The following is a 54,176-nucleotide window of genomic DNA, read 5'->3' as shown; positions in this document are numbered from 1 at the left end:
AGGACCAGATGGTTTCCACTGGTGAATTCTACCAAATATTTAAAGAAGAATTTATACCAATTCTCCTGAAACTCTTCCAAAAGATTGAGGAGGAGAAACAGTTCCAAGTTCATTCCAAGAGGCCAGCATTACCCTGATAGCAAAGCCAGACAAAGACACTACAAGAAGAGGGCTTCCCTGGTGGTGGAGTGGTTAAGAATCCGCCTGCCAATGCAGGGGACACGGGTTAGAGCCCTGGTCCGGGAAGATCCCACATGCCGCGGAGCAACGAAGCCCGTGTGCCACAACTACTGAGCCTGCGCTCTAGAACCCACGAGCCACAACTACTGAAGCCCGCGCACCTAGAGCCTGTGCTCCATAACAAGAGAAGCCACCGCAATGAGAAGCCTGTGCACTGCAACGAATGTAGCCCCTGCTCGCCGCAACTAGAGAAAGTCCGTGTGCAGCAGCGAAGACCCAACACAGCCAAAAATAAAATAAATTAATTAAAGAAAAAAAATCAAGACACTACAAAAAGAGAAAACTACAGAGAAATGACATTAGTAAGATGGCAGAATAGGAGGTCTTCAGTCCATATCCTCCCACAAACGATCCTAAATTTCATGTAGAACCACAAAAGACCTAAAATAACAAAAACAATCTTGAACAGGAAGAATAAAGCTGGAGGCATCACACTTCCTGATTTCAAAATATATTACAAAGCTACAGTAATAAAGAGAGAGAGAGACCAATGAACAGAATAGAGAGCTCAGAAGTAAATCCATGCATTTACAATCAACTGATTTTCAACAAGTGCACCAAAAACACACAATGGGGTAAGGATAGTCTCTTCAATAAATGGTGCTGGAAAAACTGAATATCCAGATGCAGAAGAAGGAACCTAAACCCTTGTCTCGCACCATAACACGAAAATCGACTCAAAATGGATTAAAGACAAACATAAGACCTGAAACTATAAAACTACTAGAAGAAAGCACAGGGAAAAAGCTTCTTGACATTGGTCTGGGCAATGATTTTTTGCATATGACTCTAGGAGCACAGATGACAAAAGTGAAAATGGACAAGTGGGACAGCATAAAACTGAAAAGTTTCCACCGAGCAAAGGAAACCATCAACAGAGTGAAGAGACCACCTATGAAATGGGAGAAAATCTTTTCAGACCATACATTTGATACAGGTTAATATCCAAAACATATCTGGAACTCAAGAAACTCAACATTTAAAAAGAAAAAGAACTAATTTTAAAATAAGCAAAGAACTTAGGCAGACATTTCTCAGGAGAACACATATGAAGGGTCAATAGGTATATGAAAAGGTGCTCAGTATCACCAGTCACCAGGTCATGCAAATACAAATCAAAACCACAATGAGGGCTTCCCTGGAGGCGCAGTGGTTGAGAGTCCGCCTGCCGATGCAGGGGACACGGGTTCGTGCCCCGGTCCGGGAAGATCCCACATGCCGCAGAGGGGCTGGACCCGTGAGCCATGGCTGCTGAGCCTGTGCGTCCGGAGCCTGTGCTCCGCAACGGGAGAGGCCACAGCAGTGAGAGGCCCGCGTACCGCAAAAAAAAAAAAAAAAAAAAACCACAATGAGATATCACCCCCTACCTGTTTAAATGGCTATTATCAAAAAAAAAAAAAAAAAAAAAAGATAAGCATTGGAGAGGATGTGGAGAAAAGGGCACCCTTGTATACTGCTAGTGGGAATGTAAGTTGGAGCAACCATCATGGAAAACAGTGTGGAGGTTCCTCAAAAATATTAAAATAGAGCTATCATATGATCCAGCAATTCCACTTCTGGTATATAACCGAAGGAAATGAAATCACTCTCTTGAAGAGATATTTGTACTCTCGTGTTTATTGCAGCATTATCCACAATAGCCAAGCTGTGGAAACAACCTACGTATCCAACAACAGATGAATGAATAAAGAAAATGTGTTGTATATCTACAGTGGAATATTATTCAACCTTATAAAGGAAGGAAATCCTAAATAAATAAATAAATACAGGAAGGAAGGAAGGAAGGAAATCCTGCCACATGCTACAACATGGATGAACCCAGGGGACGTTATGCTAAGTGAAATAAGGAAGTCACAGACAAATACTGTGTGATCCCACTTATATGAAGCATCTAAAGTAGTCGAATTCATGGAAACAGAAAGTAGAATGGTGGTCACCAGGGCCTGGGGGAGGGGAAGAAGGGAGTTTGTTTAATGGGTACAGAGATTCAGATTTGCAAGATGAAAAATTTGGGGACTCTGTAATGACCTGTATGGGAAAACAATCTTTTAAAAAAGTGGATAATGGGGCTTCCCTGGTGGCGCAGTGGTTGGGAGTCCGCCTGCCGATGCAGGGGACACGGGTTCGTGCCCCGGTCCGGGAAGATCCCACATGCCACGGAGCGGCTGGGCCCGTGAGCCATGGCCACTGAGTCTGCGCGTCCGGAGCCTGTGCTCCACAACGCGAGAGGCCACAACAGTAAGAGGCCCGCGTACCACAAAAAAAAAAAAAAAAAAAAGTGGATAATGTATATGTATAACTGATTCACTGTGCTGTACGCCTGAAACTAACACAACACTGTAAGGCAACTATATTCCATATAAAGAAAGAACTAAAGAAAAGGTTAAAAAACAAGTTTTGGAGATCTGTTTCACAACAGTGTGAATATACAGTTTACCCTTGAACAACGCTGGTTTGAACCGGGAGAGTTCACTTATATGCAGATTGTTTTTCAATAAATATAACACTTGTATTTTCATTTTACAGGTCTTTAAGTGTGGGGAAAAGTTTGTGTGTGATTAGAGATCACAATACGTAGAATCAAAAGAACGGGGGGTTGAGTCCTGATTCTCTCCAAACGGTTTCTGCTTCCTGGTCTTGGGTGAGTCATTTATCAATTCCTTTGTTTTTGAGGCAGAGACAGCAGCGTTCAGATTTTCCACTGTGTGTGTGTGTGTGTGTGTGTGTGTGTGTGTATGTGTTGAGGGCAGCGGTGGGAGGGGAGCGTGTGTTGGTTCCCCTAACCCCTGAATCATTCAAAGGTCAACTGTACTTAACACTATTGAAACGTACACTTAAAAATGGTTAAGATGATAAATTTATATTATGTGTTTTGATGACACAGTTTTAAAAAAAAAAGAAGCCGGAAGGGAGAAGGAACTGATTTCTCCTCTAGAGACTCCGGAATGAATGCAGCCGTTGTTTTTAGCCCAAAGCCACTGGGTTAGGACTTCTGGCCTCCAAAACTGTGAGCAAAATAATTTGTGACCACAGCCACAGGAAACGAATACAGTGAATAAATGATTAATTCTAACGTCAGGTGAATCAGTGCTATGAGGATTAAAAGCCAGGGAAGGAGACAGAGAGTGAGACAGGATGTTAAGTTAGCTGGGATGGTTGGGGACATCTAATGTCAGGTCAAAGGCCCTGTGATGAACACATGCTTGGGAAGTTAGAAGAGCAGAGAGGTGCACCGTAGTTAACTAGAAAGAGCAAAAGAGAGAAGAAATATAAGCAAAAAAGTAGCGAGGGACTAGGTCCCATAAAGGTTGCAGTAAGGGCTTCGGGTTTGAAAGCTAGGAAATGTCACACTTTGACCCTTCAGAGGCTCTGGAGGGTCACAGGGGTGCATGACTCAGGGGCTGTCATACTGTACACCCAGCTAGACCAGGGAGGAGAGAAGAGTGGAGGGAGAAGTGGTAGAATTCTAGATCTGCTTTGTACAGGGAGCCAATAGGATCTGCCAGTAGGATTTGCTGATTGATCGATCAAGCGCAAGGAAAAGGAATAGGGAGAGAGGAGAGAAGTCGAGGATGCCTTCAAATTTTGGCTGAACCACTAAAGGACGGGGATGTCATTTACTGAGATGAGAAACACTGGGGGAGGAGCAGATCCAGGCACAAATTAAGAGCTCTGATCCGGATGCATTAAGTTTGGGGTGCCCGTTTGCCATCCAAGTGGAGATGCCGAGTAGATATTTGGGTTCTTGCATCTGCAGCTCAAGGAGAGGGCAGGGGAGTCAACGAGCCATGTGTCTGGGTGATGTCACGCAGAGTGGGCAAGGAGGGGGCAGGCTGCATCTGACAGCAGGGATCCCGTGATGCCAGCTCTCTTTTCCTCCCTAGGCTAGGACAGTTCAGGCTCTGGCCCCTGCCCTGGGTCACAGTCTTGGGCTAATCCAGTGAGTATCCCCACGGAGCCTCTTGTCACCAGCCTGTGTTCAGCCAGGTATCAATTTGGCAATTTGGACAAATCCTAACCATTGACCTGGAATGAGTCTTTCCCAAAGGGCTCTGGACCCCTCATCTAGAAAACTTGTATCATGAACCCCATCAGTAAAATATTTTTGAGCAAATATCACATATATTTGCCACTTGGATGGCAGACAGGCACCTAAAACAACGCATCCAAGCCAGAGCTCTTAATTTGCACCCAAATTATTATTATTATTTTTTTGCGTTGCGCGGGCCTCTCACTGCTGTGGCCTCTCCCGTTGTGGAGTACAGGCTCCGGAAGAGCAGGCTTAGCGGCCATGGCTCACGGGCCCAGCCGCTCCGCGGCATGTGGGATCTTCCCCGACCGGGGCACGAACCCATGTCCCCTGCATCGGCAGGCAGACTCTCAACCACTGCGCCACCAGGGAAGCCCACACCCAAATTATTATTTGTTCCCCAACACACACATAGACACATTCACTTATAAATTACATACATAATTGACTATACAAATAATAAAAAATGTTCATCACATAACAATGCAAAAGCAGAGTTTAAGAAGAATGTTCGAAAGATGAAATGAACAACAGTTGAATGCTTTTATTTATTAAAAGTACAAAATTGCTTTTTTGCTTTCAGTTAAAAAAAGACTTAATAACTTGGATGAGCAATGTGACCGAATATGTCAGATCTGATGAGTTGGTCTTTGGTTTCACCAGGAAACGGGAAACGTGTCTGACAAGGAGCTCCGACAAGAGAGGGAGGTACCAGCTCTGTCTTTTCGCTCGTCTTGCAGTATCAGCATCATCTTCAACCTGCTTTCTTTTCAAGACTCTTTTGCAGCCACAAGTCTACTCTGTAAGGGTTAGTTGTGTTATAAAAGTGGGTGAGAGGGGCTTCCCTGGTGGCGCAGTGGTTGGGACTCCACCTGCCAATGCAGGGGACACAGGTTCGAGCCCTGGTCCGGGAGGATCCCGCGTGCCGCGGAGCAACGGAGCCCGTGCACCACCGCTGCTGAGCCTGCGCTCTGGAGCCTGCGAGCCACAACTGCTGAGCCCGCGTGCCACGGCTGCTGAGGCCCGCGCACCTGGAGCCCGTGCTCCGCAGTGGGAGAGGCTGCCGCGGTGAGGGGCCCGCACGCCACGGCGAGGAGTGGCCCCTGCTCATTGCAACTGGAGAGGGCCCACATGAAGCAAATATATATATAAATGAATAAATTTTTTTAAATAAATAAATTTTAAAACAAAAAAAAACCTGTGTGAGTTCCTCTACCTAACAGGCACAGGCCCACAGCCCCTCTAGGTCCACTCAGTATCCCCCCGCACCCTGCACTGGGGCCCTCTCCCAAGCCCCTTCACCCAGGGGTGCTACCTGCTGCCACCTCCTGAGGCCGTGAGTGTCCTCATGAGTTTCCCTTAATGCTGCCCAGTCCGTTGTAAAATCCCCTTTATTAAACTCTGCTCAGTAATCCCTGCTGAGTGCTTCTCTGTTTCCTGCCAGGACCCTGCCTGATATATACCCTATAGGAAAGCAACAAACAAGCAAAAAACGTTGCTATCCAGCCTCCGAGGACCTCCACACCTCCTTGGGACACTTTACTATAAGTGCTTTAGGGCCATCTGACCAGCAGATAGAATGAGGGCACCAGCATCGATCTGAATATTAAGAAAGGAGGGAGTGGGCTTCCCTGGTGGCGCAGTGGTTGAGAGTCCGCCTGCCGATGCAGGGGACACGGGCTCGTGCCCCGGTCCGGGAAGATCCCACATGCCACGGAGCGGCTGGGCCTGTGAGCCATGGCCGCTGAGCCTGCGCATCCGGAGCCTGTGCTCTGCAACGGGAGAGGCCACAACAGTGAGAGGCCCGCATATCGCAAAAAAAAAAAAAAAGGAAGGGAGGGAGGGAGGGAAGAAAGAAGGAGGGAGGGAGGGAGGGAAGAAAGAAGGAGGGAGGGAGGGAGGGAAGAAAGAAGGAGGGAGGGAGGGAAGAAAGAAGGAGGGAGGGAGGGAGGGAGGGAAGAAAGAAGGAGGAAGGGAGGGAGGGAGGGAGGGAAGAAAGAAGGAGGGAGGGAGGGAGGGAAGAAAGAAGGAGGGAGGGAGGGAGGGAGGGAGGGAGGAAGAAAAATTATATTTTGTTCCCTCCCCCAGGTAATTGTTTTGCACCCAGGGATGAATGCCCACCTTGTAGGCCACTGGACCCAAGCCCTGACTAGAGAAAAATCTATACAAACTTGATGGCTGGAGCTGGAGTGTGGGCAGTTCTGTCCCTTGTTCACTGGGTGAACTTAAGCATGTGGCTCAACCTCTCCCCGAATAGGCTCCCAGGCAGTAGGACGACGAAGTGGGCGGTGGGCCTCGCGGAGATAGGATTCTCCACTTGTTGGCAGGGTGCTCCACGCTTCCAGTGCTGGACTGACCACCTGTGCGTTGGGGACCACCCAATTCCTCTGGCCACTTCCCTCAGCCAAAACCCCATTCAGCCTTGCCTCCTCCGGAACGCCGGGCAGGGCGGCGCCAGCTCCAGGTCTCCAGCACTGGGAGGAGCAAATCCCTGAGCAAGGTTGCTACAGTCTCCCCCAGAGGCTGCTCCTTTAGCGCCCTGCCTAGCTGGTGAGAGCCTGAGACGTGGGCCATCGCCTTCCCCCGCAAACCCTGCTGGGGCTTGCCCCCTCTGCAGGCCTCAGAGAAGGAGAGGACCTGGCCGGCGCCCCTGCCCAAGGCAACCACTATTGTCCTCAGGGTCCATCCACAAGGTCTCCTCCGGGTCGGGTCTCGGTTCTTGGCCCCCATCCAGCAGGCTTGGGTCTAGGGGCTCCCCGCAGGGAAACCGAGGCCCCTAATTGTCGCTTCTACACCCCCTAGGTTGCCGCATCAGAGCACGCATTCCACCTAAGCCGCAGCTTTGGGCTTAGGCGTCTTGGCCAAGTGGCGCGGAGCAGAGTGTTGTCACTCCAGGAAGAATGAATGAAAGGAGGAGCTGAGCGGGGCGGGGCGCCGCCGAGCGCGCGGGGCGGGGCCGCGCAGGGCAGTTCGGCCGCTCGCTCGCGCCCCGCCCCGCCCCCGTGCCGCAGCTCCGAGGCCCCGCCCCGGCCCGCCCCTCCGCTTGCTCCCCAGGCCGCCGCGGCGCGGAGCCGGTGCCGGAACCGGTGTCTGAGAGGCGGCGGCGGCGGCGGCGGCGGCACCGCGAGCCCCGAGCCCATCCCTGCCCGGCCCGCGCTCTCCGCCCCCGCCTCCCGGGCCGGCGGCGGCGGCGGCGACTGCGGGCGAGCTTGCGGGGCCCGGGCCGCCCCCAGCCCCAGCCCCGCCGGGCCCCGCCCCCCGCCGAGTGCATGAGGTTGACGCTACTTTGTTGCACCTGGAGGGAAGAACGTATGGGAGAGGAAGGTGCGCGGGGTGCGGGCCGGCGGGGCGCCGACCAAGGGGCCGGGCGGGCGGGCGCACCGCGCTTGGGGGAGAAGGGGAAGCGGGGAGCACGGGTGGGGGCCGGGCCTGGCCGCCGCGGAGGCTGGGTCTGCCGCGAGGCCGCGCCCCTGTGTCCTCCGGGATGAGCTCGTCCTTCCGAAGCCCGCAGGCCCCTCCCTGAAAAGCTCCCACCCTGTTTCCCCCTCCTCGGCCCCGGTGGGCTGCCCTCCCACAGTCGGAGGGCCCCTCCTCCCTTTCATCCCCGCCTTCTCCCATCCCCCGACCGACGACCACCCGGGAGGAATCCCAGGCACAGCTCGCCCAGTCTTGGCCTCCATCCGCGAGCTGTGTCCACCCGGGGCTCGCCCTTATCCCTTGGAACAGGCCTTGGAAGAAAGAGTCGCTGGGAAAGCCTCAGCCCTGACTCGCAGCCCAGCGTTTGGCCGGCTCCGTGACCTTGAGCCAGGTGCTGCCTGCTGGGCCTCAGTTTCCTCGTTTGTACAGTTGAGGGCCACATAGTTGGCCCGTGGTGCTGGTGTTGGGATCCTGGGGGCAGAATGGACAGAGCAGAGATGCGCCTCTGGGGAACTTTTGGATGTATGCTGGGGCCCCCACCCCCTCTCCCTGCACCAAACCTAGTGCCTGCCATCAGTCTTGGCTGGGAAGATGACTCTCATCCTAGCCGCCTCTTCTGCCCCTTCCCCCTACTGGGGCCCAAGGCTTGGGTTTGCAGGACAGTTAGGGTTATGAAGACCCCCAGATTCTCTCCCTGGGGTCTCCTTTCCTGGGTTTCCTCATCCAAGCAATCTCATAGGTCCACCAGGTTCAACAAAAGTCCTATTATGCCAGCTCCTCCAGCCCTGCCCTCCCCTGGGGCTACTGCCAACCCTCCCCCAGGTCCCTGAAGGCCCACTTGGAGCAGGGGCCCACCTTATGGTAGCTCCTAGGTCCCTGGGTCCTCATGGAGGGGCAGACTGTGGCCTTGGAGCTTGGCTGGTGACCCCGCAAGCCTTACCTTCTCCAGGGCTCAGTCTCCCCAACTGTACAATGGGAAGGGGCAGGCTGGGAGATCTTCCAGGGCCCACCCAGCTCCAAGGGTGTCAGGCCCCAGGGATGACTAAGCATGCCTAGTGGCCCTCTTGAAGAGGTGCCGGGCCTCCCTGGAGCAGGTGTCTGGGAGCCCAGTCCTACGGCCCTGGCCCCATGTTAGGCCATGGCATAGCCAAGCCTTCCAGGGGGCTTCAGTACAGGACGCACCAACCTAGCCCTGTCCAGTCCCTGCCCTTTGAAGGGACTGGGCAGGCAGGAGAGGAAGGGGGGCTGTGACAAGAGTGTCACCCACTGCCTTATTTCCAAATCGTGCTGCTTTCTTTCTCCGCATTTACCGTGCCAGACCCTGAGTTGAAGGATGCCATTGCTGGGGGTTGGCGGACATCTGCTCCTCCTCTTCAGTTTACAGAGAGAGAAACTGAGGCCCAGAGGAGCTTGGTAGTTCAGCTGTGGTCTCAGCAAGACTCTCAGACGTGCATTCTCTCTTCTGCTCTGTACAGCGACTGCTCAGCCTGGGCGCTGCGTGTGTACAGGAGGGTTTGTGGAGGTGCATGTGGAGTTGGCGCAGGCCAGCGCAGGCCTGCAGCAAACTGCGCCTCCTGAGAATGGTTCCTAACGCCCTTTCCACCCCTGCAGGAAGCGAGTTGCCCGTGTGTGCAAGCTGCGGCCAGAGGATCTACGATGGCCAGTACCTCCAGGCCCTGAATGCTGACTGGCACGCAGACTGCTTCAGGTAGGGCAGGCTGACCTGAGCTCGGGTGCCCTAAGCAAGGCCTGCCAGAGACGTGGCCATCCCTCCTGGTGCCATCTCTGGTTGTGACTTCCAGCAAGTCCTTGGCTTCAGTTTTCCCCATCTGTGAAATGAAGCATCTGGACTAGAAGATCTCTGGAGGCCTTTCTTTTTTGTCATTCTAGACAGAAAAGGAGAGAAAAGGCGAGACTTGCGTTTATGCTCGTAATACCAAGGCCTGTTGGCTCCTTGGTGGGGGAGGAGTGGAGGGTAGTGCGCCCCTGCCTTCCAGGTGCTGGTGCTCCACAGAGAGGCCTTGGGAGGAGCTGGGCCTCCTTCATGGGCCCCAGGCTAGTTTGGAAGATGCATATCCAGTAAGACCGGTCCCTTCCCTCCGGACACCAACTCCCAAGTGTAGGAGAGTAGGACCAGAGCTGTGGTGGAGCACATGGGGACCCAGAGGTGGCCCAGCAATCCAGGAGCACCGTCCTGAGAAGCAGGGGCAGGGGGTAGCCTTAGATAGCTCTGTAGGGCCAGAGCTGGGGATGTGAGATTTCCCACATGGAGAAGTGTGGTAGAAAGCAGCTCCAGACAGAGGGCCCAGCAGGTGCAAAGGGTAGAATGGTGACGGGGCCTGGCCCAGTCAGTAAACGGCAGCGTTCAGGCAGGAAAGCACCCAAAAGGAGGGAAGGTAAAGTGGCGAGGCCCAGCTGGGGTCAGGGCATCAAACCACCGGCCGAAGGAGTTTAATTTGGGCAGTGGGAGGCTCCGACAAGGATTTTTTTTTTCTTTTATAAAAATGTCTTAACATTTTCTACAATTTAGGAAGGGCCAGGCACTGTTTTAAGAACTTTTTATAGTTGGATACATGTTGTCTCCGTGAATCGGAACACGGAGAGGTTAATTCTCTTGACCGAAGATACACAGCCAGTGAGCGAAATGAACACACAGTACACACACTGGCTGGGGAGCCCAGAGGAGAGGCGGGCTCCGTGTCCTGGGGTTCCCAATCAGGTGTTCAGAAGGAGGCCTTCAGGGAGGAACGGGCCTCTGAACAGGCAGACAGGGAGGTGGGACCGTGCAAACCGTTGAAGGCCCGGGATCAGCTCATCTGGTTGGAACAGAGTGAGTCGAGAGACATGATGATGAGGCAAAGTTAGGATCGATTCAGTGAAGAGCCCTGAATGCCAAGATCAGTAGCTTCTGAGGGCAGTAGGGAGCCAGCAGAGAGGGTAAGAAAGCAGGGGAGGGATGTGGGCAGAAGTGCTATTGAAAAATGCCATCCCGGTGGGCAGATGGTGGTAACATGGCAGGGAAGGGACTGTCAAAAGTTCGGGGCTCTGTGCCCATAAGACCTGACATAGGACAGTCACTAAGAGTGGAGAGAGTTTCAGATCTAGAAGGGACGATATTTGGCAAGGATTAGTCATATTAGCCACTATTCATTGGTGACTCTTGTAATGTCATTTCATTAAACCTTCACCATAACCGTAGGAGGGGCCGTTATTCGCTCGATTTCCACGTAAGAAATGGAGGCTCGGAGAAATCAAGTAACTTGCTGAAAGTTGCAACAGCCAGAGCTGGGACTTGAACCTATGTCTGTCTCACTCCAAGTCACTGCAGAGCTGAAGAAGTCAGGGGCTGTGGGGTGGAGCTGGGGGCTGGTGAGTGGCAGGGGCAGAATCTACAGCAGAGTCTGGTTTTTCACCCCGGGTGCAGAGGAGGCCAGTGGTCTGTTGGCTCTGGTGGAGCTGGGGGCCGTGTTGGTGAGGAGTTGTGCCCTGTCCTTGTTGAGGTGCAGGTGCAGTAGGCTAGCCAGGGAGGCAGTGCCCTCCCGAAAGCTGGCCGAGGTGATCTGAGGCCGGTCAGAGGTGGGAAGGGCAGAGACAACAGCCTACTCAGTGCGGGGGGATGGGATTTGAGAAGAGGCCAAGAGAAATCCAGGGAAGAACTTTGGGGGCCCCGGTGCATGGAGTGGGGAGGAAGGTAGAGCCTTGGGAGACATGGGGGAGGGCCAGGCGTGCAGCCACAGAAGCCACAGAAGGGCAGCAGTGGGGCGGGATGCGTGGAACCTAGCTTTGGAGGGGTCCCTGCCCTGTTAACCAGCAGAGGGCTGAGGCCCCGGGAGGGGGCGGTAGGGAGGGGGCATGTTGGGTTAGGCCCCGGTGCGGTGGGGACACAGGGAAGGCTCCCACAGTGAGGGAGGGCCCACAGGCAGTAAGAGCCATGGCTTCCACATGGTTCCACGACTTACACAGTGTTTCTGGCCCCGTGGCGTGTGGTCCTCCCAACAGCCCCCAAACCTGGTTGAGGCCAATGGTGTCCTCACTCCCCTGACAGTCAGGAAAGCAGCTCAGAGAGGAGTCGCTGCTTGCTGGGCCCCTGGAAGCATCTCAGTGCCGTGAAGCGGGGCTGCCACCAGCCCCTGGGCTCCGAGAGCCTTGCAGCGACAGAGTTGCTGTGGGCCCATTGTCACCGCAGAGCCAGCCCCTTTCTCTGTTCCAGCCTCCTGGGAGGTCGTGGCCAGGCTCAGGGGGGTCCAGGCTTCCCTTTGCCCAGCTGCTGCCTCTGGGAGGTCCCTTCCCAGAAGCCTGCAGCTCAGGAGCCCTGGGGCTGCCGTAACTCGGGTAACATCTCCCTGGAGGCTGGTTGGGCTGACCCTGGATGAGGAGGGCTGAGTGCACAGCTGGCACTGGGGGCCGGAGCCTGGGCTGGGATGCCCCCCTCTTTGGGGGACTTGCAGGCAAAGAGGATGGACTGTCCATGGAAGTCAAGCTCTGTTCCCTCGGGGGCAGCACCAGAAGAAGCAGCTGCTCCCTGTCCCCAGAGAGGCTCCAGTGCCTTTGTTACAGCAGAGGCCGGGGGGCACGGAGGGTGCCTTTCTCGGGTGTGCAGGGCTGAGGACACAGTGCCGGCCAAGCTTCCCCGCCTGCACCAGAGCCCAGGCAGTAGGCCCTTCAGCTGCTTCCTGTTGTGAGCTAAGACCAAGTCCTCTTGCACCCACATCACTGCATCCTCCTCCCCTGCCGTGTGGCCACGCTGGCCCCTCCCTCTGCAGCCTCCAATCCTGAGTGCCTGGAGTAGGATAGGGAAACAGCCTGTCCGGCCCACGCCTGCACTCCCCGTAGGCCTCTGGGGCCCCCCTGCGATAGGTAGCAGCAAAGGATGCTGGCCTCGAACCTGAGAAGATGCTGCTTCCTCCGAGGGGCTAAGTAAGTGGAAAGCCCCCTCCCCACCTGTCCCAGGCCTCAGGCGGGGCCCCTGGTGTGAGGGCTGGGGCTGGAGGCCATGGCGGGACAGACCCACCTGAGGCCGGGCAATGGGGCAGGAGAACTGAAACTCCTTGGTGACTGTTGGCCGCCTGTCGAGGGGAAGCAGGCCACCGCTGAGACTCCTGGCCCTTCTGGTACAGGTCTCCCTTAAGGCTGGTCCCCCAGCTGCTCTTTTTCACCCTTGGTGTCCAGGGATGTGGCTCTGGGTAGAGGGCACCCCTGGGAGGGAAGGACCTGTCGCCGTAGGGGTTTCCACTGCTTCCCAGCCTGGCCTGTTCATCCCCCCTCCAGCCCCACAGTGCCCTCCTCTCCTGCTCAAGCCTGGCTCTGCCTTTGCTGCTCTGGGAGAGGGCTACGCTGTACCTGGTATTACTCTCTTGACACCCTTTGTAGGGGCAGGGGCATTGGGGGGCACCCCAAGAGCCAGGCATGTCCTGCCCCACCTGCCTCCTCTGGCTCCTGGCCCGATGCGGGCCTGAGGGGTGAGGGGATGCACAGAGTCAGGGGCTCCTGTGTGCCTTCCATCGGCAAAGGTCCACTGAGGCCCCAGGCGCCAGCCACCAAACTACTATGTGAGCCTGGGCTAGATCCCCTATCTGAGATGGAGGCTGAGCCAGGGCACCCTGGAGCAGTTCTGAGGACGCTGGGGGTGGGAACTGCTCCTGGTTGAGTGCACAGAGTGAACCAGTCTGGCAGGAAGCACTTCTGTTCTCTTCGGGCACCAGCGTTTGTAGGTGCCTGGTCTGGGACCTCGGGGAGCCGGCAGGTTAATGGCAGAGGCTGGCGGTGCAGGCTGCGTGGGGGGCCATGGGCGCATCTGATCAGGCTTCAGGGAAGTGGTTATCAGGGAGCTGACTGCACTCACAGAGCCTGAGTGAAGCAACGTGGGGTCTTCCAGGGCTGCTACAGTGACGAATGTTTGTGCGTGAGAAGGACTAGGAGTTTGCAGGCAGAAGAGCATTCTCTCCCCGGGGGGGAAGGCGGCCGCTCCAGAGCCCCGACTGACCCGCCCACCGAGGTGGGGGAGGGGGGCTGCTTCCTGCAGCCTGGGGCTGTGGGGGAGACTCCCGCGGTGACACTCTTGTGACGCGCTTCGTGGCTGGTGGGTCTGGTCAGCGGAAGGGCGAAGTGAATCACCGATCCGCACAGGGAGTGGGGTATCTCCCCAAGGTCACCGTGCGCTGCCTGCGCCCCGCCTGTTTGCGGAGCCTGATCTCCTGCTGCGCACCTTCCTGCTAGGTTAGAGCCCCCTGGGGGCTGCGCCGGGGACCTCCCCGTCCCCAGGTGTCCTCCCTCCTGGCTCGGTGCCTTCCTTGGCTTGTCGCCCGCCCCGTGGTAAGATGCCCACCCACTGCAGTCGGCAGCGATTGTGGGGGCAGGAAGGGCTGCAGGGGCAACAGATGACGTCATGGCTCCCGTCCAGCCGCTGCTTCCGCTGCAGCCTCCCGCATCCCAGCGCTGCCTCCAGAGGCTTTCCCTCCCCACTCGCCATCCCTTTGAGAGAGCTCATCAGACCCCGCCTTCCTGGCTTCCAAAACCCGGGCATTTTGTGTTCCCCTGCCCGCCCCCTGCCCAAAGCCCCAAGCTGTGGTCCCCAGCCCCTCCCATCAGGCTACCAGACAATGGGGAACTGGCTGGATCCTCTTAAAGGGACAGTGTCCCAGCAGCACTCTTGCTGCTCTGCGCTCCCTCCTTCTCCTCCCTCCTCCCCCTCCTCCTCCCCCCTCCTCCCCCTCCTCCTCCCCCCTCCCCTCCCCAGTTCCCTAGTTCAGGAGCAGTCATTGAGTGCAGTCAATGAGTGCTGCCCTGTGCAGGCTACGGTAGAGCGGAGGCTTTCCCGGCTGCCTGGTGCACAGTGCTCTCTGACCCAGCCCCAGTCTTTCCTGCCCTCCTGTCTCCTGGTTTGTTCCCCCACTGAACCATGCGCTCTGAGCCTGGGCCCTCCTATCCCTCTGCGACCTTGGTACATCACCCAGAGCACCCAGACAGCAGCAGAGCTGGACGGGTCCCCTAGCCGTTCTCTGCGCAGGGTGTACTCCGGCCCAAACATACCTGTGCATGCCAGGACCCTGGGTCAGGCTTTGCAGAACCCAGTGGGGCTTGTGCCCGGGGTTGAGGAGGGTGTCAGTCGCTGGGGGTCCCACATTTTTGCATTTGCTTATTACCGTGGCTTAGCTGAGCTTCTGGTCCCCACCCGACCAGGACACTTGACGGGAAAGATGTCAGGCATGTAGGTCTAGCTCCTGGCCTGGGGGGTGGCACATAGAAAGAAGCCTGTACATCATTTCTCCCCATCTGCCCTTCAGGGGCCCCACCAGCCAGGCCTTCCCGCTGCCTATGCTGAACCCCGTTCTTGTGCCTGGCAGCACTCGTGGGGCTGGCTGAAGCCTAGGGAGCCTGGAGATCCCCTCTCTTAACTGACTGACTGGTCTATACTGAGCTGAACTGCTGCCTTGTATCTTGGTGGAACTGGGAGTATCTTCATGGGGCATATGGTGCCCATCTCTGTGACCCTGGGCAGGGTAGACCCTCCTAAGTTCATCTGCCTCATCTCTAAAACGAGGGTAGCCATGCCTGCCTCATGGTGGCCTGTGAGAATTAGTAAATTTATTAAGCAAGAAAATGGGAAGGTGCCAGCACTTAGTAGGTCTTCACAGCGCCGAAAGGTTACCACCATCTACATCAGCTGCCAGAGCTGCCTCCACTTTGCTGGGAGTGGGGGGAGGGGGAGGGAGAGGAAGCCGACTAGACTGGAAGAGTGGGGCTCGCAGTTTGTTTCAGCCCCGCTCCCCCCAACCTGAATCCTGGGCTCCCAGGTTCCAGCCCTCCCTGGGCCTGACTGGTGGGTGACTGAGAGTAACTTGCCTGCCCTCGCTGGCCATCTTCCTTCACGACAAGGGACAGGGCGCTCAGATGAGTAGCACCTCTCAGTCCAGGTCTAGCAAGTGGGCCAGACACCCTGGGTGCAGAGCTGCTGAGGGTGGTTGTTCATAGTACCAAGGCTGCACATAGTACCAAGGCTTCGGGCTGAGGGACCACGGCAGAGGGGGTGGGGGTGGGCGCTGAATCCATCCCCGGCTCCACTTGCCAAGCCCTGTGCCTCAGCACAGGCTGCTCCCGTCCAGAGGGCACACCTTTCTCTAGTGCTGCCTGTAGCCTGGAAGGGCCCAGGTGTGCGGGAGGGGTGGGCCCCCCTGAGCCCCAGCTCCCCTTCCACCCAGGTGTTGCGAATGCAGTGCCTCCCTTTCACACCAGTACTATGAGAAGGATGGGCAGCTCTTCTGCAAGAAGGACTACTGGGCCCGCTATGGCGAGTCTTGCCACGGGTGCTCAGAGCACATCACCAAGGGGCTGGTCATGGTAAGCACCCCTCTCCCACTCACACACCTCACGTGTGTGTGTGTGTGTGTGTGTGTGTGTGCACACGCGTGCGTGCATGTGTATGTGTTTTCACAGGTTTCCCTGCTCCAGATCTCTCTCCCGTCATCTCTCTTGTTCTTTTCACTAGTTCTCTGATTCTCTGTGCCTCCTGAGCCTGTTTCTCTGTCTGTATCCCTCAGCCCGCTATTATGGAGGCAACTCTGTCTGCCCCGAAGTTGGTTTGGGGCTGCCCTTCTGAGAGGAGGCCGAGGGGAGGAGCTATGGGGGCTGAAGGGGCTGCTGAGGTGGCTTGTCCCCACCCCCCCAACTCCCCTTCCAGGTGGCCGGGGAGCTGAAGTACCACCCCGAATGCTTCATCTGCCTCACATGTGGGACCTTCATCGGTGATGGAGACACCTACACTCTGGTGGAGCACTCCAAGCTCTACTGGTGAGTGCCCCGCCCCTCCCTGCGCCTGGCGTGCCCCCCTCCCCCCCGGTGTCACACGTCTCCCACGCCAGGGCCCTTCCCCTTTCCATGTGGGGGGCAGTCATAGTGACAGTGTAGAAACCACTGGGAAATATAAGACACAGCAATCAGGTGGAGAAAGCCTCAGACATCAGCTTTCTTTTCTCTTCGTTTTTTTTTTTAATATTTATCTAATATTTTGGCTGCGTCCGGTCTTAGTTGCGGCACGCGGGATCTTTTGTTGTGGCGCGCGGGCTTCTCTCTAGTTGTGGCGCACGGGCTCTCTAGTTGCGGCGCGTGGGCTCAGTAGTTGCAGTGCACGGGCTTAGTTGCCCTGCGGTATGTGGGATCTTAGTTCCCCGACCAGGGATCAGACCCACATCCCCTGCCTTGGAAGGCTTATTCTCAACCACTGGACCACCAGGGAAGTCCCACAGACATCAGCTTTCTTACTGACATCACTGCTGTGCAGTTCTGGCACCAACCCTCAGAGTTACCACCAACCCTGTGAGCTCAGGACCTGTCCCCAGCAAGTTCACCCTGACTTCAGTCACCGGCCACAAGTTTGGGAGTCCCCAGGCCGCTCGCATTTCTGACCGATTGGCTGCAAAGTCAGGGGTTCCCACAGCTCTCTCAGCTTTGATACTTCGCTCAATGACTGAGAGCTCAAGAGAGCACTATACTCACAATTATAGTTTTTTACTAAAGGCTGCAAATCAGGACCAGCCAGATGAAGAGACGCAAAGGGCGAGGTCCGGGAGGGTCTCGAATGCACAGCTTCTGAGCATTCCACCCATGGAATCAAGACGTGTGACCCGTCCTCCCTGGCATCACCAGAGTTTTTATTGGGGTTTCATTATGTAGCATAATTGATTGAATCACTGGGCATGGATTGAACTCAGTTTCCCCGAGGTCAGGCTGGGTCAGAGCCATAGCCCTCTCATCACGTGGTCAGTCTTTCTGGTGACCGGCACCCACCTCCCTGCTGCCTGAGTCATCTCATTAACATTAGCTCAAGTGTGTGAAGGGCTCAAGAAAAAGGAAGATACTCCTGTTCCAAGGATTTAGAGCCTCTTTCCCAGGAGCCAGGGACAAAGACCAGACAAATTCTTTATTATGGCAACACTGATAAAGCTGGATTTGAGGGCAGCATGACTTTTGAGGATCCCGAATGGACTCTTAATGACTTCCTGCTGAACTGGACTTATCCCCAGGCCTCATCTTGGCTAGCTGACGGAGCATAGACAACCTAGAGTGAGCCCCGGAGAGGGGCAAGGCTGGGCTGAGCATGCCCAGTTCCTGCTCCCAGCCCATCAGGCAGCCAAGCTCCTCCTCTTCCCTTGGGGAGCAGTGAGGGGAGGGTGGGAGGAGAAGAGAGCCTGGGGCTGAGGGATCAGGGTGGGGGTGATGCTGGTGACTGTCCTGACACACTTTTCTTCCCGCTCTTTGGGTCCCCACCGCCTGTGGCTCTTGCAGCGGACACTGCTACTACCAGACTGTGGTGACCCCCGTCATTGAGCAGATCCTGCCTGATTCCCCCAGCTCCCACCTGCCCCACACAGTCACCCTCGTATCCATCCCAGCCTCGGCTCATGGCAAACGTGGTCTCTCGGTCTCCATCGACCCCCCTCACGGCCCGCCAGGCTGCAGCACAGAGCACTCCCACACCGTCCGCGTCCAGGGGTGAGTGGCTGGCCTGCTGAGGCTGCAGCTGGTGCAGCTGTGGGCACGGATGCTCTAGGTGGGTGGCTGACCCTGGGGCAGGGGGGCCCTGAGAATGGGTGAGCACATGGGCCCAGGTGGAACCCAGCTCTGACAACTGGTATACCAGATGCCTGGTTCAATCATTCCTCCAAAAAAAGTAACAAATGTTAGATAAAATATTTTAAATGTTTTCTTTAATCCCTGCATGACCCAACAAGAAAGAGAAGTAACCAGGTCAGGAATAAGTGAAGGAAGGAGCCCAGGTGTGTCAGCAGAGCACGGAAGGCAGCCATGACTTAAGGGCAAATCTGAATTGGGTGAATTAGGCTTCAGTTTTTGAGTCTTCTCATGGCTGAGTCTCTCAAAGCCCTGACTTGCTCAAGGAAAGTGAGACTAATAAGAGAACGCCTCCCCACCCCATAAAGCTGCAACCCCCAAAGGGCTCTCAGGGTGAGGAAGAACAAGAAATAAACCACACCTTCCACCAGCCGCCCACCCCGCCGCCCCTGGCAGCCAACTCCCAGAACTAGAAAATAAACTGATTTGAACCTAAATGGAAGGGGAGAGGGAATCTCCCCTGAGAATTCATACACTTGGGTTTGCCAACCAAGTTCACATGCCTGGGTGGTTCAGAAAACCTCCAGGCAAAATTGTAAAAGTTTAAAGTACTTCTCCGCTAGGGGTAATGTCCTCAGGCCATGACAGAATCAGATGCAGATCCTTTCTGGAGGAACCCACCTCCAGGCTTCACAGAATTTCTCGAGATAAGCGTCCCAAGGAAGGTGAGCCATTTGGTCAAAAATCGCAGAGAACAAGGCACTGTGAGCGAGAACCAGCGGAAACAACAGGTGGCAGAAGCAGACCTGCAAAACCTGCAGATAGTAGGATTATCAGAAACAATACAAAATTATGCTCCATATGTTTTAATAAATAAGAGATCCTTGGGAAAAGTGAGTAAAGAGCAAATGAATTTGGAAAAGAACCACATAGAACCCCTAGAAGTGAAAGATGGGTTTAGCAGTAGAGGAGGGTTTTAAACAGCTGAAGGGAGAAGCAAAAACACAGCAAGGTGAAAATAGGGAAAGAGAGGTTAAGACGCACGGAGGACAGAGTGAGCAGCTCTAATCATCCATCTAGAATCACAGGAGGAGAGAATGGGAGAGAGGCAGTATTTGAAGATACGATGGCGGAGAACTTCCCAGAGCTGATAAAAGACACCAGTCCACAGACTGAAACCCAGTGAATCCCAAACAGGAAAACTAAAAAGAAATTCACCCATAGATTCCCCCACCTGGTGAAACTCCGACACCAAAGGCAAAAGAAAAGACTTTAAAAGTAGCCATAGGGAGGACTTCCCTGGTGGCTCAGTGGTTAAGAATCTGCCTGCCAATGTAGGGGACACGGGTTTGAGCCCTGGTCTGGGAAGATCCCACAGGCCGAGGAGCAACTAAACCTGTGTGCCACAGCTACTGAGCCTGTGCTCTAGAGCCCGCGAGCCACAACTACTGAGCCCCTGTGCCAGAGCTACTGAAGCCCTTGCGTCTAGAGCCCATGCTCCGCAACAAGAGAAGCCACTGCAATGAGAAGCCTGCGCACTGCAATGAAGAGTAGCCCCGACTCGCCGCAATAGAGAGAAAGCCTGCGTGCAGCAGCAACAAAGACCCAACGCAGCCCAAAATAAATAAATTTATTAAAAAAAAAATTTCCTTCAAAAACAGAACAGGCTGACACCTGATTTCTCAACAGAAACAATGAAAGCCAGAAATAGTGAAATGATATATTCAATGCACCCAGCAAAAAAGAACCATCAGCCTAGAATTCTATACTTGATGTAAATATCCTTCAAGTATGAAGGTGAAATAAAGACATGTTAAGGCAGACAAAATGAGATTTGATACTAGCAGATCATCCCTAAAGAAAATTCTAAAGGTTGTAGAAAAGGTCTGAGATGTAAGAAGAAATGAAGGTTAAGGGGCTGACGCAGTTGATAACATGCTATGAGACGTTGAGCAGTTCCCTTGTCCTCTCGGGTTTTTGGGGTCTCTGTCTGAACAATGAGGAAGTCAGATACCTTGGGGCCTTCTGAGATTTCTCCTGGGCCTTCATGGACCCTTGAGAAATAGTTTTAAACGTTCCCCGTGTCTGGGTGTGGGAGCCACATGCCAGCTTTCTTTGGATTCAGTCAACGTTTCTCACATACCTGCCAGGTACCAGGCCCCATGCCTAAGCACTGGTGAGAAGTGAAGATGGTACTGGCGGGGGGAGGAGGAAGTTGGGCTTGACTCTGCATCTCCACCCCCATCTTGAGCATCAGCCAGGCCAGCAGCTGCCTTCCATACACAAGTGAACAGACAGATTGGTGAGAGAGATGGGGAAACTCCCAGACCAGCTGGTCCCTGACAACTGGGCAGAATTTTAGGAGTAGAGGGTCCACAGCACCTCCTCCCTGCCTCCCTCACTGGGTGAGCATTCTTTCCTGCTTCTTTTCCCCCCTTTGGCCACACTGTGCAGCTTGTGGGATCTTAGTTCCCCCACCAGGGATCGAACCCGGGCCACAGCAGTGAAAGCACCAAGTCCTAACCACTGGACCACCAGGCAGTTCCCTAAGGAATATATATATATATATATATATATATATATATATATATATATATATATATATATATATATATATATATATATATATTTTTTTTTTTTTTTTTTTTTTTCCGGTACGCGGGCCTCTCACTGTTGTGGCCTCTCCCGTTGCGGAGCACAGGCTCCGGACGCGCAGGCTCAGCGGCCATGGCTCACGGGCCCAGCCGCTCCGCGGCATGTGAGATCTTCCCGGACCGGGGCACGAACCCGTGTCCCCTGCATTGGCAGGCGGACTCCCAACCACTGCGCCACCAGGGAAGCCCAGGAATATATTTTTAAGGCTATATCCGTAAGAAGTCTTTATCCATGAAAATATATTCACTATTTTTTAACTTTTTTAATCCTGAAAATTTCAAATTTACAGAAAAATTACTAAAATAATAAGTATATTGAATACCTGTACACCTTTTACCTAAGTTCACCAATTTTAACTTTCTGCCACACTTGAGGCATGTGTGTCTCTCCCTCTGTCTATGTATTTGTGTGTATGTACATATATATACTTACTTGTATATACACACATGTACATATTGCTATTTTTTTACTAAATCATTTGAGTGGAGGTTGTAGGCACCATTGACCCATCCTCCCCCCACATACTTCAGACCTTCTCCTAAGAACAAGGACATTCCCTTACATAATTGTCCATTGTATCTTACAGTGTAATGATGATATTTAGGAAGTTTAACATTGACACTTGTATTCAGTGTACAATCCACATTCGAATTTTGCCAGTTGTCTCAACACTGTCCTTTATGGCAGTTTCCCCCTTGATCCAAGATCCAATCCAGGATCACACATTGCATTGAATCCTCACGTCTCTTCGGTCTCTTTTAATCTGTGCCAGTTCCTCAGCTTTTCATTGTCCTTTATGACCTTGACATGTGTGAAGAGTGCAAGTCAGTTAAGGAAGCATGCCCCTCCACTGGGGTTCTACAGAGGGTTCCTCTTCCTTAGGTTTAAGTCATGCATTTTAACCAGATAACTGATGCTGTGTCCTTCTCTGTGCATCTTACTGGTAGACACAGGATGTCAGTGAAGTGCTCCCTTTATTGGGGATGTCAACTTCGATTATTTGGTTAAAGTGCAGTCCACTCTCTCTGCTGTAAAGGATTTTTTTTCCCCTTTGCAATGTAACCAGTTTGAGTCATCTGTGAGATATGAGTCTGTAAATATCCTGTTTCCAGCAGCCTTTCACTGACTCTAGCATCCACAGAGAATTCTGTGATGGCTACAAAGTGGTGATTTTCTGTGTTCTTCCTGCTGTATTTATTACCTGACTTTCCTGTGTAAGGAAGCACTTCTCCCCCATGTGAGAATATACTCTCGATAATTGAAAAATTGCTAGCAATCTGTTTTTCTTAAAGCTCTCAGTCTCCTTTCTGTCCTGCCCACCCTCCCCCAGCCCTTCCCCATCTCAGGTCAGAGACAAAGTGACCATTCTTTGCAAAGCTTTTACAAAGACAAAATGACAATCAGACAGTTAACACCAAGGAGTTAAAAGAAGCAAGTAAATTTGGCAAGTTGGCCATTCCGTGAGTTAGTTTATGGCCAAGTAATCCAGGGCACCAGCCCCATCTCCACCCTGCAGCTGTGGCCCAGCCCAGGCTACTGGCTCCTTCCCGCCGATCCCAGAGGAGTGGGAGCCTTAGCTTCATCTTGCAGGGCAAGTTTGGGGGTCAGGTAGGAAGCAGTGGGTCCAGACCCTCTTAGGACTCTTTGACGCTTGTCTGCCCCACACGTACCAGCCAGGTAGAAGGAGAGGTCTGTCCTCCATGGCAGAGACAACGCTCTGTTGAACAGGAGCCTCCGAGCATCTAGTATAGGGGGGCAAACACCTGGAGGGCATGCCACTTTTCTCCAGTTCCACACCCATAGGGGGCAAGCATTGTAATTACTATAGAACTCTTCCCACCAAACCAGAATTCGGTGTTCCCGCCGGTTGCCACCTGCCGATCACACAAGATAGAATGGTTTGCCCCATGCTCCTGATCTGATCCCCTTGGCCTTGGTTTCCTAGTGGGGTGAGCAGGGGTCTGACCACCGCTCTATGCCCACAGAGTGGACCCAGGCTGCATGAGCCCGGATGTGAAGAATTCCATCCACGTTGGAGACCGGATCCTGGAAATCAATGGCACACCCATCCGGAATGTGCCCTTGGACGAGGTATGGGTCCTGAGTCTGGTTGGATGTGGTGCTCCCCTGAGAGCACCACCCCTGAGACTCACCTGTCCACACTCCTGCTCTCCCCAGATTGATCTGCTGATCCAGGAAACCAGCCGCCTGCTCCAGCTGACTCTTGAGCATGACCCCCATGACGCACTGGGCCACGGGCTCGGGCCTGAGTCCAGCCCCCTGGTCTCCCCGGTTCACACTCCCAGCGGGGAAGCGGGCAGCTCCGGCCGGCAGAAGCCTGTCCTGTAAGTCAGCCCTGCACCTTGATGTACTGTATCTTGGTACTTTCACTGACGCTGGGCCTCAGGGGGCATGGGACCTGGTCCCTACCCTCCGGTAGCTCACAGTCTGATGGGGGAGTCAGCCCTGCAAAAAGAAGGAGGCCGGCAAGGGGTGCAGGGGGCTAGAAAGAGGAAGGAGAATGAGGAGCAGACGGGGAAAGCAGCACCCCCAGCTGGGGATGACAGCGCTTCCAGGGTGGACCAGCGCCCTGGCTTCGAGGAGCAGCTGGCCAGCAGCTCAGGATGCTGGGGCATCGGATGTGTTGGGGAGTGACGGGCTCTGAGGCAGAAACTCGTGGCCGGGGTCTTCGGGCTTTGCCCACCCCGGGGCGCCACCGAAGGCTGTTGCAGCACAGTGATGTGTTTCACAGAGACCACTCTGGTCCCCTTTGCGGGGAGGTGCCCAGTACCAGAGACAGCTGGGGGACTGTTGTGGTGGTCCAGGCCAGAGGGGCCAAGTGCCCTGTACCCTCTTAAAGAGAGGTGGGGAGGCACCAGGAAGAAGCCCAGAAGCAGGCTGGTCCTCGTGCCACTCACTGCAGGGGTCTGCTCAGGACTCCTGGTCAAGGCTTTGAGGGGGACACCTGGGATGACAGCCTTTACGCTAAGAAACAGTGATACTGAAGGCATGTGTTTCCTCCTCCCCTGCATTTGTCTGGAGCTCAGGCTACCCTGCAAGGCCACCTGTGGGCATTCTGGGCAGGTAGTCTGCCTCTGCACTCCAAGGCCTGGGACTCAAATGCTGGGAGACAAAGCGTCTGATCCAGGGTCACCAGGCAGAGAAGGCCTAGGGCAAACATTCCTACCTTAACAGGAAGTCCAAGCCAGACAGGGCACTGGGTGCTGGCATCAGGATGGGGCAAGAGCCTTATGACTGCCCCAGAAGAGCTGTCCTCTGCCGCCCTTTCTGGCTGTACGGGTGACTACATAGACTGGCATCGATGGGGCATGGCAGGTAGGGGGAAGGGGGCAGGGCCAAGACCTGGCCTCCCCCCAAGGGGGCCTCGTCCGGGTGCCCACCTGGTGGCAGCGGGCACTGGGTGTGTCCCCCCAGGAGGAGCTGCAGCATCGACAGGTCCCCGGGCGCCGGCTCGCTGGGCTCCCCGGCCTCCCAGCGCAAGGACCTGGGTCGCTCCGAGTCCCTCCGTGTGGTCTGCCGGCCGCACCGCATCTTCCGGCCTTCGGACCTCATCCACGGGGAGGTGTTGGGCAAGGGCTGCTTCGGCCAGGCCATCAAGGTACAGGGCACGCCAGGCAGGGATGGGGCCGTGGGTGGGAGCAGGGGGGCAGTCTGTGTGTGACCCGTTGGTCCTCCACCCTCCTCCCACCAGTGTCCCCAGGAAGCCCCAGTGGACGGGTATCTGGCTTCCAGACTTGCTGGCCAGAGCTCTCCTCCACCTGGACCTCCCTGAGCTAGTTAGGGGGAGGGGACTTACTATAGATAGACCACGAAAAGTGGCTCCTCGGGGTGGGGGATGGGAGGGCAGCCCGGACTGACCCTGAAGGCTCCCTCCCCCAGGCCCCCTTACTGAGCCCAATACCAGCCCCCTCCTGGCCTCTGGGCTGCTCACCCCCTTCACACTCTCCCACAGCAAGACACGAGCCCTTCCCTGGCTCTGATGTCACCGGGCTATGACCAGACTGGAAGGTTCAGAGTTATACAAAAGGCACCAGCCAGGTTGCCCACGTGTGCACACAGGCCCCAGCCCCTGTCCCTGGTCAGAATCTCTGGTAGAGCTACCATTTGACTTCCAGGAGACAGCCCAGCAGAGCAGAGGAAAGAGAACTGGCCTCTGGGTCAGGCGGTCCTGGACCCAAGCCCTGGCCACCCCCCTTCCTGCCACTTGGGTGACCGTGGACCCTGGTGGGAAACCTTCTTGAGTCTCAGTTTCCTCACCTGTAAAAGACTTAAGCCCCACCCCCTCGGGGGCTGCGAGCATCCCATGAAAAGTCTGCGAAGGGCTTGAAGCCGTCTGTCCATCTGCCTGGGGTGGGGATGGGCCTCCTGCAGGGCGGGCCTAGAGCAGAGCACGTGCCTGTGCTGAGTCTCAACCCCTGGGCGTCCCCACGCAGGTGACACACCGGGAGACAGGCGAGGTGATGGTGATGAAGGAGCTGATCCGCTTCGATGAGGAGACCCAGCGGACGTTCCTCAAGGAGGTGGGTGAGGGGCCTGCTGTACCCTCTGCACCAGACTCCTAGGACCTGCCCCACCCTTCGCCATTGAGAGGGGATGGGGTGGCAGAGGGCTCCAGGAGGATGTGTCGCTCAAGCCCACGCTGGAAGAAGAGAAACTATCTGCCAGGAGGGCGAGAGGGGCAAGGACGTCGCTAGGGGTGGGAGCAGCCCAAGCAAAGAGCACGGCAGCCGGCAGGTGTGACCCCGGGGGCTTGAAGGCTCCTCCATCTTTGGAACTGTCCGTGGTGGCCTCTGGTGGGAAACGGGGAGAAGGAGACATGGGCCCAGCCTGTTTGCACCCCACCAGGTGAAGGTCATGCGATGCCTGGAGCACCCCAACGTGCTCAAGTTCATTGGGGTGCTCTACAAGGACAAGAGGCTCAACTTCATCACCGAGTACATCAAGGGTGGCACGCTCCGGGCCCTCATCAAGGGCATGGTGAGTGCCGGGCAGAGCCCCTGCCTGAGACCCGTCCCAGCCGCTCCTGCCCTAGGACCCTGGGCCCAGCGGCTCCTCTGTCGGTCCCAGTCTCCTCCCAGGCTCTTCACTGGGGATCGGCCTCTGGTGTCAGAGGCCCTCCAGACCCTGATTCTGAATCAAATAAGGGAGCAACTGACTCCATCTAAGGTGGGGGGGGGAAGCTGGGGCCCAGAGAAGGGTGGCAGCTTTGCTGAGGGGATGCACAGGCTGTCAGGTTAACCCCGTGCACCTGCCATAGGTTACCTCTCCCAGAGGGTCTTTGTTTTGCTTCTAAGCAAAACCAAGTCACTTACTGTTTGCCATGACGTATAAAATTCAGAACTCGCTGTGACAGCTTGGATGAAATTACCGATCCTCCTCTAAAAAAGAAGCGTTTGCGGGGGAGCTTCCAGCTCTCCTGGGATGCTGACGGTGCCCCGGGATCCGACGCTCAGCATCACCACCCCAGCATCACCCTCAGACCCGGAGACCCTGTTCCCTTCCGTCGCCGCTGAGTCCTCAGTCCCTTAGGTTGGATTACCTGCTGTCACCAGAGTATGGTCCCTGCGGGCTCCGGACAGGTGTAACTTCTCAGAGGGATTCTATGGTCCAGTGCAACTCAGAAATGCTGGGCTGCACCAGCGCAGGCTTCCTGGCTGCACCTGAATCTTTAATACGTTCTGATGTCCTTGCTCTCCCACTTGAGGTCTCCAAGGAGATGGGGGGAGAGCATGGGGTGTTTCCCCAAATGATTTGAGCCAGAGCCCTGTTCTCCAGAGTGACTCACCGCAGCTCTCTGCAGGTGACCTTGCCAGGCCCGTCTCTGCTGGACCATGAAAGCAGGTTCAGGTTTTTTAAAAACTCGAAAAAATGGTATTTAGTAGAAGAGAGTTTTTGTTCTCAGAGGAGGTGGATCAGGAACTATAGAAGAGTATCTCCCACCCCGTCACTGTTTGGAACCAGTTCTGTTAGGAAATTGTTTTGAATTATTCACCCACAGCCCTTAGAGGGGACAGTTGTGAGGGACTTCCTTGGCAGTCCAGTGGTTAGGACTCAGCACTCTCACTGCCGGGGCCGCAGGTTCAATCACTGGTTGGGGAGCTAAGATCCCACAAGCCACATGGCAAAAAAAAAAAAAAAAGAAGGGACAGTTGTGGGTGTAGAAGAGAGTTGGGGGTGCGTCATCAGACCCTACAGGACAGTCGCCCCTTCCTGTCTCTCTCTCACCCAATGTCCTGCAACTGTGGCCCCGTTGGCTCATCCTGGTCATTCTCCCCACCTCCAGGACAGCCAGTACCCGTGGAGTCAGAGGGTGAGCTTTGCCAAGGACATCGCTTCGGGGATGGTGAGTAGGCTCCGATTGCCGCGGGGCGTGTGGGCTGGGTGATCAGGCCCCACTTATAAAAGCATCTCGGGGCTTCCCTGGTGGTCCAGTGGCTAAGACTCCGCGCTTCCACTGCAGGGGCGCGGGTTCCATCCCCAGTCGGGGAAGTAAGATCCCACAGGCCACGCGGTGCGGCAAAAAACGAAAACCAAAACACGTTCTCCAGCGCTCACCTAAACTTCACAAGTTTAGAAATGGAAGGCACAGGAAGCTTTGAGAGAGGACAGAGGGGATCCAGTGGGAGGGGGGAAGGTGGGAGCCTTGGGGTGACCAGGGCGGGGCTGGGGGCCCTCAGCACGGCTGCCCCCTGACCCCCGTGCCCCCCACCCTCAGGCCTACCTCCACTCCATGAACATCATCCACCGGGACCTGAACTCCCACAACTGCCTGGTTCGTGAGGTGAGCGGGCCGGGCCGGGAGGGGACAGCAGGGGGCCCCGCCCACCACACCGCTAGACGTGCGGGGGCGGGGGCTCTGCTGTCAGCGTGGCCTTGACGGAGAGCCGCCCACACCAGGCTGCACCAGGGGCTGCGGGCCCGGAGGAGGGCCCGGGTGTGTGGACTGGGGTGGTCAGGGCAGGCTTCCTGAAAGAAGCTTTTGGGGGGGATGTATTTCAATGGGGGACAAGTGGGCCCAGGGAGCCCGGCTCTAAGGGGCAGTGACTGAGGGACCACAGGCTGTGGTCGAGGAGGGAGTGGGCAGGTGGTGCCAGGGGCGTGTCTCAGTGTGGCTCTACTTCCGGGTCACCCAGAACAAGAACGTGGTGGTGGCCGACTTCGGGCTGGCGCGGCTTATGGTGGACGAGAAGACGCAGCCCGAGGACCTGCGGAGCCTCAAGAAGCCAGACCGGAAAAAGCGTTACACGGTGGTGGGCAACCCCTACTGGATGGCGCCCGAGATGATCCACGGTGAGTCGGCAGCCCCGCCTGGCACATCCCCCAGGGCCCCGCGGTCCCAGGCGGAGCTGCAGGAGGCGGAGGTCCTGCCCTGCCCCTCTTTGAGTCCTGTCGTTGGTTTCCTTGTGCTGCTGCAACCAGTCATCACACACTTGGCTTAAAAAACACAAATTAGGGCTTCCCTGTGATGCAGTGGTTGGGAATCCGCCTGCCAATGCAGGGGACACGGGTTCGAGCTCTGGTCCGGGAAGATCCCACATGCCGCGCGGAGCAACCAAGTCCGTGCGCCACAACTACTGAGCCTGCGCTCTGGAGCCCGCAAGCCACAGCTGCTGAACCCCACGCGCCTAGAGCCCGTGCACCGCAGCAAGAGAAACCACCGCAAATGAGAAGCCCTTGCACCGCAACGAAGAGTAGCCTCTGCTCACCGCAACTAGAGAAAGCCTGCGCGCAGCAACGAAGACCCAGTGCAGCCAAAAACAAAATAAATAAGTAAATACATTTATTTAAAAAAACCCACAAATTATCCCGTAGTTCTGGAGGTCAGGAGTCCAGTATCAGGCTCACTGAAGTCTGAAGTCTGGTGTCAGCAGGGCTGCATTCCTTCTGGAGGCTCAAGGGGAGAGGATCTGTTTCCTTTCCTTTTCCAGTTTCTAGAGGCTGCCTCATTCCCTGGCTCCTGGTCCCTCCTCCAGCAAGGCCAGCAACGTAGCCTCTTCTCTCTGACATCTGTGTCCATTGTCACGTCTCCTTCCCTGACCCTGACCCTCCACCCTCCTTCATAAAGACCTTTGTGATCCCATAGGGCTCAGCTGAATGATCCAAGATAATCTCATCTCGAGATCCCTAACTGAGTCACACCTGCAAAGTCCCGTATAAGGCAGCGTGTTCACAGGGTCCAGGAGTTAGGATGGGGACACCTCCAGGACCGTTATTCAGCCTCCCACAGATCCCCTTTCTCCCACTCCATTTCTTTTTTTTTCAGGCCTGTTACACAGCGGTCCCATGTGTGCCCAGACTGGGGCTTTATAAAGCCTCTGCACAGGCAGGGGACACGCAGACACAGGGTCAGGGCCGCAGAGCCAGGGTCATCTCAACGCCAGCTCTGACCAAAGTTAACCCCCCCCCAATAGCTTAACCTGTAAATTGGGGTTAATGGTCCCTATCTCTAAGGAGTAATGTGAGAATTAGATAAGGTTTGTAAGCTAGTCAGAATTCAATAGAGAGTGGCTGTCCTGATTTTTTTTTTTTTTTTTTTTTTTTTTTTGGTACGCGGGCCTCTCACTGTTGTGGCCTCTCCCGGTGCGGAGCACAGGCTCCGGACGCGCAGGCTCAGCGGCCATGGCTCACGGGCCCAGCCGCTCTGCGGCATGTGGGATCCTCCCGGACCGGGGCACGAACCCGTGTCCCCTGCATCGGCAGGCGGACTCTCAACCACTGCGCCACCAGGGAAGCCCTGTCCTGATTATTTTTAAAGTCATCAGAGAGAAGGTATTGTTTCCATTTTACAGCTGAGGCAACTGAGGCTCAGAGAGTCTGTATCAGTCCCTGAGGCTGCTGCAACAAATTTCCACAAACCAGGTGGCTTAACAACAGACACTTATTCTCTTATAGTTCTGGAAGCCAGAAGTCTGAAATCCAGTAGAGCCGTGCTCCCTCCGGGGATTTTAAGGGAGAGTCCATTCCTTGCTGCTTATAGGTTCTGATCCTGGCGTGTCCGGACTTGTGGCCACATCAGTCCAATCTCTGCCTCTGTCTTCATGTGACTGCCTCCTCCTCTGTGTCTTTTCCTTTTCAGTCTCTTTTTTAAGGACAACTGTGATGGCATTTAGGGCCCACCCGGATAATCCAGGATTGTCTCATCTCAGGATCTTTAACTTAATCGTAACTTCAAAGACCCTTTTTCCAATAACATTCACAGGTTCCAGGGGTCTGACGCAGTTCTCTTTCGGGGTCACCACTAGGTCCATGACCTGCCCAGAGTCACATCGCTGGTTAGTGACCGAGCTGGGCCTGGAACCCCTTGCCCAGGGCTTTCACCTTTACCCACTGCCTACCCCCGCCAACAGGTTGGCTCAGACTGGGTAGGCTCGGGTAGTGTCAGAGCCTAAGGCCTGATGCTACAGAGGTTTCCAGCATCTGCCTCCTGTCCTGACCTGCTGGCCAGGGCATCCCCCCAGTGGGCGGGTCCCTGGCCCGGCACCCTCACCAGCTGACATCCCTGGCCCCATGCACTTGCTGACAGTGGTCTCTTCATCCAGGCCGCAGCTACGACGAGAAGGTGGATGTGTTTTCCTTTGGAATCGTCCTGTGCGAGGTAGGTCCGGGGTGGGCTCACACTCCCAGGCTGCAGGCTGAAGTCTGCAGGGGCTCCGGGCCAGGGAGGCTCTGGGAACGGGGCTGCCCACAGCCACCTGCATTCCCAGGGGTGTGGTGGTCCAGAGGGCGCCAGGCCCGGGTGTGACCTGCCCTCGAACCCACCTGGGTGGTGCCCAGTCCCAGGGGCCCTGGGTAACTGCTGGGCTTCGTGCTGGACAGATCATCGGGCGGGTGAACGCTGACCCAGACTACCTGCCGCGCACCATGGATTTTGGCCTCAATGTGCGAGGCTTCCTGGACCGCTACTGCCCCCCAAACTGCCCCCCAAGCTTCTTCCCCATTACTGTGTGCTGCTGTGATCTGGACCCTGAGAAGAGGTGAGTGGGTTGGGGGCTTAGGGTGGGGTGGTCCGCAGCAGAGCCCGAACCCACCATTCCCCTGCCTGTCTTCCCAGGCCCTCTTTCGTGAAGCTGGAGCAGTGGCTGGAGACGCTCCGCATGCACTTGGCTGGCCACCTGCCACTGGGCCCACAGCTGGAGCAGCTAGACAGGGGCTTCTGGGAGACCTACCGGCGCGGCGAGAGTGGACTGCCCGCCCACCCCGAGGTCCCCGACTGAGACCGGCCCGCCCAGCTGCCCCTGTCCCCGACTCGGGAGAATCCACCCTGCACCAGATTCCTCTGTGTGCGGTGGCCAGGTGTGGCACCCTCAGCGGGGCAGCGGACACCCAGACCCCTCCCCAGTGCCAGGCCCTAACTTGCCTTCTACCCTGTGGGCCGTGGCCCCTGCCCTTCCTCTGCCCCCGGCCCCAGAGCTGGCCTGGCTGCACAGACACCATCACCTCGCCCTGCCTTACCTCTGTCTTGGTGGGACCACCCCCTCACGCTTCTCCTTGCATGAGCTGGAGGACCCGTGTGAGCTGTACCCCATCCCATACCCGGTACCCTACCCCACACCCGCTGCCCCGGCTGTCCTATGCACACTCTACCCGTCTGCAGCTCCTCTGAGGCTGGGCCAGAGGACAGACAGCCTCAGACCGTGGCTCATCACTATTCCCAGGAGCCAAACAGGGAGTCTGGGGCCCATCACCCCCCCAGGGGGTGTCTAGGTAGCGTCAGGTATTGATAATTATCCAAACCCCCAAAGCAGAGAGAGGTCGTCTCCTGTGGAGTGGAAATCCCCGTGGCTGGGCAACAGCCCTCCCTCGCTTTGGGTCTTTTTGTTTCTTTATTGAAGCCACTTTAGTGAGAAGCAGGTACCAGGCCTCAGGGTGAAGGGTGGGTCCCTGGAGGGAGAGGGGAGCTGTGGTCCCAGGGCCAGAGCTGCTGGGAGGAGCAGCAGAGGGAGGCTGGGCAGAGTGGACGAGGCAGTGTCCACCAGCATCCCAGCCCCCTGAAGTTCATCTCAGCACCATCCCGGGCCTCTCCCCGAGGCTCCCTGCCAGTGGCCAGAGCAGCCCCTGCCCCTCCCCATGCCCCTCTGTCCTCTGGGTTCTTTCTGTGTAATCTATTTTTTAAGAAGAGTTTGTATTATTTTTTCATACGGCTGCAGCAGCAGCAGCTGCTGGGGGCTTGGGGTTTTATTTTTTTGGCGGGCGGGGGTGGGGGGGCCATTTTGTCACTTTGCCTCAGTTGAGCATCTAGAAGTATTAAGACTGTGAAGCCTTCTCAGTGCACTTTGAACCTGGAAAGCAATTGAAACAGGCCCATGGGACTATGACTCAGGGAGGTGGGACACAGTCACCTCCATCTAGGAATCACGATGTCTAAGGAACAAAACCCAGACTCAGAATAATAAAATAAATTCTGTACTCCCCACCAGATCCCGCTTTGTGACATGTGTCTGGGGGCCCTGAGGAAACAGGAGGAGAGAGGAACTTTTTGGATTAGAAGCCTTGTGGGAAGACAGGAATGGAGGTGTGGGAATGGAGGTGTGGACGGAGGGCCTAGAGGGTGGGGATGGAGGTGGTGGCCCAGCTGGGACAAGTGAGGACTTTCCAAAGCTGGGTTTGGTGGTGGGGGGAGGATTGGGGAAGAGTGGGAGAGACTAGGGAATGGATTGCTCTTATATCATGCTTGCTTTTTTTCTAAAATGTAAAGGGTCCAATCAGGAAAGCAGAAACCACGCTAGTTATTTCAAATATAGGTCATTTAATCCAGGGAATTGTTTATACAGGTGGCGAAAACACAGTGGAAGGGCGAAAAGTGGATACTGAGATAACCATTTCTGAGGAACTGCAGGAAGCAGCTGCTACCCCTTGGCTGGGGCACTTAAGGAAAGAGGAGGTTAGTTTAGTTATCTGGTGTCGGGTAACACTTCACCCCTTAAATTTGGTGGCTTGAAATAACAGTGATCACTCATGGATCACAACCGCTCTGTCAAGGATATGGGAGCAGCTTGGGTGGGTGGTTCTGGTCTGGGTTCTCTCCTAGGGTTGTGTTGGTGTTTGGGGTCTGGGGTCTCTCCTAAGTTTGTGGTCAGATACTGCCTGGGGCTACAGACATTTGAGGGCTCGAGTGGGACCAGAGGGTCCACTTCCAGGGGCCCTCTGTATGTGGCTCACACCCGTGGCCACAAATTGATGCTGGCTGTTGATGAGAAGCCTCAGTCCCTGTCAGGAGCCTCACCATAGGGCTCCTTGAATGTCCCTACAGCATCCTCTAGGCGTGAGTATCCCCTAGGGTGAGCGCCAAGAGACGAAAGCAGAGGCTTCACTGCCTTTTAGGACCTGCTCTCAGAAGCCACACAGGGTCACTTCCACCGTACTTCACTGGTCACACAGACCAACCCTGATTCAACGTGGGAAGTGTCTACACAAGGCCACAAGTAGCGGTCCAGGAGATACCACTGGGGTCTTCTTGGACACTGGCTAGAGACGTGGAGGGTGGAGCCCCAGGAGACCAGTGCTTGGATTTTTGATTTTATGGGGGAAAGGGTTGGATTCCAGTTGGTGCTGGAACTTCTAAGAAGGTAGATGCAGAAATAGTGCTAGAGCTAAACATTTGCTCCTGCTGGACTGGAGGGCATTAGAAAGTCCCTCCTCCACATTCCAGTCTCCCTCAGCTGGTCCCTATTAGCAGGCCCACCGCAACAGGAATCCAGTTGCAAGGGAGCCTGGGAAATGTAGTTTTCAGTGGTCCAGCAACTGTTTCACAGAACAGAAAGTGGACTGGGCTTGAGGCTGAGATACCACAAGCAAGCAGCACAACCCACCCCTTTGGCTACTCATCACCCACGCACATCTTTCTACCATATTTGATATCCCTACAACTCTAACAGCTTCATGCCTCCACCTAACAAGACGCAAGTATCCTTTGTGCACAGATGTGTCATTCTCTTCCTAATACTGAAATCAGAAATAGTACAAGAAGAGGAAAATCACACACCATTATCATTCTAGAAATATCTAAAAAGAATAATATACTATGACCAAGTAGGGTTTATCCCAGGAATGTAATAGTGTTTCAGTATTTCAAAAGTAAATCCGTGGAAAACCACAGTGAGATACCACTTAACACCCACAAGGATGGCAGTAATTTTTTTTAAATTTTATTTATTTATTTATTTTTGGCTGCATTGGGTCTTTGTTGCTGTGCGTGGGCTTTCTCTAGTTGCAGAGAGCGGGGGCTACTCTTTGTTGCAGTGTGCAGGGCTTCTCATTACGGTGGCTTCTCGTTGTGGAGCACAGGCTATGGGCGTGCAGGCTCTAGAGCACAGGCTCAGTAGTTGTGGCGCACAGGCTTAGTTGCTCCGCAGCATGTGGGCTCTTCCTGGACCAGGGATTGAACCCGTGTCTCCTGCATTGGCAGGCGGATTCTCAACCACTGTGCCACCAGGGAAGTCCCCATAATTTGTAAAAAGAAAGAAAAAATGTGTTGGTGAGGATGTGGAGAAATTGGAAACTTCATTCTCTGCTAACGGGAATATAAAATGGTGCAGCTGCTGTGCAAAACAGTCTGGCAGTTCCTCAAAATGTTAAACAGAGTTCTGACCCAGCCATTCCACTCTCAGGTATATAAACAGGAGGAATGGAAACGTACACACAGAAACTTGTACATGAAGGTGCATAGCAACATCATTCATAACAGCCCAAAAGTGGGAATGACCCAAATGTCCACCACCTGCTGAATGGATAAACAAAATCTGGTCTGTATGCACAATGGAATATTACTCAGCCCTGAAAAGGAATGGAATACTGATATGTGCTACAACATGGATGAACCTTGAAAACATTATGCTAAGAGAAAGAAGCCAGACAGAAAAGGTCACATGTTGATGATTCTGTGTACATGAAATGTCCAGAATAAGCAAATTCATAGAGACAGAAAGGAGATTCGTTGGGGGGAAGAAGGGTGCATAGGGAGTGATTGCTAATGGGTATGGAGTTTATTTGGGAGATGAAGAAAATGTTCTGGAATTGGGCAGTGGTGATGGTTGCACAACTCTGTGAGCATGTTAAAAACCACTGAATTGTACATTTTAAAATGGTGAATTTTAAGGTATGTGAATTACCTCAATTTTTAATCCATCAGTCAATGAAATCCATCATATGACCAGATCATATCACATGATGTTGATAGTGTCTGACAAAAATTCAACATCCATTCCTGGTTTAAAAAAAAAAAAATCTCAGCAAACTAAAAATAGAAGGTAACTTCCTTAAGCTGAGTGAAGGCAGCTACAAAAAAAAAAACCACCAAAAAAACCCCACAGCTCACACTATACTTAATGGTAAAATAATGCACGCTTTCTTCCTAAGATCAGGAAAAAAGGCAAGGGGGTGTAGCCTCACCACTCCTATTCACCATTGAACTGAAGTCCTGGTCACTGCAGGAAGAGAAGGAAACAGACAAGAAGTAAGATGTGTACAGATTGGGAAGGAAGAAATAAAACTGTTCCTGTTTCAGAAGACATGATTGTCTAGGTAGACAATACTAACAAATCTACCAAAACAAACAAACAAACACCCTCCTAAGAACTAACTTCAGCAAAGTCAGAAAATAAAAAGGTCAAAGTCAGCGTGAAAAATCAGTCTACATACTACCAATGCACAATTGGAAACCAAATTTTTTTTTTTTTTCATTTATTTTGGGCCATGCCACGTGGCTTGTGGAATCTTAGTTCCCCAACCAGGGATCGAACCTGTGCCCTCTGCAATGGAAGCGTGGAGTCCTAACCACTGGACCGCCAGGGAATTCCAAAATATTTTTAAAGCACCATTCACAATAGTCCCTCCCAAAAGGAAATAGATCTAACAAAATCTAAAAGTTACAGATCTAACAAAATATGTGTAAGATCTGTATGCTGAAAACTGTAAAATGCTGAAGAAAGAACTCAAAGAAGACCTAAATAAATAGACATAGTGCTCATGAACTGGATTACTCAATACAATTAAGATGTTAATTCTCCCCAAATTGATCTGTTGATTTCACACAATTCCAATAAAAATCCCAAGAACATTTTTTTGTAGAAATAGACAAGCTGAGTCTAAAATTTATATGCAATAGCAAAAGGACTAGAAAAGTTAAAGTACTTTTGAAAAAAGAAAAAGTTGAAAGACACACACTACCCAATTTCATGACCTGTAGGAACTATAGTAATCATGACAGGTTTGGTGAAGAGATAAGACGTGTGCACCAATGGAACAGAAGAGAGTCCAGAAATAGACCCACGTGTATATAGCCAATTGCTTTTTTTTTTAATTAATTAATTTCTTTACTTTTGGCTGTGTTGGGTCTTCGTTGCTGCGCGCAGGCTTTCTCTAGTTGTGGCGAGCGGGGGCTACTCTTCGTTGTGGTAGGCAGGCTTCTCATTGCAGTGGCTTCTCTTGTTGCAGACCACGGGCTCTAGGCACGCGGGCTTCAGTAGTTGTGGCACATGGACTTAGTTGCTCTGCGGCATGTGGGATCTTCCCGGACCAGGGATCGAACCCGTGTCCCCTGCACTGGCAGGCGGATTCTCAACCACTACACCACCAGGGAAGTCCAGTTGCTTTTGACAAAGATGCAAAGGCAATTCAGTGAAGGAAGGCTAGTCTTTCTAACAAATGGTGTTGGAAAAGTTAGACATCCATAATATCCTAAGTAAATAAAGATCTCAACCTAAACCTCAAACTCTATAGAAAAATTAACTCAAAATGGATCATAGAGGGACTTCCCTGGTGGTCCAGTGGCTAAGACTCTGCACTCCCAATGCCGGGGGCCCAGGGTTCGATCCCTGGTCAGGGAACTAGATCCCACATGCCACAGCTAAGAGTTCACATGCCGCAACTAAAGATCCCGCATTGCCGCAATGAAGATCCCGCATGCAGCAATGAAGATCCCACTGAGACCCAGCACAGCCAAATAAATAAATAAATATATTTTAAAAATGGATCATAGATCTAAATGTAAAATGTGAAAGTATAAAATGTTTATACGAAAATGAAGAAGAAAATCTGCGTGACTTGGGTTAAACAAAGATTTCTTAGACGTGACACCAAAAGCACAATCAAAAAAAAAAAAGGTTGATAAATTAGACTTCATCAAAATTAAAACACTTCCTCTGTAAAATACAATGATTGTGGTGGTGGTTATATGTATCTATAAATGTGTTAAAACACCTAGAACTGTCAGTGGAAAAAGAAGGTAATTTTACTCTGTGTACATTTTTAAAATAATTTTAAAAAATCATACCAAAGCAGATGGCAAGCCAGAAGAAATATTTGCAACATACAGAAAATATTTGCAAACCATGTAATAGTCAAAGAATTCTATAATATATTGAATATAAAGTGTTCCTACAAAAAGAAAAAAAGATTGTCAGATGGGATTCAAAAAATAATTTATATGCTGCTTACAAGAAACCAACCTGAGGGCTTCCCTGGTGGCGCAGTGGTTGAGAGTCCGCCTGCCGATGCAGGGGACACGGGTTCGTGCCCCGGTCTGGGACAATCCCACATGCCGTGGAGAGCGGCTGGGCCCGTGAGCCATGGCCGCTGAGCCTGCGCTTCCGGAGCCTGTGCTCCGCAATGGGAGAGACCACAACAGTGAGAGGCCCTCGTACCGCAAAAAAAAAAAACCAACCTGAAATGTAATTATATAGATAAAGTAAAAGGATGAAACGATACACCACACAAACACTAGTTTTTTTTTAAAGCTGGACTGGCTATATTTAGATTAGATGAGATAGATTAGATTAATATCAATCAAAGTAGACTTCAGAACTGGGAAGATGATTAGGGATAAAGAGAATTACGTGATAATAAGAGAATCAACTAGCCAAGAAGACACAAAATGTGTATGCATCTAAAAACATTGTTTTGAAATACATAAAGCAAAAATTCCTAGAACTGAAAGGAAAAATAGATATTATAGAAGTACCACCTTTACAGCCATGTGAAGTAGTACCTTTGAAGTGGATTCACCAGCCCTAGATTGGTGACTGTGGTCCCAGTCAATATCTTGACTGCAACCTTATCAGAGACGCTGAGCCAGAACTGTCCGGATAAGTCACTCCTGAATTCCAGACCATCAGAAACTGATAAGTGTTTATTAATATTTTAAGACACTAACTTCTAGATGAATTTGTTACACAGCAATAGATACCTAATAAAGCCACCATAAAACCTCTCTGGTTCTTTGACCATGACTTAAGCTGAGAATTAAAGCCCTAAGCTAGTCCCTTTCTTCCTGTAACTCTGCAGTGCAGTCAGAAATAGCCAGCCCACCTCACCATTCTTATAGTTTTCCGTAGCTATTTGTTTTCACGTGGCACTGGGCACTTCTCAAGCAACCACGAGTGGTAATCAGTTTATCTGAGATGTCTCTTTATGCCAGGGGACATGAGAATCCCATTTACATTGGCAAGGTGCTCAGCACTGAGTTCAAGGTCGGGGGCGTAACCAAATCAGTTTCATGGTCCCACCTTTTAAAGTCTACTTCTCTTGCCAGCTGGCTTCCTTCTAACTTCTGACAACGGGAATCACTAAAGGGACCTTGGAAGATGGACAAAGGGGAAAAAGGACTCCTTCCAGCTTTCCGGGGATTGTCTGTATTTCTCAAGCAACAGCAAACACTTGACTTCTGCCCCCAACTACTTGCAGCAGGCATAGCCCAGGCTGCCCATAGCTCTCTCTTCACAGGTCTGAGTACCAGCCACATGACACAGCCTCCGCAGTAGTCTGGGTACCACCCAAGGGCTCCCTTTCCTCAGGGTTCTGAACACCAGCTACATGGAGATACAATGTAGAGCTCCTAGGTCTTGGTAAATTATAAGGTTTGGTTCCCATTATCCTGACTAGTCCCTGATTGATATAGTACTTGGTACTGGAGTGGGGTTGAAATATTTGCTGGATAGGGCTTTCCTGGTGGTGCAGTGGTTGAGAGTCCACCTGCCGATGCAGGGGACATGGGTTCGTGCCCCGGTCCGGGAAGATCCCACATGCCACGGAGCGGCTGGGCCCGTGAGCCATGGCCGCTGAGCCTGCGCATCTGGAGCCTGTGCTCCGCAACGGGAGAGGCCACAACAGTGAGAGGCCCGCGTACCGCAAAAAAAAAAAAAAGAAATATTTGCTGGATAAATGAACAGAATAATGAATAATTGAGCTTGTAAGATCTAGGACTCCCAGCTGCCATCTTACTCTCAGGAGGAGCAACTAAATTATTCCTTCAGTAATTAAATCATTCAACATCTGCTCTTTGTCTATGTTAACCTCTTTACCACTCCATCAAATGAGTCCATCAACGCCTTTCTGCTTCCACCTCTTGGCCCGATAAATTTATTTTTTTTAATTTATTTTACTGAAGTAGAGTTGATTTACAACGTGTTGATTTCTGCTGTAGAGCAAAGTGAGTCAGTTATACATGTATATGCATTCTTTTTCATATTATTTTCCATTGTGGTTTATCAGAGGATATTGAATATAGCTCCCTGTGCTATACAGTAGGACCTTGTTGTTTAATCCGTTCTATATATAATAGTTTGCATCTGCTAATCCCAAGCTCCCACTCCATCCCTCAACTACCCCCCTCCCCCTTGGCAACCACAAGTCTGTTCTCTATGTCTGTGAGTCTGTTCCTGTTTCATAGATATGTTCATTTGTGTTGTATTTTAGGTTCCACATATAAGTGATATCATATGGTATTTGTCTTTCTCTGTCTGGCTTACTTCACTTAGTATGATCATCTCTAGGTTCATCCATGTTGCTGCAAATGGCATTTTTTCATTCTTTTTTATGGCTGAGTAGTACTCCATTGTATATATGTACCACATCTTCTTTATCCATTCATCTGTCGATGAACATTTAGGTTGTTTCCATGTCTTGGCTATTGTGAATACTGCTGCTATGAATATAGAGATGCAGGTATCTTTTTGAAGTATAGTTTTGTCCATATATAAGCCCAGGAGTGGGATTGCTGGATCATATGGCAACTCCATTTTTAGTTTTTTGAGGAACATCCATACTGTTTCCATAGTGTCTGCATCAATTTACATTCCCACCAACAATATAGGAGGGTTCCCTTTTTTCCACACCCTCTCCAGCATTTGTTATTTGTAAATTTTTTAAAAGATGGCCATTCTGACCAGTGTGAGGTAGTACCTCATTGTACTTTTGATTTGCATTTCTCTAACAGTTAGTGATGTTGAGCATCTTTTCATGTGCCTGTTGGCCATCTGTATGTCTTCTTTGGAGAAATGTCTATTTAAGTCTTCTGCCCATTTTTTTTTTTCTTTTTTTTTTTTGCGGTATGCGGGCCTCTCACTGCTGTGGCCTCTCCCGTTGCGGAGCACAGGCTCCGGACACACAGGCTCAGCGGCCATGGCTCACGGGCCCAGCCGCTCTGCGGCATGTGGGATCTTCCCGGCCTGGAGCACAAACCCGTGTGCCCTGCATCGGCAGGCGGACTCTCGACCACTGCGCCACCAGGGAAGCCCTTCTGCCCATTTTTTGATTGGGTTGTTTGTTTTTTGTTGTTGTTGAGTTGTATGAGCTGTTGTTGTATATTTTGGAAATTAAGCCCTTGTCGGTCACATCATTTGCAAATATTTGCTCCCAGTCTGTAGGTTGTCTTTTTGTTTTATTTATGGTTTCCTTTGCTATACAAGAACTTGCAAGTTTGATTAGGTCCCATTTGTTTATTTTTGCTTTATCTCTGTTGCTTTGGGAGATTGACCTAAAAAAACATTGGTACAATTTATGTCAGAGAATGTTTTGCCTATGTTCTCTTCTAGGAGTTTTATGATGTCATGTCTTATATTTAAGTCGTTAAGCCATTTTGAATTTATTTTTGTGTGTGGCATAAGGGAGTGTTCTAACTTCACTGATTTACATGAGGCTGTCCAGCTTTCCCAACATCACTTGCTGAAGTGACTGCCTTTTTTCCATAGTATATTGTCGGCTCCTTTGTTGAAGATTAATTGACCACAGGTGAGTCGGTTTATTTCTGGTTAGCCCAATAAATTTAAATAAGACTCAGACTCTGCAACCCTCTGTTTGAATAAGAAATCCAATAGGTTTGGAGTTTTATTAAATTTTTGCAGGTAGGGAAAGGAAAAAATTGCCAATGATCCTTTCTTGACTTAATAAAAAGATTAATTATGTATATCTTTCAGAAAGCATATATACATCAAATTAAACACTATTATAAGCGCAACAAATTATTAAATGAGATAACCAGAGGACTTTCCTGGTGGCGCAGTGGTTGAGAGTCCGCCTGCCGATGCAGGGGACGCGGGTTCGAGCCCTGCTCCAGGAAGATCCCACATTCAATGGAGCAGCTAAGCCTGTGCACCACAGCTACTGAGCCTGCGCTCTAGAGCCCACGAGCCACAACTACTGAGCCCACGTGCCACAACTACTGAAGCCCCCGCACCTAGAACCTGTGCTTCGCAACAAGAAATGCCACCGTAATGAGAAGCCTGTGCACCACAATGAAGAGTAGCCCCCCCTTGCTGCAACTAGAGAAAGCTGGTGTGCAGCAATGAAGACCCAACGCAGCCAAAAATTAATTAATTAATTATTTTAAAAAGGTAACCAGAATGTAGACTTTCAGGGATTATTGGTTACAGTTCACACAATATAGTGAAAGACCCTGAAGTCTGAGTGTCTTAAAAGACTCATTTGGGACTTCCCTGGTGGCACAGTGGTTAAGAATCCGCCTGCCAATGCAGGGGGACATGGGTTCGAACCCTGGTCTGGGAAGATCCCATATGCTGTAGGGCAACTAAGCCCATGCACCACAACTACTGAGCCCACATGCCACAACTACTGAAGCCCGCGTGCCTAGAGCCTGTGCCCCACAACAAGAGGAGCCACCGCAATGAGAAGCCCGCGCACCACAACAAAGAGTAGCTCCCACTCGCTGCAACTAGAGAAAGCCCGTGCACAGCAGTGAAGACCAAACACAGGCAAAAATAATAAATAAATTTAAAAAGTAAAAAAAACTCATTTGAACAAATACCATTTCTAGAAGAAGATTATACATTTGCAAACTGTCACATCAGATAGGAGTGCAGAACTGATACTTTGGTGAATGCTCTATCAGAAATAGCTTTATGATCCTCAGTGATGGTCTGCATCTCTGCAGCTGTAGGACAAGGCAACATATACTTCTCTTACATTTTCTTTACTAGCAGCATTTTCAAACGTACTCCCCAGAATTCCATTAATTAGCACCGAAAAACAGAAGAGACCTAATAAACCTAAAACATAAAGTAGGGAAAAGAACTGCCGAGATAATTTTTAGATAAAATCTACACACAAGGGCTTCCCTGGTGTCGCAGTGGTTGAGAGTCCGCCTGCCGATGCAGGGGACACGGGTTCGTGCCCCAGTCCGGGAAGATCCCACATGCCGCGGAGCGGCTGGGCCCGTGAGCCATGGCCACTGAGCCTGCGCGTCCGGAGCCTGTGCTCCGCAACGGGAGAGGCCACAACAGTGAGAGGCCCGCGTACCGCAAAAAAAAAAAAAAAAAAAAAAAAAATCAACACAGGGTTATATAAAAGAATCTAGAGGGGCTTCCCTGGTGGCGCAGGGGTTAAGAATCCGCCTGCCAAAAAAAAAAAAAAAGAATCCGCCTGCCAATGCAGGGGACACAGGTTCGAGCCCTGGTCCGGGAAGATCCCACATGCCACGGAGCAACTAAGCCCGTGAGCCACAATTACTGAGCCTGTGCTCTAGAGTCTGCAAGCCACAACTACGGAAGCCCACACGCCCAGAGCCCGTGCTCCGCAACAAGAGAAGCCACCACAATTAGAAGGCCATGCACTGCAACGAAGAGTAGCCCCCGCTCGCCTCAATTAGAGAAAGCCCGCACCCAGTAACAAAGACCCAACACAGCCAAAAGTAAATAAATAAGAATCTAGAATCTCTTCAACATAATATTCACAAGGTTCAGGATAAAATCCAAAATCTTCAATATAAAACCAGTAGGAAAATGTGACCAATCTCGACAGAAAAGAAAGTCAATCATCCAAGGCCAATCCCCAAATAATCCAAATGTCGACATTAGCACTATGGAATTTTATTTTAAAGTAGCTATTATAATTATGCCAATGAAGTAAAGGAAAATTTTTTCATGATGAATTAGGAAATCTTAGTGGAGAAATAGAAACTATGAAAAAGAAGCAAATTGAAATTCTAGAACTTAAAATATCTAACATAAAAAATTTGGGAATTCCCGGGTGGTCCAGCAGTTAGGACTCCGCGCTTCCACTGCAGGGAGGCTGGGTTCAGTCCCTGGTCGGGGAACAGAGATCCTGCAAGCCATGCAGTGAGGCCAAAAAAAGGGAAAAAAAGGAATTGAATTCAGAAGGAGTTGCATTGTAGCCTTGGTTACTTTGGCTTCACTTTTTTTTTTTTTTGCGGTACGCGGGCCTCTCACTGTTGTGGTCTCTCCGGTTGCGGAGCACAGGCTCCGGACGCGCAGGTTCAGCGGCCACGGCTCACGGGCCCAGCCGCTCCGCGGCATGTGGGATCTTCCCAGACCGAGGCACGAACCCGTGACCCCTGCATCGGCAGGTGGACTCTCAACCACTGCGCCACCAGGGAAGCCCTGGCTTCACTTTTATATTTAACTCTAGTAGTGTCCTAGAATCTAAGCACCACGAGACTGTGCCACCTCTCTCTGCTTTGTAGCCTCAATCCCATCACCCCATACCCAGCAAATTCCCCGAGAAAGTAGGGGCTGTAGGCTTGTCAGGTTGTTCAACCTATTTATCTGTTTTTAAGAAATGTATAATCATTAGAACATAACACTTTTTCAGGAACAAATCTACCTTACACATATTCTACACACCAACTTGTTTCCAAATATAAATAGTTACCCACATTTTGTTTAGTTAAAATGTTGTTTTGGGGACTTCCCTGGCGGTCCAGTGGTTAGGACTCCGTGCTTCCATTGCAGGGGGCACGGGTTCCATCCCTGGTCGGGGAACTAAGATCACACATGCCGCGAGGTGTGGCCAAAAATTAAAAAAAAAAAAGTTGTTTTGGTTGTAAAACCAATCTTCTGTTTCCAGAAATAATCAAATACTTCATGTATCTGAACTGCTTTTACAAATGGACTAATAAACCTTAAGCTAAACAAGATTTTATACATGTATTTTCATTAAGATATAATTCACATAAAATTCATTCTTCTACAGATAATCAAGCATTTTTTTAAGTGAATCATGTTTTTTAAAAATTCCATCGGTATTTTTATTTGTTTGGTTGTTTATTTATTTATTTTTGGCTGTGTTGGGTCTTCGCTGCGCGCAGGTTTTCTCTAGTTGCGGCGAGCGGGGGCTACTCTTCCTTGTGGTGTGCAGGCTTCTCATTGCGGTGGCTTCTCTTGTTGCAGAGCACGGGCTCTAGGCGCACAGGCTTCAGTAGTTGTGGCATGTGGACTCAGTAGTTGTGGCTCGCGGGCTTAGTTGCTCCGCAGCATGTGGGATCTTCCCAGACCAGGGCTTGAACCCGTGTCCCCTGCATTGGCAGGCGGATTCTTAACCACTGTGCCACCAGAGAAGTCCCTCAAGCAGTTTTTAATGTATTTACAAAGTTATATTTACAACCATCAGCACGATCAAATCACAGAACATTTCATCACCCCTAAAAGAAATCCCATCCGCACTAGTAGACACTCCCCATTCCCCTGCTCCACAGCCTCTGAAAACCACGAATCTACTTTCCGTTTCTGTGGATTTTCCTATTCTGGACATTCCAGAATCATACAGTGTGTGGACTTTTGTGTCTGGCTTCTTCCATTTAGAATAATGTTTTCAAGTTTCATCCATCTTGTAGCATGATTCATCCATTCCTCTTTAGGGCTGAATAATGTTCCATTGTATTCATGTACTGCATTTTGTTTATCCATTCATGAGCTGATGGACATTTGGATTGTTTCCACCGTTTGACTATTATAATACTGCTATGGACATCTGTTTGAACATGCATTTTCAGTTCTCTTCAGCATATACCTAAGAGTGGATTGCTGGCAGATATGGCAACTCTATGTTTAACTTTTTGAAGAACTGCCAAACTGTTTTTCAAAGTGCCAAGAGTTTTCTAGTTTCAGATCTTACATTTAGACCTGTGATTTGAGTTAATTTTTGTATATGACATGAGGTAGGGGTCCAGCTTCATTCTTTTGCATGTGGATAGTGAGTTGTCCCACTACCATTTGTTGAAGAGACTATTCTTCCCCCATTGAATGATCTTGGCACTCTTGTCAAAAATCGATTGACCATATTCGTATGGGTTTATTTCTGAACTTTCCATTCTATTCTATTGATTAATATGTTTATCTTTATGCCAGTATCAACAGTCTTGATCTCCGCTAATTTGTAGTAACCTTTGGCATCAGGAAAGGTGAACCCTCCAACTTTGTTCTTCTTTTTCAAGATTGTTTCCATATGAATTTTAGGAACAGCTTGTCTGTTTCTGGGGCAAAAAAAAAAAAAACCCAGCTAGGGTTTTTTTGTTTTGGTTTTTCGGTCTGTTTTGCAGGGGGGGGGGTTGTTTTTTGTTTGGGGGTTTTTGTTGTTGTTTTTTGGGGGTTTTCTGTTTGTGTTTTTTTGGCTGCTTTGGGTCTTCATTGCTGTGCGCAGGCTTTCTTTAGTTGCGGCGAGCGGGGGCTACTCTTGGTCGCAGTGCGTGGGCTTCTCATTGCAGTGGCTTCTCTTGTTGTGGAGCACAGGCTCTGGGCACGCGGGCTTCAGTAGTTGTGGCACTTGGGTTCAGTAGTTGTGGCTCCTCGGCTGTAGAGCACAGGCTCAGTAGTTGTGGCTCGAGGGCTTAGTTGCTCCGTGGCACGTGGGATCTTCCCGGACCAGGGCTTGAACATGTGTCCCCTGCATTGGCAGGTGGATTCTTAACCACTGTGCCACCGGAGAAGTCCCCTAGCTAGGGTTTTTGATAGAGATTGCTTTGAATCTGTAGATCAATTGAGGAGTATTGGAGTATTGATATCTTAACAATATTGTCTCTTCTAATCCGTGAACATGTCTTTCCGTTTATTTGAGTCTTAAATTTCTTTCAATGACGTTTTGAAGTTTTCATTGTATAAGTTGTGCACTTCTTTTGTTACATTTATTCCTAAGCACTTTGTTCTTTTAATGAGATTGTTCATTTTGGCGGGGGGTGTTGTTCATTGCTAGTGAATGCAAATACAATTGATTTTTGTATATTAATCTTGTTTCCTTGCTGAACTCTTTTATTAGCTCTACTAATTTTTTGTGGATTTCTCAGGATTTTCTATATACAAGATCATGTCATCTGCAAATAAAGATAGTTTTTATTTTTCCCTTCCAGTCTGAATGCCTTTATCTGCCTTTCTTCCCTAATTGCCCTGACTAGAACCTCCAGTACAATGTTGAACAGACGTGGCAAGGGAAGACACCCTTGTCTTGTTCCTAATCTTAGAAACCTTTCAGTCTTTCACCATTACATATGATGTTAAGCTGTGGGTTTATGCCGTTTATCAGGCTGAGGAAGTTTCTTGCTGTTCTTAGTTTGCTGAGTGCTATCATGACAGGGTGTTGAATTTTGTCAAATGCTTCTTCTGCATCTATTGAGATGATCACGTGGGTTTTGTAACCAATATTCTAAGTAGAAAGAACTCTATTTTTCAAATAAGTTAGTATCTGTTTCTGTGGTTTACATGCATACATTAACTTTCTCTTTTATAAGAAACTTTATGTTGATCACTTACATTAAGCATTATAAAATAAAGGCAAAGCGGGCTTCCCTGGCAGCACAGTGGATAAGAATCTGCCTGCCAATGCAGGAGACACAGATTCGATCCCTGGTCCGGGAAGATCCCACATGCTGCAGAGCAACTAAGCCCGTGCACCACAACTACTGAGCCTGCGCTCTAAGAGCCTGTGAGCCATAACTACTGAAGTCCGTATGCTTAGAGCCCGTGCACCGCCATGAAAAGAAGCCCCCACTCGCCACAACTAGAAAAAGCCCGCGCGCAGCAGCTAAGACCCAACGCAGCCAAAAATAAATAAATTTATAAATTTTAAAAAAATTTTTTTAAACTTTTAATTTAAAAAAACTATTAAAAATATAAATAAATAAAGGCAAAGCTAATTGCCTATTAGCAAACTACTCTGTATGCAACAATTGCCAATATCAGAAATACTATTTAGTGGTTGTCAATTACATGCCCTGAAATAGGAAACAAAATTCACTTACTGTATTGTTTTTCAGATAGCCCCTGGCCTTCAGAATCAGAAATTGGGACTTGCCTGTCCGTCCAGGGGTTAAGACTCCGCACTTCCACTGCAGGGGTCAGGTTCGATCCCTGATTGGGGAACTAAGATCACACATGCCACATGGTGCAGCAAAAAAAAAAAAAAAATATATATATATATATATATATATATATATACACATACATATATATATACATATATATACACATATATATATGTATACACACACACACATACATACAGAATCAGAAATAAGGATTTCCCATAAATAAGAACCACTGCAGTGCATCTAATGGTTAAGTCAGTTGTTGTTTTCCCAGCTGTGGCACCACATTATTAAAAGCGTTATGCACCTAGGAATTATGCTGCAGTTAGTTGATAAGTCAAATAATGCCTGTCTCCTTTTAAAAAGAGTGTTCTGTGTTCACAATTACTTCAAAATGTGATTACATTCAAATAATTGATATATCATGCTCTAGCAATTACAGAAGTGTGATTTTTGACACACGGCAATTTTATAAATTAGGCAAATGTAAAATGCTAAAAGATGTGAACAGCTGTTCTGTTTAAAGCTTAGAGTGCTTCGAAATGTAGGTAATAGATTTCAGTTAACATAATCAGCCTATAATACAGCCTTCTAAATCATAAAGACTTTTGGAAATACAAATATAAACAAGGGAATTACTTTTCCAAGTTACAAAATTTTGGCAAATCAATACAGTACTTTGTAATACAGTAAAACTGTGTTGTATTTGTTGGAATCATATATCACTTTAACAGTAATTCCCACCACAAAAATACTATTTAAGTATGAAATCAAATTACTAAGTCTTTTTATCAGAGTTTATAGCAGAACCAGCTGTTTTATATAGATTAATATGGCTTTTAAAATTATATACTTTCCTTCTTTTAGAGTGCATTCCTTCTTGTAAGCTGCTGAGTTAATACAGCAAAGCAATCACATGTATGTAAAATGGGCTCTGTTTCCTTCTGAGGTTGGCCCCAAACCATTCATGAAAAGGTTTAAAATTCTACTTTAAGAAGCTCAAACATGCCAATAACTAATTTTGCAAATATTGTTAATTCTTCCATAAATAGGAAAACCCTCAATGATAGATGATCACATATATAGTTTTTTTTTTTTTTAATTGTGAACCAACATGACCTATTTCAAGCCCAATATCCTTAGATTATTTTTCTGGTTTCGATGTACTTGCTAGTACCACCTATACAGTGTTGAACAGAAGTGGATATTGGACAAGCTTTTCTTGTTCCTAATTTTAAAAGGATACTTTCAATATTTCTCTTTTGAAAATTATTTTTATTATAGGATTTTGGTAAATACTCTGTATCCAGTTAAAGAAGTTCCCTGCTTTCATTGTTTGCTAAGAGGTTGTAACATGAATAGATTTTGAAAAGTATGAAATATTCCCTATTCATCTATTGGGGTGCTTATGGTTTTTCTTTGTAAAACTGACAATGTGATAACTTACATTAATTTTTTAAGATTATTTTATTTTATTTTATTTTGGCCACACCACGCGGCATGCAGGATCTTAGTTCCCCGACCAGAGATCGAACCCACGCCCCCTGCAGTGGAAGCACAGAGGCTTAACCACCGGACTGCCAGAGAAGTCCCTACATTAATTTTTTTAAATGTTAAAAACTTTGCATTCTTGGAACGAACCCAATTTTGCTATAATGTGTTCAGTTTTGTACATACTGTTGGATTTTATTGGCTAAGATTTTTTTATGATACTTACACCCATAATTCAGAGGAAGATGGTCCTCTAGCTTTCCATTCCCCTGTTATCCTTTTTTTGTTTTGGCATTGAGCTTATACTAGCCTCATATAATATTTGGGTACTATTCTTTTTGTTTTTTCTTTTTCTATTCTCTAGAAGACTATGTATTACGCTCTTGTGGAATTCCTTGAATGTTTGGCAGAAGTCACCTATAAGGCTGCTGTGAATGTTGTCATTTTTTAAAGACTTAACATACCGTTCAATTTCTTTCATTGACTGAAAGAAAAGCACACAACGTTAAGAGCTGTGAGTTGAGTTTTATTCAGTGTTTTGCTAAGGACTATAGCCCAGGAGACAGCCTCTCAGACAGCTCTGAGAAACTGCTCTGAAGATGTGGGGGGAGAAGCCAGTATATATATAATTTTGGCTAAGGAGCACATGCAATCAGGCATACATCTCAGTAGGAAGTTACTGCTAGTCACAAGGAACAGATATCCCAGTTAATGATTCTAGTGCTTTTCTAAGTATGGGAAGATGCAAGGATCTGGGTTCATAAAAATGTTTCCCGAAGTATAGCTAAGTATCTAAGGGCCTGTTTTCCCAGAGTACAAAGTGCCTCGTCCTGTTCTTGGTCTTGAATTCCTTTCAGGCTGCGCTGTAGGTCAGCGACCGCAGTGGCTAACGACTTGATTCTTGGAAAACTGTATGGAATGCAACATTTTTGTTTTACACTTTGATGATTTTCTACGTCATCTTGAGTCAGTTTTGATAATTTGCATTTTTCTAGAAAACTCACCATTCGACTTAAGATTTTAAATTATTGTTAGAAAATGATAGATAGTTTAAATCTCTCTGTCCTCTTTATCATTTCTGAAAATGTTAATTTGTGCCTCTTTTTCTTCTTGAAAATTTTCCCACAGGTTTCTTTTTATAGATCTTCTTTATTATTTATTTGTTTGATGGTTCATTAATTTTTGCTCTTATTTAGGTTCCTTCCTTCCTTCTGATTTCATTTGCTCCATTTTTCTTTTTCTACATTTCTGAGATTATTTGCTCTTTCTTATTTTATATATAATTTATTTTTAAATAGAGGTATTTATGGTTGTACATTGAACTCCTATAGCCACATCCTGCAGTTTTTTTTAATATTAATTAATTTATTTATTTGGCTGCGCTGGGTCTTAGTTGTGGCATGCGGGATCTTTTAGTTGCAGCATGTGGGATCTAGTTCCCTGACCAGGGATCGAACCTGGGCCCCCTGCATTGGGAGTGCAGCGTCTTAACCACTGGACCACCAGGGAAGTCCCTACAGATATTTAGTGTTTGTATTAGTTTCCTATGGCTGCTATAACAAATTGCCACAAACTTGGTGGCTTAAAACAACAGAAATATTTTCTCTCACTGTTTTGGAAATCTGAAAATCAGTGTCACTGGGCCAAAATCAGGGTGTCAGCAGGTTTCCGTATAACACTTACAGGTCCCACAAGTATCTCCAAGCCTGTAAGTGCACAACATTAAATAGCAAATTAAAAACACCATGAAAAGTCAACACATTTTCATGGAATAAAGAAAAAGTCCTCACATTTTCATTTTGCACTGGGATCCACACATTACATAGCTGGCCCTGCTTCTGGGACTCCCGTTACATGTATGTTGATATACTCGATAGCGTTCCACTCAACAATTTTTCTTTATTTTCTGTCTAGTCTTCAGACTGGATCATCCGTATGGACCTATGTATCTTCAAATTTGCTAATGCCTTCTTCTGTCCACTCAAATCTGTTGTTGAGTCTCTCTAGTGAATTTTTTATTTCAGTTACTGTACTTTTCAACTCCAGAATTCCTATCTGGTTCTTTTTAAGCCATTTCCATTTCTTTATTGATGTTCTTTATTTGATAATTGTCATACTTTCCTTTAATTCAATAAACATGTATTCTTCAGTTCTTTGAACATATTTATAATAGCTGATTTAAAGTCTTTGTCTACTAAGTCCAGTGTCTGGGCCCCTTCAGACAGTTTCTTATTACTTCTTTTCCCCCTGTGTTTGGGCAATACTTTCCTGTTCCTTTGCATGTCAGTCAGACCAAAATTTGTGTGTCTGTCAGTGCAGCCGTGTCCTAGCTGTGTGATTTGGAGCAAGCTACTTTATCAGTCTGAGCCTCATTTTCCACAAATGTAAGTTAGAAATAGCTCTGTTGGGAGGATTAAATGAGATCTGCCTCATAATTTTTTACTGAAAACTGAACATTTTAGAGAATATATTGTAACTCTGGATCCTGATCTCCTAGGGACTGTTGTTGTTGATTCTATCGTTGTTGTTGTTTGCTGCTTGGCCGGTTGGTTGACTTAGTGACTTGTCTGGACTAATTCTTTATAGTTTGTCTTCCCCACAGTGTGCAGCCACCGAAGTCTCTGTTCAGTTTTATTCTGGTGTGGTGTTTTGTTGTTGTTGTTGTTGTTTTTGCATCTTGTTTTTACTTTTAAGCTTGACTTCCTAGGTATCACCCCTGGGTCAGCATAGCTTAGTGGCCAGCCAGTGGTTGGTCAGAAGTTTTTCTTAAACACCTTGAGCCCGTGCCTTCCGCCCTTTGCCAAGTGGGTCTGTGTGTGGACTGGGGCACACAAAGTTCAGGCAGGTTACAAGTCTGCCTTGGTTTTTACTTTCTGCTTTTGCACAAGGCCTGATGTTCAGCCAGGGATCTGGAGTGGGGGTCCTCAACTGCACGCACATGTGTGTGCACAGCTCTAGATCCCCAGGAATATGTCAGAGCTTCTCGAAGCCCCCTGTGGCTATCTGGTGCCCTACATCTCCTTTTCAAACTTTTGACTGCTCTCTTGCTTGCCCCAGGAAGCACTGTAGCCTTAGGCAAATGTGACGGTGGCCTTTCCCAATTGTTTGCCACCAATTGATATTATTTTCAACATCACCCCTCACCATGAGCTTTTTTGCAGAGCTCCAAATCAGGTCAGCTCCTCCAGCAGCAGAAGTGAGGCTGCCAGTTTTCATGGCTACCATGTCTTGGCATTGTGGGTGGGGGAGGGGAAATGGAAGCAGCCTGGAGATAAAATGCCACAGACCCACTGTTATTACCGAGGTTCAATTTTTCTTGAATAAATGCCTTTCAATTTGCTGTATGCCCTTAGTTACCTTCCAGAGCACCGAAATAGTTGTATTGGATAATTTTGCCAGTTTTATCATTGCTTTTTCTGAGGAGAGGATTTGCCAAGGTCACTTCCCTCTGTCACTTCCCCTCCTCATTCTTCACTGCTTCTTATAATGCTCTAAGTAGAAATTTCTTCTTCCTGAAGTACATCCATTAGGAATTCTTTCAGAAAGGATCTGTGAGAAATAAAATCTTTTTTCTTTTTAACCTTTATCTGCTTTTTATTACCATGGGAATCTATTTGGACCTAGTTTAAATTATATTTAGTGTTCATAGTGTTTCTTCATTCTTGAGAATCGTGTCTCAACAATTCTGGAAAATTCTTAGTCATTATATCTTCAGATATCTCTACTTCATTCTTTTCATACTCTTTCTGGAATCTCTATTAGACATATGTTGAATATTCTGATTCTATTATCTGTGTCTCCTAACTTCTTTTTCACCATTTCAGTTCTCTATGCTTCTTCAACTCTCTTTTCCAGTTCATTAATCCTCTCTTCTACTGTGTTCAATCTGCTGTTAAATCTACCCCTTGAGGGCTTTATTGTGCTGTTTGTTCCAGTGACTACATTTTCTGTTTTTAGAAACTGTTTCTTTGTCAAATTCTGGGGGTTTTATTGTTCGTTTTCTTAGAGTTTGGATTTCTAACATTGAATTTTATGTTCTCTTCCATGCTGTTGTTGTATAATCTCAAGATCTAGGGGCTCTGATTGTCCTAATTGTCATTTTTAGTCTCATATGTGAAAAATTGTGTCAGGGCTTTGACATTAATTGTAATAATGGGTACAATTTCCATTGTAGGTGGGTCCAACTGCCATACTTAGCCCCCCCCCCAAAAATATATATATGCTTGTTTATACATATATATTTTATATTTTATATATATACACACACACACACACACATAATACAGGATGCCTATATACATGTATATATATATATGTACATATATATAGGCATCCTGTATTGTTCTGTATTTTTTTTCTTGTAACCCTAGTGCAGGGCCTCATCTCCTGTCACTCCTGGTTATTGACCCTCACTGACACTTAAGGGAAGACACATTATCAACTCATCGACTGTCATCTATGCTGTTTAGTCCCCTCTTTGTTTCTGGACTCCTGAGTTTTCTCTTTCTTCCATGGGAACTCAGCTGTGCATCTAAAATCATTTTTAATTTAATCAAACATTTCAAACAATTTTGCTAGTAGAGTTTTCTGGTTATCCTAGCTGACAAATCAGAAACATATGGGGAGATTTTTCAGAACATGTTTCACAGTCCTTCTTCCCCTGCCAAAATTCTGATACCACCTCCTAGAGAGTCTGCCAAAATCTGGGTGGAGCTGGGACCAGAAATGGGGTGGCGGTGGGGATCATTCCTGTATAATTTGAAAAACAACACAACTCACTTCCTTAGTGTTCTGATTCAGTTCCTGGTGTCTTAGACTTCTGTGCCTAACGCAGTTTCACGGCCCACAGGAGATACGGGGTAAAGATATGCTGAATACATGAATGCATGACTGATTACTGACTGATACTTGTGCAGGTCCGACATGTGATTAAACTAGATAGTAACTGCTCGATAAAGATCATTTTCCCTTCCCCTAAAACAGGAAAGAGGAGCTTACCAGCACCCCATGGGCGTGGCAGGCTCAGCTTAGACTACTCTCAAGGTGGACAGCCTGCATTCCAGCCTTGGTCCAGGTCTCTGAGGACTGTGATGGAGGGCACGAGGGAAGCACGTGAGTTGGCCTGGATTCCATTCTGTGGATTTTCACCCTCATGCACTGGATGAATGGGCCAATCAGCCTGGAGGACAGGCCCTAGGGGGTGCCTCACAGGTCTGTATTAGGCCCTACCTATTTATCTGTTTGGGGGGTGACACAGAGTTGAGAAGGATCAGGACACCTTAGGTGACAGTCAGGACCCTGGATCCCCTCTTTAGCCCCTTAAAGCCTTAGCTTTCCTTCTCCATCCCCTCCCTACTCTTCCAATCTGTCCCCAGCCCTTTCCTGACTCTGTCTCTCTGCAGACGACTCCTCCTTCAGCAGGGCTGCCCACAC

General features: G+C 49.9%; 1 protein-coding gene across 4 annotated transcripts; it reads left to right on the top strand.

The window, feature by feature from the left end:
• Positions 1-7,334: 7,334 nt before the first annotated feature.
• LIMK1 (LIM domain kinase 1) lies at positions 7,335-53,955 on the top strand. 4 transcript variants are annotated; one of them, XR_013831552.1, is made up of 18 exons: positions 7,335-7,594; positions 9,299-9,395; positions 15,886-16,024; positions 16,365-16,474; positions 17,969-18,175; positions 22,894-22,999; positions 23,087-23,253; positions 24,344-24,527; positions 25,363-25,449; positions 25,775-25,906; positions 27,213-27,272; positions 27,645-27,710; positions 28,063-28,219; positions 30,469-30,524; positions 30,746-30,903; positions 30,981-31,222; positions 32,701-32,810; positions 53,727-53,955. XR_013831552.1 is itself a non-coding variant. In XM_079944440.1 (16 exons), the coding sequence occupies exons 1-16, from the start codon at positions 7,540-7,542 to the stop codon at positions 31,141-31,143; spliced, it is 1,944 nt and encodes a 647-aa protein (XP_079800566.1). In that variant the 5' UTR covers positions 7,335-7,539; the 3' UTR covers positions 31,144-32,339. The 4 variants fall into 4 exon arrangements, 1 of the variants encoding a protein (XP_079800566.1); XR_013831553.1 differs by lacking the exon at positions 53,727-53,955 and having other exon boundaries at positions 32,701-32,937; XR_013831554.1 differs by lacking the exons at positions 32,701-32,810; positions 53,727-53,955 and adding an exon at positions 32,347-32,567.
• Positions 53,956-54,176: the final 221 nt, after the last annotated feature.

The sequence above is a fragment of the Stenella coeruleoalba genome, assembly GCF_951394435.1.
Source record: "Stenella coeruleoalba genome assembly, chromosome: 15".
In the NCBI taxonomy this organism is placed as follows: Eukaryota; Metazoa; Chordata; class Mammalia; order Artiodactyla; family Delphinidae; genus Stenella; species Stenella coeruleoalba.
Note: the sequence above shows the minus strand (reverse complement) of the source record. Positions and strands in the feature narration are given on the sequence as shown.

What these genes read in the sequence shown, in the direction of transcription:
- LIMK1 (XM_079944440.1), top strand. Translation starts at nt 7,540, where the DNA reads ATGAGGTTGACGCTACTTTGTTGCACCTGGAGGGAAGAACGTATGGGA. An exon ending in AGAACGTATGGGAGAGGAAG is followed by an intron (nt 7,595 to 9,298) that starts GTGCGCGGGGTG and finishes CCACCCCTGCAG; the next exon opens with GAAGCGAGTTGCCCGTGTGT. An exon ending in CACACCGTCCGCGTCCAGGG is followed by an intron (nt 18,176 to 22,893) that starts GTGAGTGGCTGG and finishes CTATGCCCACAG; the next exon opens with AGTGGACCCAGGCTGCATGA.